The sequence below is a fragment of the Jatropha curcas genome, chromosome 10 (assembly GCF_041381405.1).
Source record: "Jatropha curcas cultivar XTBG-Jc1 chromosome 10, XTBG_Jcur_1.0, whole genome shotgun sequence".
In the NCBI taxonomy this organism is placed as follows: domain Eukaryota; kingdom Viridiplantae; phylum Streptophyta; class Magnoliopsida; order Malpighiales; family Euphorbiaceae; genus Jatropha; species Jatropha curcas.
The window spans coordinates 14,037,146-14,098,093 of record NC_143160.1 but is presented as its reverse complement, the minus strand read 5'-3'; the positions used below and the strand labels follow the sequence as shown (position 1 = coordinate 14,098,093).

At 33.1% G+C, this 60,948-nt stretch overlaps 3 protein-coding genes across 5 annotated transcripts; 1 reads left to right on the top strand and 2 right to left on the bottom strand.

Moving 5' to 3' along the window:
* The first annotated feature begins 9,772 nt into the window (after positions 1-9,772).
* On the top strand, positions 9,773-13,755 carry LOC149493151 (uncharacterized). Its single transcript, XM_089715670.1, has 4 exons — positions 9,773-10,046; positions 10,499-10,564; positions 10,877-10,984; positions 13,353-13,755. The coding sequence occupies exons 3-4, from the start codon at positions 10,888-10,890 to the stop codon at positions 13,574-13,576; spliced, it is 321 nt and encodes a 106-aa protein (XP_089571796.1). The 5' UTR covers positions 9,773-10,046; positions 10,499-10,564; positions 10,877-10,887; the 3' UTR covers positions 13,577-13,755.
* Positions 13,756-21,509: 7,754 nt separating this feature from the next.
* Positions 21,510-25,723, bottom strand: SETH1 (phosphatidylinositolglycan synthase family protein). 2 transcript variants are annotated; one of them, XM_012233177.4, is made up of 2 exons: positions 25,375-25,723; positions 21,510-22,475 (listed from the first exon to the last, which is right to left on the bottom strand). In XM_012233177.4, the coding sequence occupies exon 2, from the start codon at positions 22,469-22,471 to the stop codon at positions 21,557-21,559; it is 915 nt and encodes a 304-aa protein (XP_012088567.1). In that variant the 5' UTR covers positions 22,472-22,475; positions 25,375-25,723; the 3' UTR covers positions 21,510-21,556. The 2 variants fall into 2 exon arrangements, with proteins under 2 accessions (XP_012088567.1, XP_020540190.1); XM_020684531.3 differs by lacking the exon at positions 25,375-25,723 and adding an exon at positions 24,820-25,236.
* Positions 25,724-26,116: 393 nt separating this feature from the next.
* SUF4 (zinc finger (C2H2 type) family protein) lies at positions 26,117-35,379 on the bottom strand. 2 transcript variants are annotated; one of them, XM_012233176.4, is made up of 7 exons: positions 35,035-35,379; positions 34,646-34,746; positions 29,192-29,309; positions 27,805-28,220; positions 27,329-27,483; positions 27,187-27,240; positions 26,117-26,487 (listed from the first exon to the last, which is right to left on the bottom strand). In XM_012233176.4, exons 1-7 carry the CDS (start codon positions 35,226-35,228, stop codon positions 26,416-26,418), a joined length of 1,110 nt encoding a protein of 369 aa, XP_012088566.1. In that variant the 5' UTR covers positions 35,229-35,379; the 3' UTR covers positions 26,117-26,415. The 2 variants fall into 2 exon arrangements, with proteins under 2 accessions (XP_012088566.1, XP_089571476.1); XM_089715350.1 differs by lacking the exon at positions 35,035-35,379 and adding an exon at positions 34,325-34,401 and having other exon boundaries at positions 26,117-27,240.
* Positions 35,380-60,948: the final 25,569 nt, after the last annotated feature.

Here is a 60,948-nt window from a genome sequence, read left to right as displayed (position 1 = left end):
TTTGTAATTCTTAATATTATTATTAATGAATTATATTTTCCAAAAAAAAAAAATTAGGTTAATTTCACCATTGGTATCTGAATGAAAATTTTTCCTAATCAGGTGTCTAACGGTCATAAAATTGTTAATCAAGTATTTCTTGCATACCAAGCACGTTAGAAATTTAGAAGGGAAAATTATTATTATGTCCCTGTATATATTGAAATACAAATGATCAGTCCTTGCGTTTCTAGAATTGCTTTTTAAAGTCCCTATATTTCAGTTATTTCTAATATTCAGTTCTTCCGTATGATTTTAATCAATTTAGCTATTAAATCAATACAAAATGACCTAAATAACCTTAACAGTTTCATCTCCTACTTTTCATCTATCTAAAGCGCTCCCTATCTCCTCTAGCCACTTTACCTAAATCATGGATTCTCCAATAATTTCCTGTTTCAATTTTCAAATTTGGTATAATAATAAATTGGATGTTGTTGTTCGGTCAGTTAATACAATTGGGTTTCATCTACTCGCTAGAAATGCCTTTTTGGACATCACCTCTTCCTGCAAACTCAACCTTATATTGATTCTTCCTCTTACACTCGCACCTAAATCAACAGTGGAGGTGGCATGTCAGATTCAACAAGCAGATGCATTAATCCTATTTCGGACTCTCAGATTTCCTTTGTAGTTTACCCACTCCATTGTGCATAGCCAAATGACACAGAATGGTGAAGGATCTCTTATGAGTTTGTTGCTCCTTAACACTTCTCATAGCCACAGAAATTTTCAAGCTTGTCAAATATATAATTAAGCACATCTCTTATCATCTTGATTGGCAATTGGTTTATAATTTCAATTTTTATAATTTAAAATAATTTCAGTTAAATTAATCTTTTATGTGGATAAAATACAATCCATATTTTGTTTTTGGATTCATGATGTTGTTGGATTTTGTTTTGCACATGAGTAATTTGCAGGCATGGGTTAGTGCTAACTGATAAAAACACTTGCCTTGATGTATTTGCTGGCTGTCATATGAATGGAAGTGTGAAGGCTACCATTAAACGTAGGATTATTATTTTTTCTCAAAGTCACTAGCAAAATGCACTTGCATTTGTTGTTTTTTTTCCCTATTATGTTGTTTTCTTTGAAAATCCCATTAATTATTTATGAAAATGAAATTTAATTGTTGTTTTGTGTTAAATGAGGTACATTTTTTTTTAGTAGATTCATGTTCTTATTTGTTGAAGAATTTGTGTGCCAATGAGTTCTTATGAGTCTCTCTCAAGGATATTTTAGGTATGAAACTTTATTCTCTCTCATTTTACTTTCATTTTTTGTATTGACTCAATGAAAAAACACATAAAATCAGAAGGAAGGATTGAATTAGACGGAATTGAAATATAGAGATTTCAAAAAGTATTTCTAAAATCGCAGGATTTAACTAGTTGTATTTCGATATATACAATGATATAATAATAATTTTCTCAATTTAGAATTCACTTGTTGTTTAAAATGGGACCCACCCTATTGCCATATAAGCATGCATATTAGGCGTAACCTAAATTTTCAAATGAGCTAAAATTAGCTAGACGCATGCGAAAAAGATAAAAAAGCCCTCATCAACAAACAACTCTATGGCATTTGTACAAAAAAGAAAAAAAAAGAACAAGAAGAAACACATCTTTTTCTTCTCCATACCCATTATTTACTAAATTGAATAATCTATAATGTGATATAGATTTTTGGTTCAATTCATGCAAGACAAACGCTTGTAAAATAAAGTTGGATCCCTTTATTTACTAAACATTAGGTAGGTGAGTGAAGAATCGAAAGATGAAGTTCAAGCACTTGAACCACATAAATTGAACATTGATTTTATATCTAGAAATAGAATAAGACCGATGTTAAAAAGGAGAAAGTTTATTACATATGCAATGTGCAAAAGGCGTCATACAATTGTTATAGTTATCTACCTCAAAAGAGGAGATAACTAGCCATAACACTCCACCCTTCAGAAAATATATCACATGTGCTTACTTCATCGCCGCCCGCTTCTGGATGGTAATGGATCAATCCATCACCAGAATCCTTTCTCATTTATAATTTCAAAAAGAAAAAAAAAACATTTTTAAACTTTTAACTTCTAACTACTAACCTCTAACTGCAAACCTCTAACTTTTATTTTATATTATTTAATTTCTTTTAATTTATGCCCTTTTATTTTACTGCATTTTAATTTCCTACACTTTATTTTACAGCACTTTTATTTTACGCATTTTACTTTTATGGGACTTTTATTTTTATTTATTTAATTTTCAATCTTTTAATTTACGCAATTTAATTTCTGTTATTTTTATTTATTTAATTTTCAATCTTTTAATTTACGCAATTTAATTTCTGTTATTTTAATTTCTGCCATTTTAATTCCTATTATTTTATTTTACATAAAACTCACCCCTCTTATTGATTTTGCCAGATAATTAGGTATTCAAAAAATTTTAGTATTCTATCCATCCAATCCCTGTATATTACTTGCACGATCCAACTTGCGGTACAATCGCCGCCCGTCATTAGTGTAGCGCGCATCAAAGTTTCTAGCACCGTTACCGGGGATTGACAACGTGATTGATATTAAAAAATTTTGAAAAACAATTAATCAAGCAATTTATTTTATCTGTCATTTGTTTTTTTGCTTTTATTTTTATTTTCATTTTTAGTAATTTTCTTTTCTTGTATATATCTATATAAAATATAATATATATATATATATAATAAAATATAAAGAATATATATATATATGTATATTAACAAATAAAAAATATACAAATTTAAAATACTATATTTCTGTGGACTAACCTTTTATGGTCGTATAAAAAAGCGTTGATGTTGCGCCTTTAGATAAAAAAATAGAAAGAACAGCACGAACCCTACGGAGAATCAACAAAAGGCACTGGAGAAAAGAAAGAAGTCCCATCCGGACTAGACACCGAAGTGCAGAAATGCCATGATCCGAGCCGGAAGAGGTAGAGAAAACAAAATCTGAGTTGGAAGAGTTAGACAATACAAAACAAATCATGGCCGAAGAAAGGGATTTGAATATTCCCAATCCCTGAGATATCCAAAATGTTGAAGTCAGACCACTTGTTGCTGTAAAGAACTTCGATCTCAAACTAGGACTAATCTCTATGGTGCAACAATCTTAATTTGCTAGTTCTTCGAGCAAAGATCTAAATGTTTATCTAGCAACATTCATTGAAATCAGCGACACCTTGAAGATAAATGGAGCCAGTGATGATGCCATTCGAATGAGATTATTTCCTTTCTCTTTGGGGGACAGAGCTAAGCTTTGGTTACACTCTATGCCCCCAGGTTCATTCACCAAATGGGAGGAGTTGAGCTGAGCTTTCCTATAAATGTACTTCCCACTAAGCAAGACCTCAAAGATAAGAAGCAAAATAGTCACATTCCGGATGAAAGAAGACGAGACTCTTTATGAAGCTTAGGAGCAATTTAAAGATCTTTAGCGACAATGCCCGCACCACAGGTATGACAGACCATTCTAAATTCAACTATTCTTTGATGGTGTGATGCCCTCAACGAGAAACACTCCAGATGCAACCGCTAGAGGATTCTTCCTAAAGAAAGGAGTCAATGCAGCTTACAACCTATTAGAGGAAATGGCAGTAAGTAGTTACAGATGGAATGAAGAACGAGGCACAACGAAGAAAGTAGCAGGAGTACTTGATGTTGACAAACTCACATTTCTATCCGTAAAATTCATTGCTCTATCTAGGAAACTAGATAAGCTAAATGTTAGTGTTGTTGGAGCAATTCAACTAGAACTTAAAGTCTGTGTTGAGACAACGCATGCATTTGCAGAAAATCATTATGGAAATCTCATGGTACTCGACCAGGGCTTGGAACAAGCCAACTATGTCCAAAATAATTGCCCACAAGATCCTAGACAGAACCAATTTCCTAACTCCTACAACACAGATTTCAAAAATCGTCCATATCCAGCTACTAACCAAAACTTCAAACCTCCACCACCTGGATACCCTCCGAGAAACCAAAATTCATTCTCATAACAGTTCATTCCAACTGGACAAAATCAAAATCAATACTCTAGCTCTATCTCAACCTTAGAAGCCATTCTACGGAGCTTTATCAAGAACAAAAACAAGCTAATGATGGTTTTCGGGACATGTTCGGAAAAATGGATTCAAGAATTGATCAACTTTCCACTCATATGAAGTTAATGGAGAATCAGATAGCGCAACAAGCAAGCTCCTCACAAAGCAAAGCCTATGGTAAGTTTCCAAGCCAACCAAAACCAAATCCAAAGAAGCAATACAATGTTGTCTACCTTAGAAGTGGAAAAACCCTAGAGAAAGCCAAGAGAGCTATACAATAAGAAGAAAAATCAAAAGAAAAAGAATCGGCAAACAAGAAACAAAAGGAAGCAATAGAAGAAGACGAAGAGAAAATAAAAAAGAGACAAGAAGAAGATATTCAAAGGAGAATAAGAGCCTTTGAGAGGAAAGCCATTCCATTTCCCTAGAGACTCCGACGGATAAATCTAGACAAACAATTTGGGAAATTTCTAGAGATGCTAAAACAGCTGTATGTCAACATTCCATTTTCTGATATTATGACTCAGATGCCTACCTATGCCAAATTCTTAAAAGAAATTCTAACGAAGAAACAGAAGATGGAAGAGTTGGAAACGGTAGCACTTACGGAGGATTGTAGTGGAATGATCCACAATAAACTGCCACCAAAAATGAAAGATTTAGGAAGTTTCTCCATTCCATGTGAAGTTGGAGTAGTAAAGATCGACAAAGCCTTATGTGATCTAGGAGCTGAAGTTAACCCGATGCCATTATCTATCTTCAATAGACTCAACCTTGGAGAGCTTAGACCAACTCGTGTTGTCCTATAACTAGCATATCGATCTGTCAATTATTCAAGTGAAATTATAAAAGATTTCCCCATCAAAATTGGCAAATTCTATATTCTGGTGGATTTTGTGGTACTGGAGATGGAAGAAGATGCACAAAACGCCCATCCTTTTATGCTGACCTTTCTTAGCAACTGTTGGAGCTCTTATAGACGTTAAAGAAGGCAGACTCACCTTGAAGGTAGGAGAAGATGAAATAATCTTCAACCTACTTGATATGATGAAGCAGCCAGCGCAAAATGCAAAATGTTTTAGAGTTGGCGTCGTGGATGAAATTTGAAAGGAGATAATTAGCAAGGAAATCTATAAGGTCCCCCTCGATAAGTTCATTCCAAAATTTTCCAGTGATGATGAGGAGGATCCTAAGTAGATTGAAATAGACCCTCCACCCAATGATTCATCAACAGGAGATCCAAACATGCCACCGACTGTAGAGATCATACAAAAGGTAGAACTGAAACCCTTACCTAATGAACTCAGGTATGCATTTCTTAGTCCTGATAATAGTGACTCTGTGATAATTAATTCTTCTTTAAATGCTGATCAAATTGAAAAATTGTTGCATTTGCTTAGACAACATAAGAATATCCTAGGGTATAATATCAAAGATATAAAACATGCCAACGACTGCAGAGATCATACAAAAGATAGAACTGAAACCCTTACCTAATGAACTCAGGTATGCATTTCTTGGTCCTGATAATAGTTACTCTGTGATAATTAATTCTTCTTTAAATGCTGATCAAATTGAAAAATTGTTGCATTTGCTTAGACAACATAAGAATATCCTAGGGTATAATATTAAAGATATAAAAGGTATAAGTTCATCAATTTGCATGCATAGAATTTTATTTGAAGATGGGTTTAAACCTTCAATTAAGCCACAAAGAAACCTGAACCCAAATCGTAAAGAAGTAGTTAAAAAGGAAATAACTAAGCTATTAGACGCATGTATCATTTATCCTAGTTTCGATAGTCAATGGGTCAGTCCAATTCATGTATTGCCTAAAAAGGGAGGAATCACTGTAATTAAAAAAAAAAGAAAAAAAAGATGACACGACCCTAGCCACTAGAGTTGTGACCGAATGGTGAATGTGCATTAATTATAGAAAATTAAATAAACCCACCCGAAAGGATCATTTTCCTTTACCTTTTATTGATCAAATTTTGAAAAGACTAGCAGGTAATTCTTATCTCTATTTTCTTGATGGATTTTCTAGATTTTATGAAATTTATATTCATCCACAAGATCAGGAAAAGACCACATTTATTTGTCTCTATGGCACCTATGCATTTAGACGTATGCCATTTGGATTATATAATGCATCAGCTACCTTTCAAAGATGCATGGAGACGAATGATGGCTATTTTTTCAGATTTTCTTGAAGAATGCATGGAAGTATTTATAAATGACTTTTCTGTTTATGGCTTAAGGTTTGAAGCTTGTTTAGAAAATCTAGCTAAAGTCTTGAAATGATGCAAAGAGACCAACCTTATGCTAAATTGGGAAAAGTGTCATTTCATAGTACAAGAAGCAGTTATTCTCAGACACATCATTTCAAAGAGAAGCATAGAAGTTGATCAAGCCAAAGTGGAGGTAATAGAAAATCTACCACCACCATCATCCGTAAAAGAAATCACAAGCTTGCTAGGACATGCCGAATTTTATTGAAGATTCATCAAGGACTTCTCAAGGATATCAAAACCATTGTGTCACCTTTTAGTTAAAGATGTTCCTTTTATCTTTGATGATGACAGTATGAACTCCTTTTACAGATTAAAGAAGGCACTAATATCTACACCAATAATCTCGCCACCGGATTGGTCACCTCCTTTTGAATTGATGTGTGATGCAAGCGATGTAGCCATTGGAGCAGTACTCCATCTATTATGCTAGCCGGACATTGGACGAGACACAAGGCAACTACACAACCATAGATAAGGATTTTCTCATTGTAGTATGGCTTTGAAATGATTCAAAGGTAGTTGTCAAATTTCTAAAGAAGTACATCCTCACCAGATTCGGTACACCTAGAGCTCTTATCAGTGATGGGGGATCGCACTTCTGCAACAGACCGTTGGAGACCCTGTTGAAAAGATATGGAATCACTCATCGTATCGCCACTCCCTATCATCCTCAAACAAATGGACAAGTCAAAATCTCTAATTGAGAATTAAAGGCCATTCTCGAAAAGATAGTAAATAAATCTAGAAGAGATTGTTCTTTAAAATTAGATAATACTCTATGGGGTTACCGTATAGCTTTCAAAACAATAATCAAAATGACTCTGTTCAGACTTGTGTTTAGGAAATCATGTCACCTTCCAGTGGAATTAGAACACAAGGCATTTTGGGCTATTAGAACTCTAAATTTCGACTTGAGGAAAGCATCCGAATGAAGACTAGTACAGATAGAAGAATTGGAAGAAATACGACTTAATGCCTACGAGAATGCAAGAATTTATAAAGAATGGACCAGATGCTGGCATGACAAACATATTCTGAAAAGGGAAATTAAAGAAGGAGATCAAGTTTAAATATTTAATTCCCGGCTTAGATTATTTCCTAGAAAATTAAAATTCCGTTGGTCCGGACCTTACAAGGTGATCAAAGTCCATCTGTATGGTGTGGTGGAAATTTGGAGCGAGAAATCAGGAACATTCCAAGTAAACGTCCGGAGACTTAAAATCTATCTAATCGGAGAGAACTTGCCTATTGTAAACAGGTGGAACCTCGTCAATCCAGATTAATACGCTATCCTTAGTTAGTATGTATATATATATATATATATATATATTACTAATTAAAAGATTAGAAAATAAAAATACTAACTATATATTCTTACTAATTTTTTTGTATTTTAAAATTTTTGTGTTTTTACTTTACACACACACACACACGTATACACTTATATTAAATTTATCAAATATAAGTATATATAATAAAACAAAATAAAAAGATAAATGAAATGAAGTTTGGGAGCAAGCAAGGCGAGCGCCTAGTCCCCCAAATTTGGACCATAGGCCATCGCTTATGAAGAGCCTAAGAAACACTCATGAGACCGCTTGGACCAAGGAAAGAGCTAGCCCAAGCAACCACCTGAGTGAGAGGTAGGAGATTGCCTGCCTCGACCAAGAAGCCAAGCAAGCAACCACTTACCCAAAGGTAAGAGATCGCCTATCTCAAACAAAAGGCCAAGGTAGGAGATTGCCTAAAGGAAGCAAACCAAGAGCTAGGCGCATGCCTACATTCCAGGTACGCAACTTTAAGCACTCACCTACTCAGCACACACTTGTCACTCAGGAGATCACTTAGACCACTAGCCTAGCTAAATAACCTGCTTAGGAGTTGAGTTGTCGACATGAGATAAAATGAGAATCACACGCGTCCATCGTAGAAGAATTCTCACGTCACACTTGTCATATAAGCAAACACATGCAACCAAAACACTCCTCTCTCGCCAAACTTTTCCAATACACAGAGAACTATCAAAGCTAAACCCTTAAAACACAAAAGCTTCATGCCCCGACAGTGGCACCTAGGAAATGAGTTTCAGCCAAACCAGTGACATGCAAACGCAGAAACGATCCAATCTCACCTGGTATGCTTATCGTTCCTATGCCAAATCCTCAGAAAACATTCGACAGACCAGAGAGAGCAAGGATTATCGTTCCATCTAGAAGAATTAATGAAGAACTCCTTGATTCTATTGAGATTGGAGTAGAACTTTCACTTATTGATGGAAGAAGTGGGGTGGGATAGCTTAGCAAGGTTTAGAGTTAGGGTGGTGCTACAGGTTTTTATTTAGCGGCGGATTTTGGAAATCCTCCGACGATGGTTTTTCCCCCCAGACTTCCACCTAACCCCCTGTGAGAGTTGCCCATTCTCGTCTACAGTTAGTGCTTTTTGGTGAAGATGGGAAGAAAAAAATTTTGCTTTTTGGTTGTAAAATAGAAAAAGAAAAAAATCCCTATAAGATAAATAAAACTTTTTCTTTTCTTTAGTCCTATTTTCTATCGATTGCACTAATTTTTGCTTACTTCTTTTATTTAATTGTTTGTTGCTTATTTACATAAAATAGAAAAACCACAAAATAGTGCCTTAGAATAATACACACAAAGTAAATAATAAATACTAATAACTAGCAAAGAGAAAAAAAAGAGGAAAAAATCATAAAAATATAGAGGCCGATAGACATAGGCGAGCACATGAAGCCCTGCCTAGGCACTCACCTGGCTTGGAATTCATGCGCACCTAGGCGCTCGCTTGCCCACTTTGTTCACCATGAATAGGCGCTTGCCTGCCCCTTAGCGAAGTCGTACAGAGGCGCTCGCTTATCTCCTTCTTTCTCTTTAAATTGCATGCGACCCTATTTATTTTCTTTCTCTCTCTCTCTCTCTCGACTCTCTCAGCTTCAACAACAGCTCCGCCCTCTCTCTTTTGTTCTCCAACGACCACCACAGCAGCGCCACGCCACCTCACTCCTTCCCTTCTCGCCGATAGTGACACCGCCGTTAATGGTCATCCAAGATTAATTGAAATTTTATCCTTAATTTTAATTGAGGTGCTATTACTACAAAATATCATAATTAGGATAAAATTAACAAAAATATCAAAATAGAATGAAATTACAAAGCTGTCAAAATTCAGGGTGACGTGATAAATTAGGCCTATCTAAATTTATAAATCGGGTGTCCACGATATAAATCCCAAAGTTTATGGTAATTTTATAGGGTAAGCCTCTCGAATCAAGTTAAACCAAAAGAAGTCAATTAAAGCTAACCAAACCAGTGAACTGGACCGTTTTATAGCTAATTAAAAGGCGGAATGGAAAACCGAACCAAAAGAAGCTTCTCCTCTCTTCTTCTCTTGCGATCTGCAAGTATTACTCGTCTCCTGCCATTTTTGATCAGCTCTCGGACAAACCAAGACCCGCAAAGCTTCACCGGCCACCAGACATTGATTGGCTCTCTTTCTCTCGCATTTCCGTTGTTGGTGAAGTTTTAGATCGCGGAATATATCATTTCCTTGCAACTGCCAGAACGACAACCTTTGTTTCTGGTGATTCTGAGAGCTTCGGGCAACATATCTTGATTGGGTGAGTTCGGATCACCTTCTAAGTATCTTTAAATTAGTCTTCTTTCATTTATTTTGAGTTATTGTAAGATTGAAATAGTTAAGTTTAAAATTGAGAATTTGCCAGTTCAAATAAATTAGTTAATGTTGGTCAAAATTGATATCAAAATCGAATGTTAGAAAAGTTTTGCTATGATATTGTGTATGATATGTGGATTTCTGGAAGCAACCACCATTCTGGCTACCCTGGAGGATGGCGGCGTCTCCGAGGACTGAGGACAGTGAACTCAGTTTTGTCTCCTCTCGAGCTGAACATAACAGGATAGGTTACTTTTGAATGAGTTAGAGAACTGTGCATGAATTTCCAAAGTTTGATTGTACCTGACTGAGCCTCTGATACTAAATTTTGAATTTGTTCTTGTTATTTTGTGTGGAGCAGTTTCAATTATTTGATTGTGGATGTTTCCTATGCAGCCTATAAGTTGTAACAGTCGAGATTTCACTTCCTGGTGCTCAAAATCCTTTCACCTTCCCCTTCAGGTACTTTCAATTACCACTATTAGATTGCTCTATTAATCAGTTTTATTGAGCACTTTGGTATGATGATGATTATGATAATGATGGGTCTGAATTGTTTCAATTAGGAACTTTTCTAATTGCTTCCTCTTTCTTGGAAGTTCGATGAAAAACTTAAAAAGTACTTCCACAAGAAAATGCAATTTGAATTATAAACTAGTTGTGTACACACAACATGTTTGATAAATTGTTACTTATAAAAAAAAAACATCCTTTTACTTGTTTTAACAATTTTTCCTCAAAAAAAATTGCTTATCCTTTTCTTTCTCTTTATAGAGGAGGTGGCAATGGCAGGAGTGATACAGAAGTTCTTCATCACTTCAATGTTTATGTGGATGGCTCCTGTTTTGATCCTGTACGCATTTAATAATGACTTACTCCCTGGTAAGGTTATCCATTCTTATTTTGTTCAGATAGATGATTTTTGCTTCTCAAGATAACCTTATAGTATACAGTGAATGCTCTTAAGACACTTAATCATTGAAAATTGTTAATGCAAGCTACACCCAATTGCCATAGCTGAACACCATATATAGTCTTTTGTGTTCTTAGCCCTTTAGGTTTTCACTGTTTACACAAAAGTGAGAGTAAAAGTATTTGGGGTAGTAAGGAATTGGTTCCTCGTGACATTGCCAAATTAGGTATGTCAACAAAGTTTTGTGGATATTGCATCTGGACTTCTGTAATTCGATGACCATTTATATGTATCAAAGGACTTTCAATTTGCTGATTTTCTTGTGAAAAATTGTGATGATAGTGAGACAAGATTACCTAGACACTAGCTCTTTTAGGAGCCTTAGGCGTGTCCAAAAACTTTAGTGATCTTTGTGGGTGTAAAATCTTTGGAATTATAATCCTTTTGCAGTCTTATGGACTCTACAAATGTAGAAAATGCATGTACTCTTGATAGAAACAGAGTATGCCTTTTAGTTAGTTCTTGGGCAAGGTGGTGTTTTTGGGCTTTTATTTGACTTTATGATTTTGGAGCTTTTACGAAAGGAAGGGGCAAGGTGGTGTTTATCGTTTTGAGTAATATCCGACTTCATTGGAGGGTGTTGCTTTCTTAGCTTGTTTGTTATGTTCTTGTTTGTTGTTGCCTACTGAGTTATTTAAGAGTACTACTTGTCCCCCACGATGCACTTATTTCATTTTTTTTCCCCATAAATTTTCTTTTTTCTTGTGAAAAGGAAGGATTGGATTTTCTTAATGATGAAAATAGGGGAAATAGTGAGAAATGGATGGAGGAAGAAAATTCTCTGTTTACATTGATTACAGTGAATTGTGGGTGCTTAATCATGAAGAGAAGCATGTCCCAACCTGGCAATTGATCTGTATTGAGATGACTATTTAACTTAACATCTATATCTGGGATTTGTTTGGAGGAGATTGAAGCATTTGTTTTTGACTATTTGAATAAAGAGCTGAGGTTTTCTTGTTCACTTGATAAACATGTCCTTTTTGAATAAACAATGTTATTCACTATTAGGACCACTTTTTTTTTCCCCCCCTCCCCCTTCCCCTCCCCCTTCTCTTCCTTTCTTTTTGGAGTTGAAACCTGCAATATGAATTTGCTCTTCAGTGGCTATTTGTCTTTTGTGTGCGGTTGGTGCTTTCTTTTTCTTAGTTTAACTGCTAATCACTGTATCTCATGTCTGGTATTAATAGGTTTGAGGTGCTATTATTTTCTACAAATAAGTAAATGTCCAAAAGAAGGTTAATTTGTGATGATATTAGAAAATATTATTTAATCTTGTGGAATGGTCTCCAAATTGACTTTCACATTTGATGTTTCTTGTACTAAAGCAATTTGGAAATTGATGGCGAGTTCACTTTTTGAAGGCTTTAGCAGCATTGGTTTAACCTTCCAGCAGTCCCTTTTTGAAGTTGTGTTTATATCAAATGCTACATCCTTGAAATGAACATCTTCACATGAATTTTTTCATCAGATTTAGCTTGTCTTACATGACTCTAAACAAATTTTTAGTGCATATTTTCTACACATTTTAGCACTTTGAACGTTTTAGGCACTTGTTTTTCTCTTCTTCTAGCATAATCACAACAAGTTTCAATTTTTTAAGAAATCATTTATTTTCCTGCTGGAGACCATAGTTATTGTGAATGTATGATAATAAATAAGGTGAGTACCGTATGGAAAGGTAAAACAAAAGGGGAAAAGCGCAGAGTATATTTCTATCCATTGATTCTGATATTTTGGAGCAAAAATGTATCTTATCTATTTGCTTTATGTGGCAAATTAGTTTTCCTGTGTTATTGTGTCCGAGCCAGATTTTGGGCATTATAATTTACATGCGAACTCTGAAGCTTAAGATTTTCAGAATAAAGTAGCAGTTGTGCTTAAAAGAATTTGGTTAGATTTTCAGAATAAAGTAGTAGTTGTGCATAAAAAGAATGTGTTCCAACTTGTTTCATGGGGGCTAAACCAAAGAGATCACAAAGAACTTCATCAAGAACTAAACACATGAGATGACCGTATAGAACATAAATGAGATGACCGTATAGAAAATCTCTTGAATCATTTTCATGTGGCATATTGTTGTTGTTGATAGAGAATTTCTTGTAGCATGCATTTCTGAAGCAGTTCTTGCCAAGAAATATAATATTCACTTAGGTGTCTAAACCTTAGTAAGTCCTTGTCTCATGTTCTAAAAATGGGGAGAGGGCCAAGTGCCTCTACATCGTTTTGCTCATTTAGGTTTTCTAATCAGATTATTATTTGGACTATTTGGAACAGGTGTAACCCATTTATCTCCCCATGCTCTGACGCTGTTGAGTGGATTCCTCGCTGTCATATCAGTCAATGTAGTTATTGCATTCTATATCTATATGGCAATGAAAGAACCTGCAGAGAAACACGAACCGGATCCTAAGTTTGTTTCAGACGCCAAAGCCAGTGTAAGTCAGCTTACAGGTAAAGCCGAGGAATCTTCTTCCCAATCCGTGAAGAAAGAAGAGTAGGATACCCAAAAACAATCGGGATAGCTAGTGTAATTTAGTTCAGGTTGGGCTTCTGATCATTAGAAGGTTGAGTTACAACGTCATTCAATCTAGTTATTATGTATGAAGTTTGACGCGAGTGCGAATTTTTTAAGTGTGATTTTTTGAATTTTAATGTATATTATCTATTGGCATGTTTACTGTTTTGATCTCATTTTTTCATCTGTGGTGGCAGTTAATGAATTATTTACAATTGTGAGCTATTTTCATGGACTGTTGACAGAATTGCAATTTATTAATTAATTTTTCAGATTGAAGACTTCTTTATGGTTTAAATCTGTAGATCATGTTATTGTTCTGTTTGTTTCTTTTCTTCTAGAGATACTACGGTACAAGTTTACATATTTCAATGCAGCAATTCAAGCATACTTCTACTCGACACAACACAATTATAAGTCACATGTAGAGTAGAAACAATCATACTTATAGAGTATGGGAAGAGGAACAGAACCTGACCTTTTGGTTCTAGGGAATTGCTCTTTACTGCGAGGTTGGAGGAGCATTTGCAAGGCATGTTATCTTTATTTAGATAAGGGTTAATTATAAACTTAGATGTTTCAATTTTTTAAAACTTTCTATAAAAATGTTTTTACGAAAAACATTTGCAATCTAATGTTTAAATTTATCAAAATTTTTCAATAAGTATTGCATGTTCATGTGGCAAATTGGAATTACAAATAAAAAATGTGAGCTTAATATTAAAATGTATTGGCAAGTCAAAATTACAAATAAAAAATGTGAGCTTAATATTAAAATGTGCTGATTAGACTGCGAAGGGATATGCCATGTTCGATTCACATGTTAACCCATATAACAAAACCTATTTCTATATTTACATGTCTCTTTACTATCTTGAACAAAAGTAAAAGATCTTAATTTTCATATTTGAAGCAAAAAGCAAAAGGAAATAGAAACCCAAATCATTAATTTTCCATTTTTCTTTCTTTCTTTGCAACCATCAATCAAAAAGTTGCGTTCATTGTTGTTATTGCTTTTTGTAATGATAACAAGCCGTTAACCTATGCTGGTCTCAAGTCCAACCCACCATCACCACCACCGGCTGACTATCATCACCAAAACCACCACTCTTCTTCATCATCAACCATGTTTAACACTTTATCAAATTACTTCGACAATTCTCCACCATCATCATCAACAAGATCACCACCATCCCAATTTACAGATCCATTTCTTAATCTTAATATGGTTTGGTCTAAAAATTTAATATCTGAAATTAATTGCACTAATCTTTCTGTATTAATAGACTCATCTTCTCCAACCCAACAATTCCTCACCAACTAATCATAAAATTAAACCTCATTTTCCTCCAATTCAAATCCCTCATCCAAAAACCATAACTTTGACTAAATAATTACCGAGAATCAATTTTCAAGCAAACATAACCATCAGTACAAAAATTCAAATAATTTACTATCAAGCAAATCAAAAATGACTAGATATTATATTATAATAAGATAGGTCCAATATATAAATTTACCTTGTACCTTTTACGAAAAACTGTGACATCCCGACTTATAAAATTGTACCTATTAAACACTTCAATTTAACCAATTGAACATTTTTAACTTATAAAATTGAATTGATTAAATAGTTATTGAATAATTAAAAAATGTGAAAATTATTATTCCAAAAAGTTATTAACCATATATCAAATAAGTATAATCTCAAGTCTAATAACTATCTCTTGTCTTTAATTAATGGCAAGCTCTGAAATTCTCTTGTCCTACTGGCAAGCTCATTTGTTTCTTTTCTTTTTTCTTCTGTGTCTTTCTGAACTATTTTCTTTTATCTATACTCAATCTCTGACAATATGACTACTAGTAGTTCCTATAACCTGGATTCTCAAAGCAATTGAAAATGTTTATGCAAGTTTGAATTTGGAGGAACAATATAATCGTGTAGTAGTATCAACACCACATACTGTGGTGGATCCGGCAACGGATTGGAATTGGTGTATCGTGGGCAGGGTTCTTACTGATAAACCGGTGCATAATGTATCTTTCAAGCAAACTATGGCATCGATTTGGCGGCTAATAAAGGAGTTGTTGATCAAATAATTGGGAAATAATGCTTTCAATTTTCAATTTTTTCATCAAATTGATCATGGTAGGGTGATAAGTGGGGGACCACGGAGTTATACTCAAAATGTTATTCTCACACACTCCTCACAGCCTGGAGAGAATCCACTACATGTTGAATTGACAAGCATGGACATTTGGGTGCAAGTTCATGATCGTCCCATCGGATTCATGTCTGAGAAGGTGGCAATAGATATGGGAAACTATATAAGGACTTTTCTTGAGGCTGATGCTCGAAACTTTAGAGGAGTGTAGCACCAGTATATGCATATCACGATTCGCATGGATATCTGGAAACCTCTAAAATGATGAATGCAGATTTCTAAACCAATTGGGGCATGGTCATGGATAAATTTTAAGTATGAATGACTAGCTACTTCCTGCTTTTTTGTGGATTACTGGGGCATAATGGCAGACAAAGTGCAAAGTTATTTGATTTTCCTCATATTAATCGAGACAAGTTTGTATTTGGACCTTTTTTACGGGCTGATAGAAGAAAAGTCATGAATATTGGAGCTAAGTGGTTAAAGACGAAGGAGGATGTAGCGGCAGTGGGCGGTGCCGATGACGGAACAGTCCTAGACATAGTAAATGTCTTGGATATTATGGGGTTTCAAAATGTTCAAATTCCTAAAATCATGGAGCAAATCACGGAACCAAATGAAGAGATAGAAGAAAGGGGGGATGGCATGCATGATAAGGAAGGTATGCAAGTAGAGATATCTCCAATTGGTACTACTGAGGGTGATCAATTGGTGGTCTCGGAAACAAAGCGACATCATTAAGACCTTAGGACACTTTTGGTAAATGTTGACAATATGGATGTAATCGATCCAAAAAATGATGTCGGGCAAGTCCTGGGGTTCAGGCCCGCCAAGAATCATGAGTTCCTTATCATGGAATTATTGTGGTCTTAGGAACCCACAGACAATTTCGGAACTAAAAGACCTTGTTTCAGCAAAGTAGCCCAATCTAGTTTTCTTAATGGAAACATTGGAGGCAGGTGTGCCTTTTTTTTACTGGGTTTGAAGGTACTTTTACTGTTGGGCCGGTTGGTTTGAGCGGAGGCTTAGCTCTTTTATGGAGAGAACGAAATATGTGTTCATTTATTAGGTTACAGTAAGAACCATATTGATTTGAAGTTTATAATGTCAGGTGTGCCTTTTTTTTTCATTTTACTGGGTTCTATGGTATGCATGAGCGATCTCGGTGTAGGGAGTCTTGGTTGCTTCTTTCCTCTCTAAAGCAAATTTTTAATTTGCCTTGGTGTATTGCAGGCGATTTTAATGATATTTTATCCTTTAGCGATAAAATGGGTTGCATTGTTCAACCAACCTGGTTAGTGGAAGGGTTTAGAAGAACAGTAGAAGAGTGTGGATTACATGACTTAGGGTGTATTGGTAATAGATATACATGGGAAAGGTGCCGAAATTTGCAAGATTGGGTGTGCGAGAGACTTGATAGAGCTCTAGTAAATGATTGTAGGCATACAATACTTCAAAACGTTGTGCTTTATAATTTGGATGTTGTATGTTGTGAGCACTCAGCCATCTTTTGATCGCTGGGTATCACTGTGATTCGATATGTTCCCAAGTCCTTTCGGTTTGAAAATGCTTGGCTTCATGATACTAATATTGCACAACTAGTGGAGGAGAGATGGTGGCAAGGGCATGGACTAGATATTATGACTCAGATAAGAAAATGTGGGGATTTTTTGGAGCAATGGGGTAAAAAACGTAAGTCACGGTTTGTGATTAGTTGCGCCAGTGTAAAGAGCAGTTAGCTCGCTATTGATTTAAGCTTCATGCCAAATCTGTCCAGTTGCACGACACAGCTAAGGAAGAAGCATATTTGGTGATACTGTGACAACAGGAATGTATTGGCAGCAACGTGCCAAGCAATTTTGTTTAGCCGGTGGGGACACCAACAAAGTATTTTCATACCATGGCATCATCTATGAGAAAGAAGAATCTGATCTTGCATTTGAAGAATGATAGGGGTGAATGGCAAGCTTGGGATTCAAGTTTAGAGTCTTTAATCAGTAATTATTTCACAACTCTCTTTACTTCGAATTAAGGAGAGATGTCTGATTCATGATTGTGTTGAATAGAAGGTGACTTTCGAGCAAAATGAGGAATTAAACCGGCCTTGTACATGTGAGGAGGTGAAAGCAGCAGCTTTTAGAATGCACCTGAACAAAGCTCCTGAACCGGATAGTCTATAGTCTTAATCCAAGTTTTTATCGCTTCTTTTGGTCCATAATTGGTGATGATATTTGTTGAGCCTGTGTAGCTTGTTTGAATAATGATTTGCCTACTCTTAGTGAGAATTATACCAATATCACATTAATCCCGAAAAAGAAAAATCTTGAGGCTATTACGGATTTGAGACCAATTTCCTTTTGTAATGTTATTAATAGAATTGTTTGTAAAGTCCTGGCTAATCGCATGATAAACTCTGTTATTTCAGAACATCAAAGTGCTTTTATTCCATGACGTCTCATCACAAACAATATTATGGTAGCTTTTGAGATTAATCATTACCTCAAAAGAAAGACACAAGGGAAGAAGGCATATGCAGCTCTTAAGACTGATATGAGCAAAGAATATGATAGAGTAGAGTGTGTTTTCTTATAGGCTATAATGAGAAGATTGGGTTTTGCGGAAGGGTGGATCCAAAAAATAATGCATATGGTTACTACTGTGTCTTATCATATCTCTCATGGGGGTCAAAATTTTGGTCGTATTGTTCCTTTCAGGGGACTTCGACAAGGGGACCCATTGTCTCCATACTTGTTTATAGTTGTGGCAAGAGTCTATCTATACTACTAAAGAGTTTTGAAAGGCGTGGTCAGCTTCATGGAGTCTAGATTATTAGAGGTGCGTCGTCGATATCTCATATATTTTTTTGCTGACGATGCCTTTTATTTTTTTAAAGCTGAAATTTCGAAAGCCTTCACCATTAAGCATTGCCTCTCTCTCTACCAGGCAGCATCTAGACAGCAAATTAATTATAATAAATTAGAATATTTTTCAGTAAAAATGTAAATTCTGATTATGTGATACTATCTGTGAATAATTAGGGGTGCATAGTGTTCAATTACCAAGCAAGTAATTGGGCTTGCCGGCAATTGTAGGTCGTAGTAAGAAGGAGGTCTTTGGGCGTGTGCTCGATAAGGTATGGGGCAGGTTGAATGGTTGGAAGCAAAAATTATTTCCCATGCTGGAAAGGAAATTTTATTAAAGACAGTTATCCAAGCTATTCCGAATTTTTTAATGGCAGTTTTTCTTCTACTGGCTAATATCTATGCTTCTCTGGAAACTACAATGAATTGATCTTGGTGGCATAATGATGAGTCTGGAATTCATTAGTCTATCTGGAAGGCATTGTGTCGAAAGAAAGGAGGGATTTGGTTTCGTTCTTTGCATTATTTTAACCTTGTCATATTAGCTAAAACTAGTTGGCGTTTATTAACACGTCCCAGTGTACTTATTAGCAAGTTATATAAAGCACAATGGTATCCCGATTCTGATTTTTTGTAGGCTCAGTTAGGAGAAGGACCAAGTTATATCTTTTGTAGGCTACAACCTTTCTTCGAGCATGGCAGGCGGCTCGGACTTTGGCTGGGACGGAGTAGTGTAGCAACTCAACAGCAATTTGTTACAAAATGGGAACCGCCACCTCAGCAACACTTGAAGATTAATGTTGCTGCATACTTCAATATTAATTCTAAAGTAGCAGGGGCAGGTTGGGTTGTTAAGGACTCTATAGGATGGTGTAACGGTGGTAAAATTATGTCTTTGGGCTTTCTAATGCATTGATGGCTGGAGTTTTAAGCATATGAGAAGTTTTGATCTTATTGAAGGATAAAAACTTTGAAGGTCCTATGCACATTGAGAGTGATTAAGCATAGTTGGTTCAAAATTTTTAAAATATTGAATCTGAACTAGCCTTTGAACCACTGGTTCAAGTTCCGGTTCCGATTCCGGTGCGGTTCCAATGAACTGACAGTTCCAATTACAGTTTCCGGCGATATATATATATATATATTTTTAAAAAAAAAAAAAAAAATCGGTTCTGACGTTACATCTTTATTTTGAAAATATTAATATGATTTTAAAGAATATTGATAAATTTTACTTTAAATAAACTTTAAAATGCTCATACCCATATAAGAATAAAATTAATTAATTTTACAAAATAATCAAATAAATTATCACTTTATTTTGTTTAAATGTTATTAATTAAATAAATTATAAAAAATTTTTGAAAAATGCTTCAAAAGAATGTAATTTTAAACTTAGTAAATAATTTAAAAGGGTAAAAAGAAAGTTAAAAATAATATAGATTTAAACTAAATATTTCTCTCTTTTTTTTATCATTTTACTTTTTAGATTTTTATCTTTTAAAGTAAAGTGTATTTTTTTAAAAAAAAATCTTAAGTATATCATGTAGTAAAATATTATTGAGACTTTTAAAAATGTATAAAATAGATAAATGATTATCATCTTGAAAATAAAAATAGAAAATTTCCGGTACGAATCGAACCGGAACCGTCAGTTCAAGTTCAAATTTTAACATTCACATGAACCTTAACCAGCCCTTGAACCACTGGTTCCAATTCAAAACTTTAAACCGACAATTCCAGTCTAATTCCAATGCATCTACAGTACCATTCAATTTTGATTCGATTTTGGTTCAAAATGAACCGGTAGCCCTGCCTAAGGGTGATTGCTTGCGATCACTTGCTTGCTATTCAGGCTTTGCAAAGGACAGTAGTACATTGTTCTTGTTTTGGCACTCTAATTTCTGATTTGTCTCCTGCAAATGAGTTTTCAGCTGTATCTTTTAGCTTTGTTAAAAAATAAGCACCATATATGTAAATCAATATTTTACATAAAAGTTAGGTACCTTAAAAATTGTTGTTGCTAGTAAAAGAAATGTAAATCTTATTAAAATCCTCAAATTTATGGGCATATGATAGGTCTCTCCAATGTATTTGATCTAATAAGATATCTAGTATTATTAGATAGTACGCTAATAAACACATGCTATTTACAGAGTGTAAGTAGATAATTCTTTTGATATAGTGAAAAAATTATAAATGACAACGGTAAAATAAAATTATAACTAAATATTGTAGCTCTACCAATACTATATTAATATAGCAAATATCTTTCTGCCAAAATTATATAGTTTTGAATCGAGTTGCAATATATATATATATATATAGAAAAGAAGTAACACATGACACTTTCTTCTCATAGGCGTAAGTAGCTGCTGCTATCAGAACATCCAGTAACATAATCACTAGCCATAGAGTTGTGTCAAGCACCAGACACTCAAAAAACTATAGGTTGTTTGGCATTTGCTATTTGTAAGTAGCAGAATTTGGGCCAAAATTGTGAATAATTTTCTCAGTCCAATGAATATTTATACTTGCAATACAGTTTTCTTATACCACAAAACTGATCTTAGGAAAAGCTTCAAACTTTATTACAAGTAGCTACATACTTGAACCAACAAGATTACTCATAATTTTGGCTCAAAATCTGCTACTTGCAACAATGCCATAAAAAGTCCTAAGGTTCAAAACTCCACCATGATTCCAAGAGATCACCTGACCTAATGACCAAATGGAAAAGGACTAGTCTAATCCGGAAAAGAAATGACTCACTGCCAGAGCAAAATCATAATGTTCAACAAAACCTGTCTAAAATGATTGCATTGGTAGTTCTAAGAGCAAAAACTAAGAATGAGTATATCAAACAATGACATGAGAAGAAAAAAAAAAATTGAAAATTAACATGCTCGACTTTTCATTGATTCATACAAGATAATCTCAATCTGTTATATCGAAACAAAGTTTAGCCTCATCCCAAGGACCATTTATCTCAAACTTGTACTCCTGAATTTTAATCAGCCAATAAGGACAAACCACACTTACAAACACCAATAAACCCAACAACAGCACAAAAAGTAACCCGTGCAACATATAAACAAATGCCAAGGTAACAGCCATCAACCCAGAGGAAAAGACAAGATGCAATCTAAAGGAGTATTTCTTAATACAGTAAGTGACAAATGGAGCAAAAAGAAAAACTTGCAAGGAAAACAGCATTATAGCAAAAACCTGTAGCCTTGATGGAAGGCGAGATGCAATAAAAACAGAGGCAACAACAGAAGCATTTAAAGAGATGCAACTGGTCAAGTTCGGGTTTTTCAGAGCCCCAGGAGCTCTAATTGCGGATCCTGAATAATCATGCAGGAAAAGATGAAGTATGATAAGTGAAACAGCTACTGCCCAAATAGAATCGGAACTTATGGACCTTGTGAGAGTGTGATAGATTGGAGCCAACACATATAATCCCGTCGTAAAAAAAGAAATATTGAGGATATAATGGAAGAGAAGATTGAGAGAGAGCATTTCCCTGGTTAAAAGCAGCACAAGGAAACCTGATCCGAGAAGGCCCACATCAAGAAGTAAGAGGGAACTTTCATTAAGGATAGATTGCAGGGTATAGGTCCAAACCAAGCCGACAAGTGCAACAATGCATAGATACTGAGAGATGGAAACTGAGTCTTGGATCACTTTCAGCAGGTCCCTTTTAACAACGCTAGCATTCATAACCATATCTTCGAGAAAAGAATCATCAGTGTGATTGTCATCAAACCCAGGTTGCATCCCTCCATATGCTACTTTTCTCCATTTGGGATGAGGAGAAGAGCTTTCCTTGATGTTGATATCCATTGCCATTCAACTACACAATTGTATGACCAAGCAACACTTAACTTTCAAGATAATCAACAACAGTGAAATCCATCATTCCAAATTTTACTCTATCTTCAGGCTTCCAATATGTCAGATGATTAATTTCAAAAATTTGTTGTGTGGCAGGCAATACAAATGACAGTCATTATATAGCAACAAAACAGAACAATGTATAAAGGAAATAGAACCACTTAATGGAAATATACAAGGAGATGATTAATAATTGATAATATAATTGTGACACCAATAACAAGATGCATCCCCTACAGTATGAAATCCATCAATCTCCATCCACAAGCACGGGATATTTCACTATGTGACATTAGCAATGACTTAATCATGGTTGGAAACATACTGAGAGGAGTTTGATGCAGACATTGATATAAACTACAGAATCATGGGAACAATAGCACTCCCTTTCGTGAATTGATAAGTTATTCTATTTTCACTCTAGGAATATATCTCATCCCTTCGTGAGCAAAAGGATCCAACTCTGGGACTGACCATAAAACACACAAGGATTTTAATTTGCTATGGCCAAGATAATTAGAGTTTCATACCTCAAATTAACCTACAAAAAGATACTTTTCAAAATCCAGAAAAAAACTTTATAAAAACCAAACATGGATAATCACGAGGTAGAACTCATCTCCTTCATTGTTTTGTTTTTCTCTCACTACATTTCATATTTCTTATTAAAATTGTCCCCTAAATTAGATTGGAATTCAACTTTCAAAATCTAATAATTCAGCTTCCTTTCACATGAAATTCCTACTAAACAAAATCTCTAATCTTCCCTAACTCAATCAACTGAAATCCTAGCCCTACTACCAAGTTAAACCATCAAAACTTTAAAATCTCAAACATTGTTCTATAGTACTTACTTCATACAGAGTAAAGCATTATTTGTAACAGAAATCAATTACTCAAATGATGGGTTTGGAAGCTCCAACGACCAAATAGAGGGCTTCATTTGATATTCAAGGGGGAAAAATAATTATTTTGTCCATTATCTTTGCCATAATTATCTAAGTAGTCCCTGACTTCTATACAAATATTTAAGATGTCCTTGAGGTTTGCCTTCGTTTCATTAAATAGTCCTTCCATCCATTTTCTTGTGTTTTTGCTGTTAATATAGGAGAAAAGACTTAAATACCCTTAAATACCATCCTCCTTCCATTTAGAACTGAATTGAAGACTTTACTTGCAACAAAAGTGAACCCTCATCCCAATTGGAGCACCAATTAGCAGTTGTATCCTCCTTAGCACACAAACGTAACATATTTGCCACTACAATTTCCCACTCATAACAAATAGATGAACTAACTTCTAAATCACCATCATTATGGTTATAACAAATATTCAATTTAATTCCCATAGTTGCCACATGGCTGTATATATTGACCTCTGCTATTTAAGCAAGTTTTGCTGGATTTGCAAAAAAACCAAAGCTTCGCTATGTGTATAACAGCTAAAAGTCACTAAGCCAAATAAAAGATGCAAAAAATGAACTCGAGTGTAACAGAATTTATTTGATCCAGGGTCTTTCTTCATAAAGAAACCAGAAATTCCACCATGCCCGGTGTGTAATCAATGGATGATTTGTTGAAGAAATTCTTCCTTACTGGTGATGAAGAAATTCTTGAAAAGGTGTTGCTGGAAAGGGTGTTCAAGGATTGTTTCCGTTAATGGAGAAGATTTTTAAATTCTTTGTTTGGACTTGTAAGACTGTTCAAGAAAAGGATGCTTTGCTTACAAAGAAGAGAGAGAGAGAGAGAGAGTGATACATTGGGTCTTCTTGAAGCGTGCAAACCAAGCAGGGAGGGATGCAGACTTTGCTGATAAATAAAACAATGGTGAAAGAGGAAAATGACAACTGTGAAATACTTGTGCATTTGCAGTATATGGTAATGGCTACTATTGACATCACATGTTATATTACCTACGGCTTGCTCTCAGGAGTGTGGTTTGGTGTGGACAGTCATGAGAAGGCAATTATATATGGATGTGTTTTGCTATAAGACGAAGGTTATCATTCTTTTCACATCAAACCAAGGCAGATAGTTACTGCAAATCGAATCAAGACCTCATTATCCAAATTGAAAACCCAGTTCACAAAAAAACAAGAACTACAAAACCCAATTGGCAAAAAGCATTAATACAGAAGATTGATAACAAAATCAAAATCCAATTATCTAAATTGAAAACTCGATTCAAAGAAAAACAAGAACTGCAATACCAATTGGCAAAAAGCATAAATAAAGATGATTAATAACACAATCAAACGAGAGATTACAAATAAGGCAACTGAAAACGCTCAATCCAAAGCTTACCCTTAAAGACAGATATTGAGAATCAAAATGAGAAGAGGTAGTGAGGGTTGAAACCACTTTAGAAAGATGATGAGAGAGAGGATGAGAATTAAAAAGAAGGGTCTCTGCTATGGCAAAATTCGATTTTTTTTTTTTTTTTTTTTTGGTTTCTTATGTGTCTCTAGCTTCATTAAGGACATCAATGGCATTTCAAAATATCTCTTTCACCTCTTTCTTAATTTCTACCCGACTTTAACGGCAAAAATACAAGAGAATGGACGGAGGGATTATTTGATGAGACGGAGGGAAACCTTAGGAGATTCTTAAGAATTTGTCTAAAAAGTTATACTAATTGGATAATTATGACAAAACCTCATAGACGAAATGATTATTTTAATGAAGAATCACGAACATTCCCACAGAATTTTTTGTAATGAAATGCATAAATAAGAAAACCAGTAGATAGATAATCATTTGTTGTTAACCATAAACAATCACCAATGTAATTGAACCTTAGAATAATGATTTGCATATTGTACATCAATAAGTACACAATAAGGAAGTTCGGAAACGAACCTCCGTAGTGGTTGCTGGAGATTGTCGAGAAAGGTTGCCACGGTGGCTCTGTCGCGGGCACGGGTAGACGACGACGAAGAGAAAGCACGCGTGGAAAGAGAGAGAAGCAATAAAAATTCTCAGATCTACTGTCTCTCTTTTCCTAATATTAGAAGATGAATTATTTAGTCTCGTTAATCACAATAATTGTCAGATTTTCAGTGAGATTGGTGAGTCAGAAGAGAAGAGAGTTTTGAGAAAGAGACGGCTTGAAGGAGAAGACAGAAATTGAAAGAGAGGATGTGCAGACGGAAAGAGCATAGATGAAACGACATCGTTCCTGGAAAGAAAAATTACTGTTGGAATCGAAAATGCCCAACAAAAATTTTGAGCTTTTTTCTTAAATACCAGACATATCCTCATCATTTGCTTTATGTTTTATTATTTAATTATTTCACTGCAAGTTTTATTGATTTTGCAAATAAACATATTCCGTTTGAAGTTTATTTTGAGATTATAAAAGATAATTATATGGTTAATATAAAAAAAGCTTTTCTTTTAATAAAATAATTCGTTGAATAAAAAAATTTATATTCCCCTGTTTATTCTATATACTCGACATGGCCCAAATAAACTTGGTTTTTCAATTCAATTCTTTTCAGCTTTTCCAGATGGATAATAAAGATTTGATGAAGAATGTAAATTCATTCTGATGCCACCAAAAAAATAAATGACTTCAATTAAGTTACAAATAAAGAAGGAATTGAAAAATTCAACACCATTAGCCAAGGCAAACTCAAAATCTATATCCTAACATACTTCCGATAGATTAACAAAGAAAAAGAAAGATAAAAAAAAGCAGAATCGCCCAGCATCTATCGAAACATTTCTGTTATAAACTAAAGAATGGCTCTCGTCTAACTCAGTCTCACAAAGAATACAACATACAGGATTGGTTATCTGCAGGATCCAAGCAATGACGTTTCTGCACGACTCCCCTCCCTCTCGCAGTTAATGTGAATTCTGTAATATCCAGCAATTAATACATGATCATCAGTTGATCTAAAATGCCATTCGACCTGCGAGTCGGCTTTCCAGTATCCTTCTGTCAATGGCTGCATCAATTGAACTCATCTGAAACATGCACCAACAAACAGAAACGATTAACATATGAACTGCTAACAGAAATCAGTTGACAAACCAGATATATGAAAGCTTGGTCTTATGCAAAAGATACCAAACTTTGCGAAAGAAGCTGACCTGGGCCAAGTCTGAATTCACTGTTCGACGATAAAAATAAATTGAAATGATGCTACGAATGAGCAAAAATCTGTTGGGTATCATCTTGTTCCACCCAAACCCCAACACTTCGGAGTCAAAGCATAGGGCCAGTAAATAACACATTAAAATTTCAAATAAGCAAATACATACATGCCTTAACTGAGAATGACGCTAAGAAGGAGAATCTTCAAGTTGATTCCAGCAGGTTTGGCAAAACAGAAATTACTAACTACCGGCATAAATAACATAACCTACAACTACATATTAGGTGGCATTGGCATGCAAACAAGAGAATAACAGACAAAAAGATAATACCATGCCACCAATCAATAGAACTGAACTTCACAAGATAGTGACTGAAGACATGCATCTTTTGCTAATTGTGGGGTTCTTGATGAAGAAAAGATATAATAAAAATTTATACAGAAAATACCTCTCTAAATAGGTAACAATGCGTAAACAACTGTATCTGAAAACACGGAGCATAAAGCCTACCCATCTGGTTAGATGTGCAAACCAACTCCAAATATTAAAGAGGTAGTCATAACTTACCTGGCTAGTTTCATCATGCACCTGATACTTTGCCAAGGACATTCTTCTTTCCTCCTGTAAATATTAAAAAGAATTAAGTAGGAATAACTAAAATTGTTCAACACTACCAGAAGGATGCGTCCACAACGCAGAAGCAACTCACCATGGACATGGCCTCATCATCCCAAACTAAATAGACCTCATTAACAGCAGGCTGCGTCACAGGAGCTTTGTTAGCAATTACAGGGGGCGGTCCAATGGAAGGACCACCAGTATTTGGACCAGAGGCATAAGAATGTGAATTTGCTAATGTCCCACCTGCAGTTAATACATACAAAATACCATTTTTAGAATAAATGAAGAAAAGGGGAAAAAAATAGCAAGCATAATAAACCCAATAAAGAGCAATGAGTATAACAGATACAGTAACACAAAAATAGCAAGCACAATAAACCCATAAAATATATTTTAAATAAAGCAAGGTTATTACTTGTAGTCAAAGTCCACCAATTTATTTCAATAAAATATTCCAGTATAAAAATCTTGAAACCCGTTTTGTCCATAATCAACCACAAGTAGTGACTGAAAACTATTCTGGATCTATTCTAAAATCAATCGATAAGGAAGAAGTAAACAAACCTGGAATACTTGGATTGTGATAGCTAGTTGTCAGAGAACTATTAACCCCTGAATGCACATCCACAGAACCTTTTGCTTCTGCAGAGGAGCTTGATGGTATATTGGTTGAAGGTAAAGGTGCAGAAAATGGTGAACTTTGAGGCAAATTATTGTTAACAACAGGAAATAATGGCTGTGATACAGGAATGGGTGGTGTGGAAGAGGGCATTCCAGGAGGAGTTACTTGGGAAGCTTGAAGGGCAGGAGATGTAGCTGGGGGCAGAGGCGGCCTCAAATTTTGCACGGGGAACAATGGCTGTTGTGCATATCCTACTGAAGCAGTAGGTGGAATTGAAACTGCAGTAGATTGTGGGAACCATGTGGGTCGAGGAGGAACAGGCCAGCCAGCAGGAGGAACTGGCACCGCAGAATTGTAACTACAGCAACACAATAAAATAAAAAATAAAACAGAGATTTAAATTTAATTTGAATTCTAATTAATGACAAATAAATACACTGTTTTGGATCCATTTGGGCCTTTTATTTTGGTCAGTCCTAAAATTCATAAAATTATCAAAAAAGAAAAAGAGCTAGTTGAGCCATTTAGGTAAAAATGGCCCCATGAACTCATATATTAATCATTTTGCTTACTTTCTTTATTTGAATGAGTTTGCAGTCTATAGTGTTGATTACACACACAGGGTTGTGTTGCCAATGAAAAGCTTTGATCACATGGTCCCTTTACCCTCAAAATAGACCACATAAGATGCTCAAGCTTCCCCGATCACTAGATAAAATGCAACCATGAAAACAAATAAATGTGCTGTTTGCACAATCTTTAGTTTAATCTAATTCTAAAGTAAGGGGTTTTATTGTCTTGGAGCCCTCAATACATTTGGTAAAGGCAAGATAAGCAAGGTTCTGAAAGGGGTCAATCAGCTGGTCGTAAAATTAGATGGAAATCAGAATTCTACCACAGGCGCTACATAAGATTCTGAGCAGAAGATAATGGAGAAAATTATGATGGAACATTCAGGCCCCAGTAATTGCCCCAATGGTGTCTAAATTTTCCAGAAAGTATGAAAATGTAAATGTGATAGTATTGCATCATCAACGCATGGGTTTCAGGCACTAGATAATTTGATGCAAGTATTATTTCCACTACATAATCTACCCTGAATATCTATGTATAGATCAATTAATCCAACATTTAATTAATTTCACTCTGGCCAAATCCTTCCCCAAACTTAAGGTATTTTAACACTTCTGTCCCCATTCAATTATACATTCAGCAATACTAGAGACCATGATCAAGGATTGCAAATGGTGAAGTCTAACTGTCCAAGTCTAAGCATAAAAGTGAGCACTCTTCCAATTGTAGAAACAGAAAGGAACCATGAAAACATACATTGGCTGCATTGCACCTAAAGTTTGTGGAGAATATCCAACACCTAATGGGCCTGGCATTACACCAAGCGGAGCAGATGTAACATCAGGTTTGGCAACTTTTGACGGAGCCTCTTCTTCTGCAACAACATACATATTTGTCAGAAAGGAATGAGTTTATATGCACAAATTATAATGCATTCAAAGATTTTTGCAGGCAATACTTGCACACAAATTCCACTATTTAGCTACTGTCAATAACTTTTGTTATAAGACCACAGATAAAGACTAGCTCCAAGCAAGAGAATAGGTTTATATAAAATATGGAAGGAAAGGGTTATCAAACCTCTTTAGCATCAAAATAAATGCAAATCCAATCACTAAGATGTGGAACTCACATTAGGGTTGCATAGCATGCCAACATCAAACAAGAACCAACTAGACAACATATTTTCATTTTACTACTTAAGACCTGGCAAGGTTCTTAATAAAAATGTCACTGCAATAACAGAACTCCCCTCATTCCATCACTTCAGAATTAACTCACCCAAATATGACATCAATGAATTGAAATTTCACCTTATTACCTGGGACATCTAACCTCCACTTACAAAGTCTTCTCAAGTTCTCCCATTAAATGAATGGATAATGTCAACAAAACTCCTAGCAGATTGTCTGCCTAAACAAAACCAAGCTCAAAGTAATTTGGTTTTACTTTCTCAAACAGAACCAGACTGAATGAGAAAATTAAAAACAAATCCAATGTTGGTAACTACTAACTACTTCCTTCTTCCTGTCTTCATCTCTCCCCTTAAATGATATAATAAGTACAACTCAGCTACGAGAATGACAAACCACATTGCTGGTGAGAAATTAAACTAATGAATTTGAACATCCATGCGCCCTGTATATTTAGTGTTTGTATCTTGCTTAACGTGAATTCACTTTAATATTGACCATCTGTGGTTTAAAATAAGCTCCCGCATGGTACATCAATATACATCTTAATTAGCATATCTCAGCTATTAAGTCAGAAAAAATATCAAAGAAATGATGAAAGTGTGTGCTTAAGTTAAGAAACACAACCCTGCAAGTACTTTTGTGAACCAGAATGCCGAGGAGCTCTCAAAAGATACCTTAAGCACATGAGATAATGGAACAGTGTATTTAGCTTTTGATAACAGTGAACCAAAAGTAAAAGCAGAATCAGTCATTCCAACTACTCACTCGCATATCAAGTCCATACAAGGCCCACATCAAGCTTGAAGAAGAAATTTTTGCTTCAGCAATCCAAGCTCTAACTATTATCATTAAAAATATCTTTAAATAGCCTGAACAAGCGACTGCCCAAGGTAAAAGGCATATGCCTATGAGGACTCAAAGACAAAATTCTAAACCATGAGGTGATGCCATCACAATAGTTACTTCAAAAAGCATAAACCAAATTCAAAGATTGAATCACCTAGATATTTCGAAACCATTTGACTTAGGAAGTCCACACACAAATTTTAAGTCAAGCTTAAGCAGAAAGCGTGCTTTGGCAATCCAAAATCAACTTTATCTATTTAACAGTGCCTCACTAACTTTCTATCCTGAATTGAAGTTACAATGGAAGTTTAAAGAGAATCCTCTCTTCATCAGTGTTGTCACCAGGCACTCCAGGGGCTCACCTAGGCACTAAGGTGAGGCAAAGTGAGGCGAGCAGTAGGCGCCTGGTACACCTTCATCGAGGGGATATTAACGGCGTTCCTAGGCGCCAAGGCGCAGCAAGGTTCAGGCGAGCACCTCAAATAGAAATTGCTACTTCCCGTATAGATATTAAAATCTTAGTTTAACATTTAATATAATGTAATAGAAATATAAATATGGGGAAAAAAAAAGCTAAAAACGGATGGAATATATAAAGTTCGACAGCCATTTAATGATTAGGTCAAAGTTTAACACAAATATGGAGAAAAAAAATAAAGAAAGTGGCTGAAAATTTGAAACTTTGACAGCCATTAAATAAAAAATCATCTAATATAACCATTAAAAAAAAGTATAACAAATATGGAAAAATAAGAAGAAAGGGAAACTGGCTTCAAATTGGGAAGGTTGACAGCCAATCAAAGATTTAGGTGAATAAAATCTAATAAAAGAAAAGGAAACCATGTAGGTTTCTGCTACATGAAAGGACATAGCAGACTCAACATAAAGAAGAAAATACTTACAAACTAAGATTTTAAGTTACATGATATAGTTTTGATTCTTATTTATCTAGAATTATAAATTATTTAAAGTGGTTTTTGAAATTAATCTTTGGATGCATAATTCTAATTCTAAATGCATGATATAGTTTTGAACTTTTGATTTCTTTAACAAGGCATCTAGAATTTTAAATTATTTAATGCTTTTTTGGAACCAGTATAGATTTCTAAATTTTGAGTTATCTAGAATTTTTTAATCCTCACACCACTTAGGCGAGTGCCTAGCGCCTCGAGCAATGGAGGACCTTGTCGCCTCAAGGGCGCCTAGTGCTTTTGCAACACTGCTCCTCATGAAACTTCAAATTTCTATAAGTTCTGTCAGTGTTGTTAAAAGCATGCCTAGGCCCGAGGCGCACCAAGGTGCAGTGTAGGTGCCTCAATGCAGGCCCAATCTGGCTACGCACCTGGTACGACCAGGCCCTGACACGCCTGTATTTTTTAAAATTTTTTTTCCCTAGTGTTCGAACTAATTTGTGGAAATGATGTCCTGTATGTATAATTTTCGGCTAACCTTGATTATTGATTAGATTTAAGAACTAAAACGATTTGGAGTTTGATAAATGGATTCAACATTAAATTACTTGACCTAAAAAATTACATATTGCATATTTTGGTTTTTTTTTTCAATATTTAAAAATTGATGACATTTGGTAGTACTTAGTCTTCAAGGCAGCAAATATTAAATGATTAAAACATACTCACACTTAAGATGTGGATTTGACTGTAGATCAGTTTTCTAGAATTTTTTAGAAAAGACAGTTAAAATTCCTTAAGCCCATGGTTGAAAAAGCAGCAACCAAAAGAATAAAGAATAAAGAGGAGGAAATAAAACCAATTCCCAATTTTATTTGCAAAAAGGTCGGCAACCAAAGCCACTGTTAGCATAACTAAATGGGTTTTAAAATGACCTTCTAAACTTACACGAAAGACTTACCACAGTCACACTTAGGCTCTATTTTTTAATGTAAAATAACTTGCACGAAAATATTCTCCAAAATTTTCTGCTGTTTGGGGCACTAAATGAAAATAAATCAATGGAAAATAAGTTACCAGTTATGGAAAATGACTTCCTTTTTTTAGATGGGAAAACATTTTCCCTAACTTGTTTAAAACTTCCGTATCTACGTACACAGAAAAAATAAATAAATAAATAACAGAGACAAACATATATCTCTGCTCATTGCTTGTCAATGGACATTTATCACTCGTGGTAACTAAAGGCACAAGGCTCAATAGGCACAAAGGGCTACTAGAGCCTAGGCGCTAGCTTCCAGGCGAAGGTGCGAGCTTGAGTGAAGTGAGACGCAAAAAAAAATTAAACACATAAATCTGAAAATTATGTTTTAAGATATAAAAAATGGAAAAAAAAAAAAAAAAAAGAAAAACATGGAAAGAAACACACATAAATCAGAAAAAACAAAATAGCAACACGACAAGTTATATATGAAGATATTAGAGTTAAGATAGAAAAGAGTAGAATCAAGAAACTGGAAAAATAAAATAAAATAAAAGGCAAATATAGGAAGAGAAATTGAAAAAGGCATATCTTAATGGCTATTGGCTAAAAACTAGATTGCACCAGGTGAGTGCTAGATGAAGGAGTAGAAGCTAGATCACATAGCACATCACTGGTTTTTTTGTTGAATTTTATTTCTTTTATTTATTTATTTATTTATTTATTTTGCCTGAGCAGATGCTAGCTAGAAAGCTTTATATTGAAAGAAAAACCTAGGCGACTTCAAAAAAAAAAAAAAATTAGAGAGGCGCGCCTCTCTTGAGCCTTAGTAGGCACAGACCCAGAGGCAATAGCAAGGACTGTTGAGGCACAAGCCCTTGAGCCTCACGCCTCAAGCACGCCTTTAATAACTATGTAATACCACTTACCAAGCAAGAATAACACATGACCACATGATTGGAAAAACCGTTGCTTCATTGTCTCTTCTCTTTCTTGATTACCAAGTGGCTTAAAGGAAGAATCGAGGTAACCAAATCGGAAAACCCAATTCTTTCTTTATCAATTACTATATATTCTCTTCGATTTGCATTTTTTGCAAAAAAATTTCTTCATTGTAAAGTAAAAAACCAAGGTGTTTTCTTCAAATTAATCATAAAATTCAATCCATTTCTCTTAAAGAGATTATAGTAGTGTAGGAACTATTGAGCACGTATGCTTGTGAAATTACTTAAAAGAGAACCAAACAGAAATCCTGTGAATTGGCAATGCCATTTGTCACTTAAATTAAAAGTTTTCACTTGTTAATTTGATTTTGTTATGAATTTCGAAATATTTATTACATTTATGTGAAATATAATAGGTGCACATACATTATTTATATGGTGGAAAATTAATTTTTTTTAATGTTGTATCAAAGGCCAAAAACATTTTCCAAGTGATGATTCATGTGATAGCCAAATGTTGGAAAATAATATATTTTCCTGAAAAATATTTTTCATGGAAAAGCATTTTCCAATAAGTAATTTTCCAACAAGTTATTTTCCGGAAACAAACGGCCTTAAGATTTAAAGAAATAACAAGGATAAAAAGTATTCTATATCTCTAATTATTCTATACCTATCATCTCACAAACAAAACGAGGTTTGACTCCAGACAGCTAGTTTAAACTGTAGAACAAGTTGGGCTCTACAAAGTTGTGAAACTCAGATCCTGATTCAACATAAATGGGCTCACATCACAGAATATCTACCTGAATATTCCAAAAACTACAGATCAATCCATTAAAAATACTACCCACACCCAAAATATATCCTAGAACAGCAGAGAATAATAACAGCTAAAAGCTATAAGTACCAATTTACAAGATTTTCAAACGAAATTGAAAAGGAAAAGAAGTAAATATAAGTATATTAACGTAATCTTGCTTGTACTGACTAAAACTGAACTGACTCACAAGTTTAGAAGAGTGAGCCCGTTCTAACTCCAATTGGAGATAGGAGCAATCCACATCCCATGTCACATTCTCTTGACCTTGCAATCCATGAATGCCAATGGTAAACTAGACTAAAAAAAATAAAGGGAGGAGGATAATAACAAGGAATATAATCCCAAATCTCGAATTCCACCAAAAATCACACATCTCTAGAGGGAAAAGGTAGGAACAACAGCAACTTATTGAATAACACAATGATGCTAAAATTTACACGAACAATCACACACAATAGAACTTAACTGAAAACTGAAAACAACAACAACAAGAATCAAAGTTCCTTACCTTCTTCTCCATAGTGTGCAGCCAATATATCAGGAGGGATTCCTTGCATTCCATATATTTCAATATCAGTTGATTCTCTTCCAGGTTTTGCATTGGGAACCCTGCATCAAACAATGGTACACTCAAATCAGACACTCTCAAGGTACACACAGAGACTAGTTATTATCCATCCCTCGTAATTACTAACTACTTTTCCCACAAAGACAAAGTTCCACTTTTTCTATCGTTTCTTAAAAGAAAAGAAGCAAAAAGCAGTTAATTGACCATTAGTTTCGCAAGGAAACACAAATAATTAATCCCAAATCAAGACTACGAAACCCAAATAGCATTTTTTTTTTTTTTTTTTTGTCTAAATTGAAAACTTATCGAATTAGCGAGATAGAAAATACTTTGTGACGCTCTCTTTGTGGACCTGAAGGACATGGATGGCCATGCCACCGGCGGTGGAGAGCTTCTTGTGACAAACATGACACTTGAAGTGTTTTGCCTTTTGATGCTGAACTAGAATCTTCTCGTCATCAAATTCCCGATCGCAATAATAGCACCAAACTTTTGACGATACTCTCTTCTTTTTCTTTCCCATTGTTGCTGCTTTCTACCTCGCTCAAAATCTCTCTTCTTGTTCTTCGATGGCAACGAGCTAATTATCGAATTAGGGTTTTCTTTCTCTCGCCGGTATTTTATGATATATTAGATTTGAAGGAGAATCATAGAGATAGACGGCAATTTTATTGAGGAATCCCAAAGGCACCTCTTTCCCATGTCAGCTTATGATTTCACGTGTGGATCCCACGTATATGCCATATATGCCAGTTTGACTGTACAAAACTACTCGTATCCCTCCTCCTTTCTAATTGTTATTATTTTCAGTGTTTTAAAAAAAATAAAAAAACAATCAACAATTCTTTTTAAGAAAAATGGCAATTCATTAACGATGAATAAAACGTGAGTGTATAAAATATACACATATAGAAAATTAAAATTTTTTATTTAGAAATATTTTGGCAAAAGAGATTAATTTTTTACGATAAAAAAAACTGATTTATTGTCAAATAGGATAAAAAAATTTTTCTACAGTAATATCTCCAATTTTGTTCTTCCAAAACCTTACTAAACCTGAAATATAGAAGGGGCTACACTTTTAGACTCCATTGATACAAGAGTATTCTCCAATAAAAAATGAATAGTTCGTTTCGAACTGTCGGAAGAGAACAAATCACAAACAAATATAAAATCCTTTAAAAATGAGAAACAACTCCATAAAAGGAAAGGAACCACAATGAAATCCAACTATGAGGGTATAAAGACATTCAACCCTACTGAGAGAGTAGTAAAACGATCAAGATCTATTAATAATGATAAATCTGAGAGATTAAATCAAAAATTTATTCCAAATGAATACAAATCTTTAAAGTATTGAAAATAAAATTAAGTAAAATCAAGAGAAAAAGCGAAAGGAAATTGCCGATGATAAAAAAAAAAGAAATCAGCAGTGGCTTAAAGAAGCAAAATTTTGAAAAAGAAATCATCGATTTATTGGTTGAGGTGGTAAGCATCTCAATCTATTTATCTATAATCTATCAAGACAAATAAGAAGGAGAACATTGTGATTGCCAAAAAAGGGGCATGATTAAATTTCATAATTTCAATTTACCATCTAATATGAATTAAGTTTGATTGAAAAATGTGAATAAATTAATATGGTAAAATAAATAATATGCGTCAATTTTTCTCTTTTTAAAAAAAGGTATTTTTTAATATTTAACTATCAAAAAAAAAAATGGTTAATACAATTTTTTTTATAAATTAAAATAAACATTTTGCCCTAACAAATTAAAAATGATAAGTTCACTTTCTTAGCTAAAATAAAAATAAAAACATAAATATGAGGATCTTAATTTTGTTTAAAAAAAGAAACTAAAGCGTTTTATTATTAATATAATAAATTTACTATTCGGATGAAACTGAAAGGTTTCATCATTAATTCACTAAATATATTATAGATTATTAATAAACATTTTTTGTTAGTATTGGGGAGGGGATTTGAATTATATCTATTGTCAGATCGAATATGCATTTACCACTAGGTTATGCTTAGCGTGCTATTAATAAACAATTGAACTCTAAAGCATTAAGAGAAAAGAAAATATTACGATCTAAAATATAAAGGAAAAGAAGACTAGGTGAGCCGGTATATGAGTTCTAAATATTTTTTAAAAAATAATGAAGAGTTCTAAATATTTTTAAAAAATAAATATATTATGGGTCGTTGATTATTAAAAAGAAAATGAAGCGTTTATTATTTTAGAATTAAAAAATCTACAAAGTGGGTGAGTAATGCAATAAATTTATAATATAATTGAACAATTTTATAATATTAAAAAGGAATATAAAACTTTTTTATAATTTTAGAATGAGAATTTCTTTAAATTAGGATACAATTAAATTAAAAATATTAAAAAAAATTTCAAAATGATAAAATGTCACAGAAATTTATTATATGGTTATTTAATTATTAAAAATTAAATTAAAGAGTTCTACTATTAATGTCATGAATTTATTATTTAGATTATTAATTATTAATTATTGCAAACGAAGAAAAAAATTAAAGAGGTTTTCCACTAATGCAATAAATTTATTATATAGTTATTAATTATTGGAAAAAATATAAAAAGTTCTATAATTTAGTTTCTTCAAATTATATAATCGAATAAAAATAATTGAAATATTAAAAAAATAAAATGCCATAAAAGTAATTTAGTTTCTCAATATTGTGATATATAAGCAAATTTGATTAAATTTTATATATTTATATAGATATAGATGGAAATTATCTTATTGCTCAATAAGTTAATTATTTTATATCAATCAAATAAAACTACTAATTATAAATAGTAAATATAATTGAACTAATTGCGTATATTGTAAATTTTTTATTATTGCCAATAAATGACAAGTATTAAAACCGTAAAAGGAAATTAAAATAATACATATAATTAAATATAATTATTTTTATTATATAACTTATTTGAAAAATTAAAAATCAAATGAAAAATTAAATTAAAAAGGTCAAATATTCAATAATTAATGTTTAATATTTTCATATATACGTTGAGAAAATGACGTATATAAGCTCTTTTGTTTTTTTTTTCTTGGTAGCAAAGTCATAACTCATGTGAAGTTAGTATGGCTGCCAAGGAAAGCCTGAACCAATTGTATATAATCGGATTTAAGTTAAACATTGTCCATTGTTGGTCCATGAGCTAAGACAAGACTTCCTGTAGACAAAGAGCTTTTGCCATCCTTAGAGTAACAACACTATCATAAAAACCAGAACTTGCAGCAAGAAAATCACCATGTATATATATTCCTTAAAACTCATACAAACCAAAAATATGCACCACTGTCAGCCACAGAAGCTTCTATATTGCATTTTACAAAACTGGAAATTGAGCGAGTACACCTAACTGAACCAAACACATATTATTGTTGCCTCTGAAAACATCAGAAAGTTCTATTGTGCCATTTGCGGCTCTTGAAGGAGACGAAGAGCAACAGTAACAATATAATACGGTGTGCTATCTATACCTTTTCAAACAAAAGTGATAAGGTAAATCCATATATTCCAAGCAATAAGACAAAATTCAACAATCCTAGACTCATCAAAAGAGTTGAGCAAGGAGAGAAAAAAAAATTGTAAAAAAAGTCAAAGTGTTGAGCAACAAATTAAAGACCACTCGTAATCCAACATAAAGAAGCTTTAGTGCACAAAATAAGAGAATGCATAATCATTTCTTATTGATCACAAAAGGGCAAATATCAGATATTGAAACACTTTTCCTCACTAAATTTTCTTTAGTCGACAAACTATTGTGACATGCTCACCAGATAAAATATGAATCTTTCAAGGAACTCACGGTTGCTACATAAAATTTCATAAGCTCATACCTGAGAAATCTTTCAAAGTCAAAAGCCTCAGAGTAGCAATATGATAACCGGACCTAACTGAGTAAATGTCATTTTTTTACTAACTCCACGTAATTTGATCTTCTCATTTTCGTAACTAAGTTGTATTTTCATAATATTTGAAACTTCATGAGGATGAAACAACCCTCTAAGCAAGGTTTTGTTCCAACAATTTTGTCTTGCAATTCTTAAATCAGCCACCGTTAAAGATCCAACGATTAGAGAATTAGTGACATGAAAATCAGAATCACTTAGAATCTAAGGATCATATCATACTTTTATAGAAGTGTGAACATGTGTTTTCTACACCTTTGCATTATTTTAAAACAATTAACAAATAATTATTCTTCAAAAATCTAAATATAAAAATTAACTTAAAAGAAAAGACTCATTATGCCCATTATAGAACAATGGACTCCATGTGTGTATGGACATAAATTAAATTAAAGTATGTCAAAATTATAAAAGATGTGCAGTACTAACCACCCCTTTCAAGGGTTAAAATACATTTTACAACATTTATACAATCATGGTCTCAGAGAGCTTTAATGATGTAGATGATAAATTTTCCATGAATGATTAAAACAAAATAGAAATATAAAATATCTTACATACATTATTTTTACTTCTTCCACTTCTAGATTGATATAAATTTTTGTAGCACTTGTTGTATAGAAAGCAATCTCTCCCGTTAAAAATTTCAGATGTTCATAATTAGCTTCGAAAATTAAATATAGGTAAATAAGGATAAACCACAAATTTCAATTTCATAAATTGTAAAATAAATATGTTATGAAGACCTTGAAATTTTTTTAATTGTTATAGAGGTAACAACTAAATACAGTAAAACCAAATCAGAATTAAAAGAAAAAAAAATTATTAGATTAAATTTTTAAAAATAATTCATAATAAACTAATAAAAGTTATCTTAAATTCCATTCCATGTGCACACTAATACTTCTTAGTTCATTTTTTGAGCTTCCTTTACTTTCTCATTTTTTTTTTTTTTCTATTTTCCCTCTATTTCATGATAAACAAACAATAGTTAGGATACTACATATCCAAAAGCATGCCAGGAAAGTAGAAACTGCAGCTAACGTGGAAAAAGAAAATTAAAAGTATCAAATAACACCAGATTCTTATTACATTTACAGCTTGAGCTCTTTCAGAGTTCAAGAATTATTTATATTTTATAGCACCATTCAGGAAAATCCTTACAATTTTTTGCTTTTACTGTACAAAAAAGACTAGTATCAGGCACAATTTCACAACTTCAGTCACTCTATTAGCTTATCAAATAAATTAGTTTTACATGATATATACGAAACAAATTTGCAGCATAGCTCAAGTAAACAATTGAAGCTTAACCTCATAAAGTTGTTTCCTGATTCCAAAGGCAACTGCAGGTTGCAAAAAACAAAGCAAAGCTAATCGATCATTAGGATTACAACACAAGATTTCTATATACTATTAGGTAAAAGAACAAAAGAGAGTGCATGTGGTGAGTTTAGAGGGAAAAAATGATGATTAGTTTGCTTACTCAAAATTGAGGTTTTGCATCCCACATCACCCGCGGAGTACATTCTGGGTAGTGTATAAGGCTGGGTTCAGGCCTTCCTCTATGAGCTAATTTTGAGCTAGCTTTTGGAGCGAAGTTAGGGATCCAGTCCCTTATCGTTAGGGTCTTTTAATATCCAAATATTTGCAAGAGTTTCTGAAAATTTTTCATATATCAGGAAAGCTAGAACATTGAATGGAACAATTATCTTGCCATTGGAAGGAAAAATCGTAACTGAACGAAAATAGCAGTAAAAAAAAGGGGAAATAACCTATTCTTTAAAATTTTTTGCAACCTCTCCATTTGAAATATTTCCATTGCATTGATCTCTGTCATTTTGTCATGGCTTTAATCACTTCTTTTTCTCCCAAAATAAGCAATAAGCAATTTCGCAAACACAATCCACAGCTACAAGTTGAATTGATAAATCCTAAAAGTTAAATAAGCTACTAGGTGGGCAGAACGATGACAGTGAAATGAGTAATCAAGGAGATGAGTGGCATTTTAGGGTGAAAAGAAGTCACTTGTGCGTCTTTAAGGAAAAATGATAAATGAAATTATTAAATACTATAGTTCGTTAAAAAGATATTAGAAGGATGGGTAATTTAAATAAGGAATCAAAAGGATATATAAAATGATTTTAAAATATGAAAATTGAAAAATAAAAAATAAAAAAGAAATGTTAAAACAATAAAGTGCCAACTCAACTTTTAAAATGTAGATTTAGATTTATAGATTGATATATTGAAATTAAGTCATTTTTCTGATGTTGAAGGCTAAAGTAAACAAGGGGTGATGATTAGAGAAGAAAAAGACAAAACTAAAAGGAAAAAGGATAATTTTACCTCTTTAAACTTAACCAAATGTTCAAAATGCTCATTCATATATATGGATGTTTAAATCTATTTGATTACGGCTTTTAATTATAATGAGTTTTGAATTAAATACACAATAAATTTGTTCAATAATATAGGTTATTTAAAGGTTAATAAGGTTAATTTGACCTGTCGTACTCAAATTATATAGGCAATCACATTGTCATACCTAAAATTCAATTTGTCACATAAATATATATCAACTTCTATTGAGATAACAATAAAAGCAAAATGTCTTTATAAACCTAATAAGAATCACCAAAAATCTAACATGCAAGGCTTTAAAATAAAATTAATGTTTATTTAATACCACATCAGACTAACTCAATAGTCGCTTTCCCTCGTGCCCTCACTCTTTCTTTAACCTTTATTTTTCTCTCTCCTGCTCTCTCTCTTACACGTAAGGCTTGACCACCATCCTCTATGGTAGAACACCACTAGTACTGGCCTCATCAGATCTCATGCCACCACCACTTCATCATCCACGTAAATGATGGATAAATCATACTACGGAAGCCACAAAAAATGCATAGGCATAATATACAGGCAAACCACAGAGATATAGAAAGCGTAAATCAAAGTTATGGAATTATAAATACCTCTTAAGTGAAAGAAATCAATATTAATTTCGGTTTTACTTCCACGTAACAGTTCCTGCACCAACAGCTTCTGCTCTACTTAAAACGCATTGTTTTTTCTGCAGTCTTTTGTTGTGTGATCTAGGCTATTTCTTTAGAATCGTCTGTGTGGACAGACTGCAGTTGAGAGGGAAAATGAAAATAATAAAAGAGTGACATCTAGGTTTAGCCTAAACATCCCTTATATATTTTTTCAATTAAAATTGATATTAATTAATAAAAATGATTTATATATAAATATATAAATATATATAATCACATTTTGCAATATTAACATTAAATTTAATTAACCTCTTAGTTATTTCTAATTTAGATTTAATGTAGCTATACAACCTGTAAAATATTATTATAATAAATTATAAGGCAGCTCCACCTTAGATTGTGAACAAATTTTGTATCTCATATGAACAAAATGATTTAATCTTCTATGTATAGAATAAACTCTATACCTCAAATCATTCACTAGTATAAGATAAAAGACAACAATTATAAATATATCATAAATAATTTATTAAATGTAAATCTCAGTTTTAACAATAAGAAATAATAGCTATACTATTCAAAAGTAGGCATGGCCACCGGTTCGGTTCTAACCGGAACCGAACCGTACTGTAGACGAACCGAAACCGGCGGTTCAAAATTTTGAACCGGAACCGACGGTTCAAGGGCCGGTTAAGGTTCATGTGAATGTTAAAAAATGAACCTGAACCGGCCCGGAACCGGCGGTTAACCGGCGGTTTCGGTCCGGTTCGAACCGAATTCACAAACAAAATTATTTATTGCAATAATCAAAAATAGTGAAAAAAAAAAACATCATCATTATGGTTTAAAAAAGGGGAAGCATAATCATTTCACTTTTTTTTGAAAGCTCATAATCAAAAATAGCAACTTTGTTTACAATTAACAATTTACTATACAATTAACAATTCAAACTTCAAACGGATATAATTGTTTTATTATAATTTAATTAATTAATTAATTATTTATTTATTATAATTTACTAAATTATCCAAAAATATAATTATTTTTTTTCTGTTATAAGAGACAATTTGGGAAACTACATAAATGAAAAATATGTATAAATATGATGAGTTGATTATTTTTTTTTTCACAACCAATTATATTCTATCTCTCCTCTTCACTTCTTAATATTGCTTTATTTTCATACATCCAATTCTAAATTCCATGAATTTCATATTCCATTTATTCATTTTTTTTCCATAATTCCATTTAAAATTATGGCATACAATTCACAAAGCTCCAAGGGAAAGCTAGTGGTGTTTATTATCCTACCTCCCATTTATTTCCATTTCATTGTTTGGCCATAAGTAGTGCCATAATTGAAAATGAAAATGATGATGATTTACAAGAATGTATATTCATGATGAAAACTAAATGGTTAAAATATTATACTGAAATTTCGGATTTAAATTTAGTTGCATTTTTTCTTTGTCCTAGATTTAAATTAGTTGCATTACAAGAATTTTTTCGTCTTTATTATGGATCTTTTAATATTGAAGCAGATTATTTTTTTCTTACTAATAATGTTTTAAGGTATGTCCGTCAATTGTATGATGAATATTCTAAATTAGTATCTCCCCTTCCTCAAGTATCAGATCCACAAACTACACAATCCACTAAATTTCATTCTACACAATTTACCTTCATGCAAAATGTTTCAAAAAAATCAAGGGAGGGTCCACATTCATACACAGAAATTGAGACATATATTAGCACAGATTTTGAGTTTTTAGGTGATGATGCGAATGAAGACCCAATAAAATTTGATGTTTTGGGTTGGTGGAAAAAGCATGCAAATCGCTTTCCAGTCTTAGCTTCAATTGCAAAAGATATTCTTGCTTGTCCAATTTCTACTGTTGCAGTGGAACAAGCTTTTAGTGCGGGTGGACAAATTTTAGATCCAACACGGTCAAGATTATCGCCAAATAATGTGGAAATGCAAGAATGTGTTGATGATTGGACTAGAGCGGCGTTGAGAACTCAAGACCAGCAAAATTCAAGCGACGATGATAATTCCGACTCATTAACGGAGACTAGTGGCATTGATGACTAAAATTAATTGTAATAATTGGGAGGTTATTTTCCAATGTAATAAAAAAAAAGAACTATGTGGGCTTTGATAATAACAGTTTTAAATTAATAGAAGTTTTTGTTTTAAAATTTTATAATAATTTATTTAGTTAATAAAATTTAAACATTTTAAAATTATTATTTATTCATGAATTTGAAATCAAAATCTTATTATTTTTTTAAAAAATTGCGTAATACCGGAACCAAATCGGAACCGTAATTTGAACCGTCGGTTCACCGGAATCGTGCTGAACCGGACCGGAACCGGAGGTTCAAGGGCCGGTTCCAGTTCAAAATTTTAAACATTTCGAACCGGCGGTTCAATGAACCGAAACCGGCGGTTCATTGAACCGGCCATGCCTATTCAAAAGGCATGATTAATAGTATAAATTCTATCAGTAAAGAGACCAGATCTTATTTTTTAAGATTTGTGAGTTTTTTTTTTTTTTTTTTTTTTTGAAGATGGTTTTTAATTACACATGTTTGCTTAGTGCTGCTGTTCCTTACTTCTCATATTTGTCACTTTAAGGTTGATCTTCTTCTTCTTCTTCTATTTTCCTTTGAAGTAATTGAAACGGAAATTTAGGAAGGAGGTGGTGGAGGAGACGACGATTGTACAAGTGGACTTAACATTTTATTTGCTTCTTTTTTTTTTTTTTTTTTTGGTATTAAAGAGATTTTAGTTTAATGTGCTAGTGGGTCTCCTTTGAATATAGAAAGAGGGTCTTGTTTCTTCTTCTTCTTTCTTTTTTTTTTTTTTTTTTTTTTTTTTTTTTGACAAAGAGAGAGGGTCTTGTTTGGTTATCTAGAAATTGGAAAGAATTTTTCTTCGAAAATTGATGTTGTCTAATGGCTAAAAACAAGATTTGTTTTGTTGCCATGTTGAAATGCAAATGTTTTTTCTTTAGTTTTTATTTTAAAAAAATGAAATAAAAAATTCCTTTTTGATTTTCTTCTTTTGATTTTTTTGAAAATAAAAGCTTCTAATTTGAAATTAAGAAAAAATAAGAAATATTCAGAGGAGAGGATTTTTTTTATTTTTATATTTATTTAAAAATTGGTCTATATTTATCTGAAGGCACTTTTTATTTTGATGGAAAGCTCCTTTAATTCATATGTTGTACTCTTTTTGATGAGTCCCAATCCAAAGTGAAAAAATTGACGGAGAAAGAAAATATTATCTAGTGGGTCCCATACCATTTAATTAATAAAGAGAAGATTTAAAGCTTATTTCTATCCTCGCTATTGTATTTATCTTCCTTTGAAAATTTTTAAGATTTTCTTTTTATTTATCTTCAATTTGATTGGATACATATTTTTGAAAAGTTAATTTTTTTTTTCATTTTTTTTAAAATCGGTACCTAGATAATTAGGCTTTTGAAAATTTTTAAAATTTTATTTTAAAATTTTTGTTTTTTAAAATAATATATATATATATATATATAAATTATGATTTATAGATAATTAAGTATATTGAACTTGATAATTAGATAAAGCACATCAAAGCATGACCCAGTGGTAAGTACATATATTACATGACAATAGATCCAAGTTCGACTCCCTTTCCGGATACTAAAAAAAAAAAAAAAAACTTGATAATTAGATAAACACTCACTATTAAACATTAATTTGAATACAACATAAATCTTTCTTCTTATCGTTCTCTCACAATCATGCTCCAGGTAGCTTTTTTCATCTCTCATTCTTTTTTACTTTTCCTCATTTTTCAATTTTTTTTATTAAAAATTTTACGCCAAATCTTTAACGTATAACATCTTCGTCCCCAAATTTGAACATCAAGTGTTATTTTTTGGAAGCCATTTTGATATTTTTCTCTTCCTTTCATCTTTTCTAGGTATTATACAGAACATGATGTGAGATGCTAAGGTGTATTTAGAGGTTGCAGTCGAAGGATCTCCCTTTGTGCCAAAGTATGATTCCATTGGTTCTGCTAGAGCATGATGAGTTGATGGTTATCCACGCATAGCATAAGGTACCTTGGACGCTCATAAACAGTTTGCTCATTCCTTTTAGCTATATGCTCTTAGTAGTCAAATAATTTTTCTTCAAGTAATTTTTATGTTTTGCAGCTTGAAGCTTGCTTATGCTAAGAGCTCAAATCAAGTTTTTTGATACTTTTGATTACATTATACGAGACTTCCTTCTCTTTATGTATAATTTCCTTTATGACTATGTTTATAATAATCCTAAAGTGAACACTTACTTTTCTAATGTGATTAACACCTTTTATTTGTGTTATTTCTACATTCCTATTTTATCATGCAGGCTATAACTGTAGATTTTAAAGTCATCATGAAAAATATTCTCAGCAATTGCTCAAAATTTATAGAGGTAATCAATTTATTAGGTACATTGATATATTTTGTTGGAAGAACAAAATATAACATAAGAATAAATTTATCTTATTCATGAAAATTTTAGTGACGATATTCTCCCATTAGAATGCGTATTAAATGTTTAGCTTGATAATTAGCCAAAGTGGTATAAATTTATTTTACGTCATTTTACTTATGTCTATATGCTACGTTACATGTCCATCTTACGGTTTTAAATTAGTTTTTAATTGTGAAAAAGATAAATTGTTTCTTTTCTTTATTTTCGTCTTCCTAAAATTTGCATGCATCAAGGTATTAATGGATTCAGAGTTGAAAAGATTTTGAAAGCTCTTCACTTTCTTTCAAACAAGAACATCGATGCTGGAGATGTATTTACTATGGTTCCTGGTGGCATAAGGAATTAAGGATGAGTTAAAAGCTTGTTATGGGTCAATTTCAAAAACTTATAGCTGCATAACGTAACTATGTTACCAATATTATTGAAAGGGATGAACTTGAGCAAAAGAAGTAGGTTGTTCATGATTTTCAACTTTTCTTATAATTGTAGATTTCAAACAACGTGGATAAAGATTTGAACCAAAATGCCAATTAAGTTGAAGATATTATTTGATAACGCGAACAACAAAGTAATATTTGCAGGATTTGATGCAATTTAATTGATGTTCTCTTTAGGTTTTTAACAACACCTATTGAAATCAATGTAATATTAATATATAAATAGCTACAATTAAAAGAGTATTAGTTTCTCACTTCTAACTTGAAATTTCATTCAAAAAAGAAATTAAATAAATAAATAAATAAATATATATATATATATATATATTAAAAATCTAGCATCTCTTACTACTGCCAGAATACTAGTATTTAATCCTTCTCTGGTTAAAGGTTTTATTCCTACTTGAATTAATCCTATATGAATATATTTATATTTTTTACTTTTATGATGTTGCAAAGTTTTAGAAGACAAAAGAGTTATCCTTTCAAAGGGTTTACTTAATTGAAAATCTCTTTCTTCAGTTTTAATTACATAATCTGTTTTAAATAAATTAAATTTAGAAACTTTATAAATTTGTTCTTTATCAACTTCAGGAATTTCCCATTCATCAATTGCTCTACTAAAATCTTGCAAAATTAATTCATTTCTATTGATGACTCTTTTAATTTCTGAGTTATCGGAGTCTTCAGATTTATTACTACTAGCCGATCTACATAAGAAAGGATCCATTTTGTAATATACGATAAAATTTTTTGACTACCTGGTTATACCCTTCCTGGTTATACCCGTTAGATGCCACTCACATGGGACTTACTCATGGGTTCAGTAGGCGTGGGTTCAGTAGGCAAAGCCAAAACCTTTTATTATATATCATAAAATGAAGACTTTATATGTATCTCTACCACGTAGCACTAAATCTATGGCTCTGATACCAAGGGATTAAATACTAGTATTCTGGCAGTAGTAAGAGATGCTAGATTTTTAAATTTTCAAGATTCTTTATTAGGATCAGTTGAGACAAGCTTAAGTGAAGGACCAATCTCTTTTGAGGTTTATCCTGATATGACTGTCTCGTTAAATGATTTAAATATTTTGGAAAGTATAGTTTTGGAAATTAAAACTCATAATTATAAAATGAAGCAAGGATCAATTCCTATAGCTTTAATTTATAAAATTCATTGTAAGGCAATGAATTCAGCTTTTGGTACTAAATATAAATTACAACCTAAAATTGGTGAAACAAGATTTCTTCAAACAGATTTGACTAAAACAAACACAGTAATTCCTAAAACCATCCAATGGAAAGATATAACACTTCCAGACGAATGGATTTTAGAGGGGGTTGTACCTCCTCCAGTTATTGATAAAGTAAAACCAAACGTCAATTTGCAAAAAATTGAACAATTTGAAGATGGTAAAGTAACTTTAAAATTTAATAGAAGTCAAAGTATGAGGTATGTAGGGTCATCTTCCTCTGTAACTACAGATGAAAATGATAAACCTACTTCATCTATACCTTCTGTGATCTATGCTAAATATAAAGAACCTGAGCATAAACCTATTATTCAGACTTTGGTAAAACCTAGGTAGTCCACTTCGGATATTCCAAATAAAATGAAAGGAGTAGATTATAGTCATTTTATCCCACAGGCAGTTTATAATCCTGTAGATAATTATGTTAATCAACAGTCCAACTTAGTAAATACATCTCTAGAATCACCAACAGCTTCAGCTATAACTGAAAATGTTAGTGATATCAACAGAGAATTAAATGTCCTTAGTAAAGACGATATTGAAAAAAGTTTAATAAAAGAAATATCTAAAACTAGGAATTTAATAAAAATAAAAAAGATATTAAAAACTTATACTTTCGAAGAATTAAAATGTGAATATTTAGATTATAAATTAAATAACTCAACTGAAATTAAATTTTTTGATTGGTATAACCTCATTAAGGAGAAACAATCTGATAAAAGTTTAAATCCAATCACTATTCGTGATAAAAGACCAGAATGGATAGTAAATGAACAAATAATAAAAAGTGATTTTCCTCCTAAAATAATTAGTAAATTAAAACATCAAGATCATGAAATTATATGTGCACCATATAAAGTCGCTCGAGATAATGATACAAATAGTAAGATAATTGAACAAAATAACTTTAGTAATGCAAGTTTAATTTGTTTAAACTCACAATTAAAACGAATAGAACATATGCTAGAAGATAAACCTTTAGTGTTAGAAACCATAAAAGGAAAAGAAACTGTAAAAACTCACATGTTTAAACCTTATCAAATTTCTCAATCAAGTAAACAAGAATTTGTAAATAAATTAAAAGATCAATTGAGTAAACTTGAGGTTCATTCAGCAACTAATCAACATATAGCTCCTGACACTACTGAAGCCTCTAGAAATGTAAACACTATAGAAGAAAACACCAACTCTGATGACAGCGAACCTGACTCAAAAAATGATAAACAATTTGAATTAAATCCTATAAATCATCATCGAGAAATAGTAAATAGGGCACCAGACTTAGGCATTATTGATAAACCTAACACTATATCTCAATGTAAATATAATGCTTCAACAATCTATGAATGAAACATAGATGGTTTAAGTGAATATAATATATTAAGTATTCTGCAACAAATGACCATGGCTGCAAATGCTTATAAAACGCAGTCAATTATTTCTGATAAAGCTATTGCAGAAATCCTTATTGCTGGATTTACTGGACAACTTAAAGGTTGGTGGGACTATCATCTCACTGAACAACAACAACTAGAAATTTTAAATTCAATTCAAGTCAATGATGAAGGTGAACCTATATATGATGAAAATGGTGAAGTAATTCAGGATGCTGTGTCATCTTTAATTCTCACTATTTCACTTCATTTTATTGGGGATCCATCTCACTTAAAAGATAAAAATGCAGAATTACTTAGTAATTTAAAATGTAAACACTTAGGTAATTTTCAAGAATATAAAACTACTTTTCTAACTAGATTAATGTTAAGGGAAGACTCTAATCAAAGCTTTTGGAAAGAAAAGTTTTTGGCTGGACTCCCTTATTTCTTAGGAGAAAAAGTTAGGAACAATATTAAACAACAATATGGTCAACCTATACCATACAATAAATTAACTTATGGTCAATTAATTAGTATAATTCAAAAAGAAGGTTTGCAGATTTGTCATGACTTAAAACTTCAAAGAACAATAAAATATGAAATGCAGAAAACTAAAAAAGAATTAGGATCATTTTGTAGACAATTTGATTATAGTTTAAAATCTCCACAGAAATGTGATGGACAATGCTTGCGAACACATCAATCTAAAAAACAGTATAAAAATAAATATTATAAAAGACGATACAGGTCTACACCTAGTCAAGATAAATTTTATTCTAAAGAAAAATATAAACCCCATAGGAAGTCTAAAAGAAAGCAACAAGTTAAAATTTCAAATAAAACCTCTTATAAAGATTTAACTTGTTATAATTGTGGTAAAAAGGGACATACTTCAAAATTTTGTAAATTTAATAAAAAGTTAAATGAATTACATTTAGATGAAGAAGTGTTAAATAAAATCCACGAATTATATCTTGATTCTGATTCTTCAGAATCTGAGGTTATAGAAAGTGAAAATCAAATTGATGGATTAGGTACAACAACTAATTCATCTGATTATTCTATAAATATGTTAACTAAAGATCAAAGTACACTTTTGGAAGTAGTAAATTCTATAGATGACCAAGACACTAAAGCTAAACTCCTTCAAAAACTCATTAAAAGTTTTGACGAAACCCAGATAGTAAAAGAGGATATAACTCCTAAAATTCAACATAATACTTATGATCTCACAACTATATTAAATAAAAATAAGCATAAAAAAGTAGAAGCAGAAAATTCCACTAGTAATTTAAAAAATGAAGTTAGAAATCTAAAGAAGGAAGTTAGTGAATTAAAACGACAATTTCAACTTCATGATAAATTAATAAAGGTATTAGAATCTCAACTTATTTCTAGTTCTTCTTCTGATGAAGCAGAACCAGATAAAGATGAAATAAATCAATTAGATGAAGATGTAGATAGTAATTTTCTAAACTTATTACAAGAAATAACTTCACGAAAATATTTGGTAAAAATAAACATTCAGGTAAATGATTTTGTGATAGATGCAATTGCACTATTTGATACAGGTGCAGATTTAAATTGTCTAAAATCAGATTTAATCCCTAAAAGATATTGGTAAAAAACTAATGAAAAACTAAGTACTGCAAATAAATCTAAATTAGAAATTATAGGTAAAACAGATGCACAAATAGTAAATCAAGGTTTAGAAATAAACACACACTACAAAAAAAACGCACAATTGCGACCGATTTTTGCGACCGACTTAATTCGGTCGCAATTTTGAGACCGATTTGCGACTTATAAGCCACCGGTCGCAAAATTTGGCGCTGAAAGTTCCCGCGAGAATGGTTAATGATTTGCGACCTCTGTACTACGGATTTGCGACCGATTTGCGACTAAATGTTCTTCTATCGCAAAACTTCGCGCGTAAAAAATGGGCCAAAGTTCTGAGACCGATTGGAGACTACATTGCGACCGATATAGTTAGTCGCAAATCGGTCGCAAATTTTGAGCCTAGTCAAACGACGTCGGCTCATTAAAAATTGCGACCGATAGTTATAACATTTGCGACCGATATGTCGGTCGCAAAAAAGGAGAAATCGGTCGGGCCCTCTCTTTTTTCTTTCTTCTTCTTTCTCTCTTCTCCTTCTCCTCTCCTCTCCTCCGTCCGCAGCGCCACTCCGGCCCCTCCTGACACCGTTCCAGCCCGCCTGACGCCGGCAGCCCCGCTCGCTTTGCACTCCGGTCAGCCTGTTGCGAAAATCTGAGGTTAGTTTTATTTTGCGATTAATTTTTCCAATTTTTTTTTTTTCGATTTTATTTGTTTTTATTGTATTTATTTATGGTTGATTTTGTATATAGAGTTGCGATTAGAATTTTTTTATGGTATTATTATTATTATTATTATTATTATTATTATTATTATTATTATTATTGTTATTATTACTGTTCTTATTATTATTATAATTATTTGTATTATTGTTGTTGTTATTATTACTAATATTATTAATATTATTATTATTATTATTATTGTGATTGTTATTATTATTATTATTATTGTTATTATTATTATTATTACTACTGTTCTTATTATTATTATTATTAGTATTATTATTATTATTATTATTGTTGTTGTTGTTGTTATTAATATTATTATTAATGTTATTATTATTATTATTGTGATTGTTATTATTATTATTATTATTAGTATTATTGTTATTGTTATTGTTGTTGTTATTATTATGATTAGTATTATTATTATTAGTATTATTGTTGTTGTTATTAATATTATTATTCTTAATGTTATTATTATTATTATTGTGATTGTTATTATTATTATTATTATTAGTATTATTGTTATTGTTATTGTTGTTGTTATTATTATTATTGGTATTATTGTTACTGTTGTTGTTGTTATTATTATTATTATTGTGAATGTACTTGTTATTATTATTATTAGTATTATTGTTAATGTTGTTGTTGTTATTTTTTTTATTTTAATTTAACATATATATATATGCAACTTAAATAAATTAAAAATTGAGAGTTTCAGTCAACAAAAAGCCGTAATTATATATTGTTACATATTTTATTTAAAAAACGAAAAAAAATTTAAAAATTGTTGCTATATATAAAATTAATAACCCTTAATATCCAAGCAAATAGATAAATATCATTTTATCATACAAATTTGACTAAATTGAATTGAATAAAATAGAACGCCATTAATATTTAGGAAGAACGACATTTGGAGATACATTCGAGTGATATCGAGCAATAAAAATTTTAATTTTCAAATTACATTAATTTCTGCAATTTTACCGATGGGTGATAATGAAATTTAGCAACAAAATTGAATGTGATTAGTGAGAACGCCAAATTTTTTTCCTTATTCAATCTCTATTTTTATTTATCTTTTCTAAAAAAACATTTTATTCATTAAAAATTGCATTTTCTTTTTGCTTTAAAGTTCTATTTTATTAATATAAAATCTAGTAATCAATACATATAAAACTATTGTAAATATATAGTAGAATGATTTTTACAGTTGTTATTAGGAGAGAAAAACAATATTTTAAAGGTTCTAAATATATTGTGGTTGATTTATTATATATATTTTTTGTTAGGACTTTTAATGAAAAATGTGAAATTAACATTTTAGTAGTTTTTCTTATTTCAACATTTATTTACTAAAAAAATTGTTGAATGTATAAAAAAATAAACTCATTTTATCCATCAAAATTTCTCAAATCTAATAAGTGATCTAATTTTTAATAACTTATAAAATACCTTTCACAAATTCATCAAAGTTTAAAATTGAACCGAAATAATTAAATTATTAAAAAAATTTAATCAAACTTTGATAGATACTTTAGTAGACCATTTCAAAGTCTGCAACCAGTTCGGAAAAGTTTCAAAGTTTCAAAGCAAGTGTCATTTCAAATATACAGAATATAAATATTATGGGATTGAAAATGAAAGCAATTTTCTTTTTATTATATAATATTTTACATTTTATTCAAGTTAATCGAAAAAGAAATATAAAAGAAATATGCAAATGCGATGTGTACTTAAGAGTTTTCAGTTTTCAATATATGCTCCAAACTACAAAAACTAATTGTAAATATCTTAAAATCAGTGTATACGTAGTTGATGCATAAAAACTAACTCTGTGAAAGTACTGAACAAAAATAATAACAAGTACAAAAACTAATTGCTCCAATTTTTTTTTTTTTTTTTGAAGAATAATTGGAATGTATATAAATAATTTTTTGTGTGTTTAGGTTATTACATGTTCTTAATTATTGGCAACTCTTTCTTGAGAAGTTTTGGCTGTGTTTTTCTTTATTTTATATTATTGTCGTTATTTTTCTTAAATATGTTTTTGACTTAAATGAATGATGAGTTTAGATTGGAGGCCTAGTAGTGGCCATTTTGCCTTTGGAGAATGTTGGTATGATATAGAAGTGTTTATTGATTTGTTTTTGTATTTGAGATTTAATTGTGTTGTGCCGAAATGCTGCCGAATTTTTTTCCCAAAAATTCAATATGTAGAATAGTACACTTACCTTTATTACAGTAGTCTTTGTATTCAATAAATGAACTTAGTGATTTTACATTTATATATAGTTACCCTTATTATAGAAATAACCTTAGTTACTTATAAGTATTGTAAATTGAACATTACATTAGGTGCATGTTTTAAGGATGATTTAGACTAATGCAATTACATGACACGACCCTTTATAAACACATTGTTAATTAGGTAAAAAAAATGCAAAATAATCGAGATTGGATGTACTGGAGGTTCGAGGTCAATGGGATATTAAGACAAGAGTTTCTGCAAGGATTGGAGGAGTTTATACAGTTTGCAGTTGGTAATCCCAGTTTTATGGATGGTAATAAGTTGAGGTGTCCATGTAATCACAAGAAGTGTCGAAATCGAGCCTTCTTAGACATCGATACAGTGAAACTTCATTTGTGCAAACATGGGTTCGTGGAAAATTATTACGAATGGATACATCATGGTGAAGCTCGAGTTGCCAGTGGATCAAGCCACTCCATTCCGGTAAGTTTAGAAGTTCAGCCTTATCAATTTCTGTATGGTAATCAATGCAATGATATGGTAATCGATGCGAGTAGAGTACAATGTGAATGGGATAATATGGAGGAATCGCCAAACGTAGCAGCACAACAATTGTTTGACATGCTAAGTGCAGCTAACAGTGAACTGTGGCCTGGATGCAAGAATCATTCAGTTCTGTCTGTTGTTGCACGATTACTACATATGAAAGCGGAGCACCATTTTTCAGAAAGGTGTTACGATGATTTTGTGCAGTTAGCAAAAGAAATGTTGCCTGAAGGCCATTCAATGGTTGATAATTTTTATCGGACAAAAAAATTAGTTCGGGGGTTGGGACTACCGGTAGAAAAGATTGATTGTTGTCGTAATAATTGTATGATATTCTGGGGTGTTGACTCAGAATTCAGAGAATGCAAGTTTTGTAATCTTCCAAGATATCAACGGCGAGGTCAAGGGACTGGTAGAGAACAAAAAAAGAAGGCTTTCAGGAAGATGTATTATTTCCCTCTTATTCCTCGCCTTCAAAGATTATATGCATCTAAGGCGACAGCTGAACACATGACATGGCATGCTTTGCATGAATATGAGGATGGTATAATGACTCATCCGTCAGACTCTGAAGCGTGGAAACATTTTGATAACATTCATCCTGTGTTTGCTGCTGATATGAGAAACGTGAGATTGGGGCTTTGTACTGATGGGTTTCAGCCGTTTGGCCAATCAGGACAGCAATATTCATCATGGCCTGTCATTGTGACACCGTATAATCTACCACCGTCAATGTGTATGAAAGATGAATATATGTTTTTGTGTGTTATTGTTCCTGGGCCTACTAATCCAAAACAGAAAATTGATGTGTTTCTGCAGCCTTTGATTGCTGAACTTAATTATTTATGGGAATATGGGGTTGAAACATTCGATGTTTCGACCAATCAGAATTTCATAATGCGAGCTGCTTTGCTTTGGACCATCAGTGATTTTCCAGCTTTTGGAATGTTATCTGGGTGGAGTACGGCTGGCAAATTGGCTTGTCCTCACTGCATGGAAAACACTAATGCATTTACACTAAAGAATGGAGGTAAACAATGTTGGTTTGATTGTCATCGCAAATTCTTACCAGAATCTCACCCTTGGAGGAGAAATCGACAATGCTTTAGAAAGAACACGACTATTGTTGAACCCCCTCCACTTGTGAAGTCTGGAGCACAAATATTACAAGAAATTGAAGATCTGGGGCTTATGAAAGTTACAGCGTTAGGTGCAGATGAGGTAAATACAAGAATTGGCAGGAATAGCGAGTGGAAAAAGCGAAGCATCTTCTGGGATTTGCCATACTGGAGTTCACTTCTTATTCGTCATAACCTTGATTTCATGCACATAGAAAAAAATGTGTTTGAAAATCTGTTCAACACTGTCATGAACATTGAAGGGAAAACCAAGGATAATGCAAAAGCGAGAGCAGACATGAAGGAAATTTGTCGTCGACCGGAACTCGAGCAATCTGTACTTACTGGTAAGTTTCCGAAGGCATGTTATTGTTTAGATAAACCCCAAATGCAATTATTGTGCGAATGGTTACGATCATTAAGGTTTCCAGATGGCTACTGTTCAAATATGGGTAGATGTGTGGACATGAGGAAGTACAGATTGTTTGGCATGAAAAGCCATGACTGCCATGTTTTCATGCAAAGATTGATCCCTGTGGCATTCCGGGAATTATTACCAGGAAAAATTTGGGAAGCAATGACAGAATTGAGTCTCTTTTTCAAGGAATTGACGATGACTGTTATCCGATGCGATGATATGGACCAATTAGCGCGAGAAATCCCAGTAGTGATGTGCAAGTTGGAGCGAATTTTTCCACCCGGCTTCTTTGATTCTATGGAACATCTGCCGGTTCATTTGCCCTATGAATGTCGTTTAGCAGGACCGGTACAATATCGATGGATGTATCCATTTGAGAGGTGATTCACTAACATTTCATTCTAATGATTACATCATTTTTTTGAACTTATACTTACATATTGGCATTGTACAATCACAGACACCTACAGAAAATTAAAAAGAATGTGCGCAATAAGGCAAAGGTCGAGGGATCCATTTGCAATGCATATTTGGTGGAAGAAGCTTCCACATTCTGTTCACACTACTTTGACCAACATGTTTTCACCAAGCATCGGAGAGTGCCACGTAACGATGACGGAGGAGATCGCGTTCAATCTGAGTTTGAAGGAAATCTAAAAATTTTCACCTACCCTGGGCGTACGATTGGTAAATAAAAAAAAAGACGATTGACTGATGCAGAGATACAAGCGGCTCAAACCTATATTTTATTGAATTGCGAAGAGATCACACCATATGTACAGTAAGTATAAATAATGTAAAGATTCAAAACTTGACGTGGGCCGTTGTTAAATCGTACTTATGCTAATATGGTTCGTTGATAAATAGGAAATATATCAATCTTCTGCGGCTTCAAAATCTCAATTTGACTGATACTGCAGTTGATGCAAAGCTGGACACGGAATTTGCAGAATGGTTCAAATATTATGTAAGTTACTTTCAATGTACACAACACGGAATGTACATTTATTAAATCTGACTCATGTCATTACTATTTCCCATAGGCTCGAAGCTCGGAAAGCGATATTCGTAACAGATTTATTACGGATCTGGCAAAGGGGCCATTACCGGTTGCTAATGCCTACTCTGGATACTTTGTAAACGGTTACAAGTTTCACACTGAGGGTTATGGGAGAAGCAGAAAGACAATGAACAGCGGTGTGTGCATAAAGGGATCAAACTACAGTGACGTGTCAAACGATTTTTATGGGAAATTGGTTGAGGTTTTGGAGTTAGAATATCCAGGCCTACCAATGAAGTGCACAATCTTATTCAAATGTGAATGGTTTGATCCTACGCCAAACATTGGCACGAAGGTTCATCCTAAGTATAATCTGGTTGATATTAATCAAAGAAGAAGATATACAAAGTATGAACCTTTTGTTTTGGCAATGCAAGCTGCACAGGTGTACTATGTCCCATATCCATCGTTTAAACGAGATAGATGCGATTGGATGGCAGTGTGTAAAATCAAGGCTAGATCAGTTGTTCATGCACTTGAAACGAAACAATCTTCTTCACTCGCACTATCGGAGGCATTTCAAGAAGTTAGGGTTGAAACGCAACCGATGCAAGTTGTTGAAGATTTAACAGATAGATTGGATGATGAAAGCCGATCTTATATTGAAATAGGACCATCAGATGATGAAGAGGAAGAAGATCAAATCATCATGGGTTCCTCAGAAGACGAATATGAAGAAGAGGAAGCTGATGAAGAGGAGGAGGAAGCAGATGATATTCAAGACACTTAAAACTTAGAGCAATTTTACTGTTACAAATTGATAAATGTATATGTAATTAATATTATTAATGAAGAATTTCAATGGTATTAACTTTCTTTACTCATATTTACCACATGTTCTACAATTCATATAATTGTATAAATTCATTTTATCTAGGTTCTGATATCTGCAGTACAGATGGCTAGAGGCAGACCGTTTGATTCTGACGCGTCCGGCAGTGGTTCGCGTGGAGGTCATGGCCCTGGACGCACTGCCCGTGGACGAGGAGGGTCGATCCCTCGTCCTTCGTCAGGTACGTCTGGGGCTTCGTCATCTGCTCAGCGACCAGTACTGCCGCCATCACATCCTTCTTCAGGTACGTTTGGGGCTTCATCCTCTGCTCAGCGTCCAGTACTGCCGCCATCACAGCCTTCTGCTCCTTCCTCTTCTGCTCCTTCCTCTTCTGCTCCTTCCTCTTCTGGACCAGTACAGACTCCACCAGCTGCACAGTCACCTACTGTGCAATGTAATCATAAATGTCATAACTGTCATTTTAATTATATATTAATTATCTAAAAATTTATAACATTTGTCATTTCTTTTGCAGCTTCATCAGATCCACGTATCACCCTCAGTTTGGTAGCGGGACAGTAAGTACTTATTCAAATTTTCTGCAGGCATATTTTGTAATTATATTTTGTACTTATTCATAACTGTGATGCTTTCGTGTAATTATATTTCACTTCTGTTTTTTTTTCAGCATATATCCGTCTTCTCGAGCAGCGAGGCAAATTTTGAAGATAATCAAGCTACAGCTGCATAAAGAAGGATACACATGGGATGCCGTACCACAAGAGGCGAGAGACTTTTATTGGGAGGAGTTCCAGGTACTCTTTGGTTTAAGTTATATCATCATTCAATGTTTACAATTCAAGATATATCCTTAGTGTTTAAACGCTATATTTCATTTTTTTTTTGCAGAAACATTTCATATGGGATGAGGCCATTACGGCTATGCTGAAAGTAGCCTGGGAGAAGATATGCGCCGATCGATACGCTGACTTCACCTATAGGATGAGAAAAAGCGGTAAGAAGCAGCAGTGCGTGTCTCAGGAGATATGGGAGAGCTGGCAAAAGGCTTGGGAGGATCCTGCATTCAAGAGAAAGCGGGAGATATTTGCACAAAACAGGCGCAGTGAGACTGGCGGTGATGGAGCAGGACCTTCGCGACACACAGGCGGATCTATATCTGCTATAGAGACAGCTCGATTATTAGTAAGTGAACTAGTCCCTTTACAAGAAACTGATGTTTAATGAAAGGACACTATATATATTAATATATCATGCATAAAAATTCATTACAGGCTAAAGAATTAGGTCGTGAGCCCACACCGATGGAGGTGTTTACATACACTCACACGAAGGACCACGATCGTAATACCTTTGTCGACAGACGTGCGCTGAGCGTCAATGTAAGTAACAATGAATAATATTTACATTTACCGTCTAATCATTGCGAAGATGTACAAAGTTGAATATAATAAAGCTTGCAATTGTATTGATTAATTAATTTTTTGTTTTCAGGAGAACTATACTACAGCTCGGGAGCGTATTGTTACTTCTCAGACCGATGAATCCGAAGCTGAGTCAAGAATTGACGAGGTAGCGCTTTATCTCGAGGCTGTAGGGGGCGAGAAGAAGAGGAAGGTATACGGCATCGGGTCTCAGGCATCACAGTTTTACACTGGCTCAGCAGCTCACGCTTCTACAGCCAGCGCAGCACGACAGCCGGAGCACAGTGATGATGATATACGGGCTCAGCTTGCTGATCAGCAGAGACAGATTGCAGAGCTTAGAGCGCATGTGATGCAGCTGTTCGGTGAGCACCGTGCTGGTACTTCTCCCTCTGATCCTGCGCCTGCTACAGACCGACATGTTTCGACGTCTCAGCAGCAGCCACTATCGGCTCCTGATCCCGATGCTGCAGACGATACCTTGGTCACCCCTCCTGGCGCTACATCACATCCAGCAGGTACTCCTCCCGGCGATCCGACATCGGGAGATCCGACATCGGATCCTGCAGATGAGCAGCAGCATATATAGATTTGATTTTGGACTTTTATTTTTTCATTTGTATTTTCATATTTTAATTTGTTCAGAACAATAAAAGTTACATTTTTATACTGTTCTTGAATAGGTTGTGTGATATATATGCATTTATGTCAACTTTCACAGGTGCAGAAATATTTTGGTTTCAAAATAATATTTAATTTTTTTTATTTTTTTTTCATTTTTGCGACCGATTTGATACCAAAAGTAAAAATTATGAATTTATTATTTGCGACCGATTTGCGACCGATTTAAAACAATTGCGACCGATATTCTGCGACCAAATTTGCGACTGAATTTCCAATTAAACCACGACCAAAAATTGCGACCGATTATTCAATTTTGCCACCGATTTTATCGGTATCTAATTTGAGACCGATTGTCTCATCGGTCGCCAAATTATTTTGCGACCAGTATTTTTGCGACCGACAATTGTCGGTCGCAAATCGGTCGCTACATGAAATTAGCGACCGATATTGGCCATTTTGCAACCGATTTGTCGGTCGCAAAATGGCGTTTTTTTTTGTAGTGACAGTATTTTTGTTATCACCTCAAATAAATTATATGATTATATTAGGAACCCCTTTTATCAATCTAATAACACCATATTCAGTTAAAGAGGATTGTATTAAATTTAAAATAAGAAATAGTACAGTTAAGTTAGAATTCACTGAAAAACCAAAGAAGAAGCAATTAAATCTCTTAAAAGCTCATTCAATTAAAATATTAGAGATTAATTCTTTAATTAAATCTAGAGAAGAAGATTTAAAAGATGCACGAAATAATATGTGTTTAAACACAATTAAACAACAATTAGAGACTAAAGAAATACAAGATAAAATCACAACATTAAAAGAATGTATGGAAAAGGAACTATGTGCTGATCATCCACATGCTTTTTGGGATCGTAAACAACACATAGTAGATTTACCATATGAAAAAGACTTTGATGAAAAAACTATTAAAACTAAAGCTAGACCAATTCAGATGAATCCTGAATTGATAGAGCATTGTAAAAATTAAATTCAGGATTTACTCAATAAAAAATTAATATCTAAATCTAGAAGCCCATGGTCTTGTGCGGCTTTTTATGTCAATAAAAATGCTGAAATAGAACGTGGTGTTTCGAGATTAGTAATAAATTATAAAC

Coding starts and splice junctions, on each gene's coding strand:
- LOC149493151 (XM_089715670.1), top strand. CDS start 10,888: ATGGCAGGAGTGATACAGAAGTTCTTCATCACTTCAATGTTTATGTGG. Junction 10,985..13,352: donor TAATAATGACTTACTCCCTG/GTAAGGTTATCC, acceptor TATTTGGAACAG/GTGTAACCCATTTATCTCCC.
- SETH1 (XM_012233177.4), bottom strand. CDS start 22,471: ATGGCAATGGATATCAACATCAAGGAAAGCTCTTCTCCTCATCCCAAA.
- SUF4 (XM_012233176.4), bottom strand. CDS start 35,228: ATGGGAAAGAAAAAGAAGAGAGTATCGTCAAAAGTTTGGTGCTATTAT. Junction 29,310..34,645: donor TGCACACTATGGAGAAGAAG/GTAAGGAACTTT, acceptor ATGTTGTTGCAG/AAGAAGAGGCTCCGTCAAAA. Junction 27,484..27,804: donor TCACAATCCAAGTATTCCAG/GTTTGTTTACTT, acceptor TATTAACTGCAG/GTGGGACATTAGCAAATTCA.